General features: G+C 37.4%; 5 protein-coding genes across 6 annotated transcripts; 4 read left to right on the top strand and 1 right to left on the bottom strand.

Annotated features, from left to right (window-relative positions):
• Positions 1–31941: 31941 nt before the first annotated feature.
• LOC138881254 (uncharacterized) lies at positions 31942–34698 on the top strand. Its single transcript, XM_070161467.1, has 7 exons — positions 31942–32125; positions 32697–32969; positions 33033–33187; positions 33298–33344; positions 33454–33834; positions 33941–34535; positions 34654–34698. The coding sequence occupies exons 1-7, from the start codon at positions 31942–31944 to the stop codon at positions 34696–34698; spliced, it is 1680 nt and encodes a 559-aa protein (XP_070017568.1).
• Positions 34699–39750: 5052 nt separating this feature from the next.
• On the top strand, positions 39751–40209 carry LOC104220299 (uncharacterized). The gene has a single exon (XM_009771139.1). The coding sequence runs from the start codon at positions 39751–39753 to the stop codon at positions 40207–40209; it is 459 nt and encodes a 152-aa protein (XP_009769441.1).
• Positions 40210–40392: 183 nt separating this feature from the next.
• LOC138881253 (uncharacterized) lies at positions 40393–42210 on the top strand. Its single transcript, XM_070161466.1, has 4 exons — positions 40393–41110; positions 41225–41474; positions 41667–41755; positions 41882–42210. Exons 1-4 carry the CDS (start codon positions 40393–40395, stop codon positions 42208–42210), a joined length of 1386 nt encoding a protein of 461 aa, XP_070017567.1.
• A 2100-nt stretch (positions 42211–44310) lies between these two features.
• LOC138881252 (secreted RxLR effector protein 161-like) lies at positions 44311–44811 on the top strand. Its single transcript, XM_070161465.1, has one exon. The coding sequence runs from the start codon at positions 44311–44313 to the stop codon at positions 44809–44811; it is 501 nt and encodes a 166-aa protein (XP_070017566.1).
• A 12940-nt stretch (positions 44812–57751) lies between these two features.
• On the bottom strand, positions 57752–64044 carry LOC104220297 (phytochrome A1). Of its 2 annotated transcripts, XM_009771138.2 has the most exons (7): positions 63567–64044; positions 63136–63244; positions 62844–63022; positions 60199–62266; positions 59180–59996; positions 58754–59044; positions 57752–58201 (listed from the first exon to the last, which is right to left on the bottom strand). In XM_009771138.2, exons 4-7 carry the CDS (start codon positions 62252–62254, stop codon positions 57991–57993), a joined length of 3375 nt encoding a protein of 1124 aa, XP_009769440.1. In that variant the 5' UTR covers positions 62255–62266; positions 62844–63022; positions 63136–63244; positions 63567–64044; the 3' UTR covers positions 57752–57990. The 2 variants fall into 2 exon arrangements, with proteins under 2 accessions (XP_009769440.1, XP_070018387.1); XM_070162286.1 differs by lacking the exon at positions 63136–63244 and having other exon boundaries at positions 62844–62916.
• Positions 64045–72089: the final 8045 nt, after the last annotated feature.

Genomic DNA, 72089 nt, shown 5'->3' with positions numbered 1-72089 from the left:
GCGTTTTGATCTATGGCTTTGAGCCAAGTTGGGGAGTTTGTTATTAATTAAGTTGATTGCACGGTTATGTGCTATATTGGTTCCAGTTTGAGGTGTATTGGTGAGTCAGTTATGGCTTACGGAGATTTAAGGTCGATCAGGCGGTGGCTGGGCCATTTTTATGCTATTCCAGGATGGACATATGTTTTTGCTTCAGATGATGTCATTATAGGAATTGTTCCAGTCTGCCACAGAGATGCCTTTGTTTTATTTGATCCCGGTTCCACCTATTCTTATGTGTCCTCATATTTTTCTCATTATTTGGGTACGCCCCTGGAGTTTCTTTCTTTATCTGTTCATATATCTACCCCGTTGGGCGATACTGTTGCTGTGTACCGGTCATGTGTTGTGATTATTGAGGGTGTGGAGACCCGAGTTGATCTATTGCTATTGAGCATGGATTGGTTATCTCCGTGTCATGATATTCTTGACTATCATGCTAAGACAGTTACTTTGGCTATGCCAGGTGTACCGCGGATTGAGTGGCGTGGTATGACTGATTATGTTCCTAGCAGAGTAATTTCTTTCTTGAAAGCCCAGCGTATGGTTGGGAAAGGTTGTCTGTCATATCTAGTTTTTGTGCGAGATGTTGGAGCTGAGACCCCTAGTATTGATTCTGTCACAGTTGTGAGGAATTTTTCCTGATGTAATTCCTACAGACCTGCCGGGCATGACACCGAATAGGGATATTGATTTCGGTATCGACTTGGTGCTGGGCACTCAACCCATTTCTATTCCACCGTATCGTATGGCACCAGCGAAGCTGAAGGAATTGGAAGAGCAGCTTCAGGAACTCCTAGAAAAAAAAGGGGGGTTCATTCGGCCTAGTGTGTCACCTTGGGGTGCACCAGTCTTATTTGTGAAGAAGGAGGATGGCACATTGAGAATGTGCATTGATTACAAGCAATTGAATAAAGTAACAGTGAAGAACAAGTACCCTTTGCCTCGTATTGATAGCTTGGTTATGTACGAACAGATTTGAAAGTTTTCTTGTTGTTTTTTACCATGGTTCGAGCTAGATATCTTCTACCGGTGCGCGGAACATATTGTATATTATGAACCCCTCCTAAATGGGAGCAAATAGAAGATTTCTAACTGCCGGAATGTAATTTTCCTATATCCTGGAAATTCTAATGATATTCTTGCGTTTGCAAAATGATGGCATAATAGACGTGGTATGCTGTGCATGTTTAATATTTTCATGTACGAGGTGGCAGTTCATTCTTGAAGAAAAGGACATGAATTCTGGATAGAATAGTCAGTTTCAGATACTTAGATTGAATGTTGTAACTGTGTGGTAAGGCCTGAGAAGGGTGCACATTACATTCTGATTAACAGATGTCTATTGGCGTTTCAACGCTCACTTGGTTGATCGACTACCAATATTTCGATCTTGTTATGTATTTAGAAATTTTTTTGAAAATAATTATCTTGGGATGATCATACTTGAGGGATGTATCAGTCATTTGGGTGCTGAGGTTGTGATCAGTTACAGTGATTTATGTGATCTATGAATTTGGAGACGGGGAATTCTCAAAAATATACTATTTCGGGATTATGGCATGTTGAGGAGAGTATTTTATCTAACTCATTGGATGTACTAGTCGAGCTAATTGATGGTGATAACTATACGCTATGAGCGCGGATATATGTGAGGTTTGAACCTGTGTGCAAGCACCGAGCCAATATTCGTGCTCGGAAGATACGTAGGCTATGATATGCCTAGAGTGGGATATTGAGCTTAAAGGTATAATGTTTCTCGTTCGTAACTCTGTTAAGAACTATCTGGACTATACTTGAGATTTCCAAGATGCTAAATTCCAGAACAAACTTGGTAATTACTAATTCTGTGCTAACTTGCTGATTTGAGCTATGACAGCGCAATTTGCTCATGCCTACGATATAGAGTGTTATTTATGCCAGTCCAGGAGCATGAGAATCTTCTTTCACTTATCATATACATGTGTATTTGCTGGATTACTTATATATGATATGCTTGGATTGGAGGTCTGTGACCGTGCCAGGTGGATTATGTTATTGGCAACTAAGTTGCTCGTGAAGTTAATGTCAATGTGAGCTATAGAAGAGCCGATTATTATTATTCTATTCATGTATCTTGGTTCCACTATGATTGACGAGCTCATAGCATATCATTTGGGTGGTACTTGTGAAACTTGCAAAGCGGATCTCTTCTTTGAGGTATTTTCCCTTTCTGGGGTAATCGGATGGTGCAATAGTAAGGTTTACTGGTATGGCATTGTATTATGTACTTCTCCGTGGGCATGATGATTGGCTTGTGGTACTAGACATCAAATTGCGCTTGGTTGATATAGGAAATGGTTATGGCTTACCGCGTGATTTAGTTATCATTGGAAGCATATGAAAGTATGAGATGAGACTTTAGTTGATAAGAGTTTTTCTATCGGTATTCGGGTGTTGTGTGCAGCTGCTGTGATTAGGAGTTATCACTACAAGCGTTTGAGTTGTGTGGTCTATCATGTAATAGCACCTGAGGTTGCAGGTGTGGGTTATTACAGCTTGTTCGAGCTTATTCACAGTATAAATGTGGGATTCTGATCATATGAAAGATTTCAAAAGTGGAAACGTGGTCCTATGGATTATGGGCTAGATTGGATTGCAAAATTTCAATTACAATGTGTTGTCGGACCTATATGAGATAGTGTGACGTGGGATCACCCCCGGGTATATGCGTGGCGAGGTTACTAAGCGATTGTTTGGCTTTTGGGACAACTCTGGGCACGTTCGAGGATGAACATTTGTTTATGTTGAGGAGGATGTGACGACCCGACCCGTCGTCTCATAGGTTACCGCTCCATTTTTCCCAATCTCAGCTTCTTTATGCTTTATTATCCGTATCTTATGTGATCGAGTTGGTTTGGAGTGGTTTTGATAAGAAATGAGACACTTAGTCTCTTTTAAGAAGGCTTAAGTTGGAAAAGTCAACCGGACATTGACTTATGAGTTAGAGGGCTCGGATATGAATTCTGATGGTTCAGTTAGCTCCGAGAGGTGATTTGTGACTTAGGAGTGTGATCGGAAGTGGTTTTGGAGGTCCGGTGTAGAATTAGGCTTAAATTGGCGAAGTCAATATTTTGGCGAATTCCGGTTGATAGGTGAGATTTTGATCCGAGGGTCGGAATGGTATTCTAAGAGTTACTGTAGCTTCGTTATGTCATTTCTGATGTGTGTGCAAAATTTCAGTTTATTCGGACATCATTTGGTCGGGTTTTTGATCGAAAGTGTATTTCGGATGTTTTTGGAAACTTAGGCTTGAATTCAATGAGTTTTGGGTAATTTGATGTTGTTTGAGGTATTTTGATGATTGGAATAGGTTTGAATGATGTTATGAGTTATGTTGGCATGTTTGGTCGGGGTCCCATGAGGCTCGGATATGTTTTGGAAGAGTTTTTGGAAGATTTTTGCGTTTCGATTATGAGCATGTAATGATCCAAATGTCTATTTTTAGTTCTAGAGATTGAAATTTGATTTTGAGACTTGCGGAATTTTGATAATGAATTATAGGAGTGATCTGAAAAGTTTGGTCTAATTTCATCAAGTCACGATTGGATTTTGATGCGAAACATGAGTTAATTGTTTAACGAGCGAAATGGGTATTGAACTAAGCAAATGAGCTCCGAATTGAGTTTCGACTGAAGGGCTATGTTCGTATTATTATTTTTGACTCATAGGAATAAGAATCATCGAATTCCGAGGTCACAGGCCCGAGAAATGAATTTTTGAGTAAAAATTACTTTCTGAAAATATTTAAGGAAAATGGAAATGAAATTTGATTAGAAAGTGATGGTATCGAGCTCGTATTTTGGTTTCGGCGCTCGGTACAGGTCTTATATATGGTTTAAGCACTTTCTGTAAAGTTTGGTTGAAAACAGACGTCGTTTGACGTGTTTCGGACTCAAAATGGAAAATTTGATGTTTTATGAAATTTGAAAGAATTCTTGGATTTTAAAGCTTAATTCGTGGTATATGACGTTATTTTGGCAATTTGATCGCACGGTTAAGTTCGTAGGATGTTGTTGAGTTAGTGTATGTGTTTGGTTAGGATCCCTGAGGGCTCGGGAGTGTTTCGGAGGTGTCTCGGAGTGATTTCGGACTTAGGAAAATTGGAGAAAATTGCAGAAATAGTACCCCGTGAACAGTACCGTGTACAGTACCGCGTGAACAATACCGTGTACAGTACCGTGTACAGTAACATGCGTGAACAGTAACCGAAAATTCTGGACAGTGTAGAGAAAGAGCAGTCCGATTTTCTTTCATTTTTTGGACTTTCAAGCTCGAATTCTGGGCAATTTTGAGCGAGAAGTTATGGGAATTCTTGGGGTAAGTGTTCTTGACTCTCTTGTGATTATATTCCATGAATAAATCTTCATTTTTGGTTTTAGATTATTGATATTTGAAGAGAAATGGATGATTTTCTAAAATTCCCTTAAGATGAATTTTTAAGATTTGAAAGCCAATCCGATGTCGGATTTTGGTAAAATTTGTATGGTTAGACTCGTGGCGAGACAAGGAATCCGGTGATGTTAATTTTCTGATTTTTCGAGATGTGGGCTCGGGGCTCGGGTTTTGTCAAATTCGTGAATTTTGATATTTTTCGATTGCTTTCGATTGGGTATTGTCTCTTTAGCATAATGCGACATATTCGTTGTGATTTTGGGGAGATTCGTCGCACGAGGAGGGTAATTTGAGAGGCAAGGGCATAGCGAGCTAGACTTTGACCGTCTTGAGGTGAGTAATTGATGTAAATGATGTCCTGAGGGTTTGAAACCCCAGAATTTCACATCGTAACGCTATATTGAGGTGACTTGCACGCCGGATAACGGGCGTGGGGTAGAGCACCGTTGGGGATTGTGACTTGGTCCGTCCTGAGAGATGTTTTTACCGTATTTTCTACTTGAACTAAATTGAGAATCATCCTTACTTGGATTTAATTGTTACATTTGGGCTTCTTGCCAATTATTTGAATCCTTCAGGGATTGATATCACTGCTTTCGCATATTTTGCATATCATTTGACCTCAGTCCAAGGTTTTAAATACTGTTTTGCAAACTCAGCCATCTTTCTAAGATTTGAAAACTTAAATGATATTTCTAAATGATATTTCGGGCTGAGAACTACTGTTTTACAAATGCCCAAGGGGCTTATGATGATTTCTGGACTGAGCATGGATCGGGCTGCGCGCCGCAGCAGTGTTATATTGATATTGAGGCCGAGAGCCTGGTTGATTACATTGATATTGAGGCCGAGAGACTAGTTGATTACATTGATATTGAGGCCGAGAGCCTGGGTGATTATACTGAGATTGATATGAGGCCGAGGGCCTAGATTTGATGCCACGAGATGACTTGATATTGCGCTTGGGCTGTAGGAGCCCCTCCGGAGTCTGTACACACCCCCAGTGAGCGACGTCGACGATAAATAAATATGAATGGCTCGGGCTGCACGCCGCAGTGGGTACCTGAGGGTACCGTCATATGCATTGCATTGCACTCATGCATTTATTCCTTATCTGCATTATCTGCCATAATAATTATGTGCTCTTATTTCTTTGACTGGTTGCTTCATACTATTCTGAGCCTGGGCTGATGCTGTTCTGAGATACTGAGCCCGAGGGGTAGATTTCTACTTGGTATTTTGATACTGAGCTCGAGGGGCAGATTTCTACTTGTGTTTTGATATTGAGCCCGAGGGGCAGATTTCTACTCGTCATTTTACTGCCAAATTACCTGTTTTACTAGTTTAAAAGAAATTTCACATGATGTTTCACTGAATTGTTATTTTAAATTATTTCACTACTTCTGTATAGAATATTGTGTGCCTTAACGTGTTTTCTTACCTTCAGTCATTATTTATATTTATTATTCAGTGGGTCGGAGTACTCACATTACTTCCTGCGCCATGTGTGCAGGTATAGGTATTCCTGAGGTATAGAGCGAGTTTTCTGCTGTTCAGTTTTCATCGGAGTTATCGAGGTAGCTGCATGGCGTTCGCAGACCCGTTTTCTCCCTTATCTTTTGTTATTTATGATATCTTCAGACTTTGTTTCTAATTCCATACTTTGTAGAATTTTAGTAAACTCTATAGTAGCTCATGACTTGTGACACCTCGGTTAGGGCTAAGTTGGGCTGGATTTCCGTATTTTATCTATACTTTCCGCTATTGGATATTATTAAACCATGTTTATACTATAATTGTGTTAATTAATTGTCTTAAAAGGATGAATTGGGTTGAATGACTGGCCTTGTCTTCATGAGAGGCGCTATCACGACCAGATTCGGGAATTGGGTCGTGACATTTATAGAGATGTCTTTTTATTTCTGCTGATGTTATTCAGATTAATCATTGTTAGTAATTTTTTTTCTAGGAATATTTTGATGAGAAGTTTGAAAAGTTGTTTAAGATTGTCAACAAATCAAATGGAAGGGATGATGACAATTTTGATTTGAGTAACCATCGAGAATATGATAGGGGGAACGACTGTTACGAACATCCATCGGATATTAATATTGTTGATGATGCATTAGATAACGTCGCAGATGTAAATGCTACACGTGAGGAAACGGCTTTTGTAGGCGATCAACATGTTCAAGAACAATTTGAAGAGGAACGTCCCAGTGCTGATAGATTGAGCAGAGATGGAAATGATGAAGCACAGTTATCAACTGAGAATATTGGAAGCAAGCAAGGTGCAGATAATCAAGTTGTTGAGACTGAAGAACATAATGCTCAGGATGCATTGTGTAAAGTCACAGATGATAATGCTACACATAAGGAAGCGGCTGTTGAAGTCGATGAACATGTTCAACAACAAGGTGGAGAGGAACAATCCAGTGTTTGTAGACAGAGTAAAGATGGAAATGATGAAGAGTTAACAACTGAGAAAGGTTCAGATGATCAAGTTGTTGGCACTGAAAAACATGCACCGAGTTGTCCTGGGAAAGTGATATTGGAAAAGGCAATTATTTTGGCAATGGAGATCAAGCACCTGTTTGTACTTTAGAACTGAAAGCGAGTGATGTGTCTAGCATTATTGGGAAAGATGATTGGTATGCAGGATTACTAGCTATTTGCAAAGAACTTCTAGGTGGTGATTCTCAGGAAATTGTCACTACAGGTACAAAGTGTGAACTTTATAATATTTCAATGATACCTTAGATTGGAGCTGAAGTTTTGTTTCATGTGTTTGTGTTTTTTGTAAAAACTACAACATGTTTTTTTGTTGAATGTTTTGTTTTGTAACTGGTGAACTTCAGCTCTAGAGCTAAAGTTTTGTTTTTGTAACTGTCGAACTTCAACTCTAGAGCTGAAGTTTTTTTTGTAACTGTCAAAGTTTTTGTTTGTGACTGTGTAACTTCATCCTTCTTAGAGTTAAAGTTTTAACTATTTTTTTATAATATCCTATAGTGAAATTTTCACTACAGGTATAAATTTTTTCTATGTTATATATATAGGAAAACTAGTTGATCTATTCGCCCTCTTTATGAATATGCAGTGGAAGTTGAAACTAGTTGTGCTTCAATTGACACAACTCAAAAACTCTTTGATTATGCTGAATTGAATGAAGGTAGAGTTGAGAAAAACCTTCCAGAGAATACTCCAATGCTCCTCGATGTTGGTTCACAATTGAATGAAGCTGTAAATGCTAATATTGACAAAGGCATTGACAAAGGCATGCAGCCTGGGGAAACCACAGCGGAAGACAAACATCAAGGTATTCTATAGATCATGAATTTATTATATTTGATTGAAGTATATTTTTTACAGTTTGAAATTTTACATACTTTATTTTCTTTTTTATGTTTTTGAATGATTTTTTAGAAAGACTCGAGGCAACTCAAAAAGAATTTGGTGAGCTTATGCAGCTATATGAAAAAGGAGAAATACATATATTCACACCTGTTGCCTCACAGACAGGTGTGAAGTGTGTTGGTATTATTTTATAAAATTTAGTCAGTATTAATTAATTTTTTTTTTGCATGAAGATACATGATCTGTTGGAATGCAAACACCATCTGTGTCGCAACACTTAGACTAGGTAGTTATTTTCTGCAATTCAATTACAAGATGTTTTTTGCCTAATGTGTGTTTTCTATCAGTTTTATTTATGTTTATATTTTCCTTGCTTTTGTAGATCTCATCTGATGCATCAGAACTTCTTCCAAAACCTAAGAGAAGGAAGATTTCCAGTTCTCCTATGTGTGACACCAGTGATATCCCCAACTTTAATTTATGTTCATTTTCACTTGGTAGTACAAAAGGGACTGATTCAGAAGGTAATTCTGCTGCTGTTATTGTTCGTGAAGAGACACAAGAACGTTGTGAACAACTGAGAGTTGGTCAAGCATCTGCCACGATGGTTGTAGTTTTTCCCCCTGCTGCTAAACAACAACAGTTAGATATGACGACACAGCAGGAAGAGCAAGCAAAAAGAAAACCAGATAAAAAGGGGAAAAGATTCGTATGGAGAGTATTTGGTTGAGATCTCCTATAATGACCCGACCTGTTGTTTTAAGAATTTATGCCCCAATACCCTATTAACTGCATTTTCGAGTTGTTTCTGCTATTGTGAGTTGCCGAGAGGAATTATCTGGAGTTTCGGAGAGTTTTGGGACACTTGGTCCCTAAATGAGAGCTTAAGTTCTCGAAATTTAACCGTAGTCGGAACAATGTGAAGACGGCCTCGGAACGGAATTATGATGGTTCCGTTAGCTAGGTGGGATTTCGGGTTTAGGAGCGTGTTCAGATTGTGTTTTGGAGGTCCGTAGCTAATTTATGCTTGAAATGTCGAAAGTTGAATTTTTGAAGCTTCCGGTTCGATAGTGAGATTTTGATCCAAGGACCGGAATGAAATTCCGGAAGTTGGAGTAGCTTCGTAGTGTTGAATGTGACTTGTGTGCAAAATTTCAGGTCATTCGGATGTGGTTTGGTTGGGTTTTAATCGAAAGTGTAATTCGGAAGTTTTTAGAAAACTTAGGCTTGAATTCGATGTGTTTCGGATAATTTGATATTGTTTGAGGTGTTTCGATGATTGGAGCAAGTTTGAATAAGATTTTAGGACTTGTTGATATATTTGGTTAAGGTCCCGAGGGCCTCGGGTGGAATTTGGATGGTTATTGGAGTTTAACTTGGGCATTTCAAGAATGTTTCAATGTCATTTTTCAAGAATAAGTGGTATCATATTATTCAAATGATCTCCAAATTCAGTTTTATTGAAGCATTTAATCCGTATCAAAATTTTGGACCCATAGCAAAAAGAATCGTCCAATTCGGACATCGTATGAGAGAGTTATGTCCATTTTCGTATCGGGAAAAATAATTTCCCATCGCCAACACCCAGGGTAGCGCGGGATGGCGCCATGATTATTTTTGGCTACTGGAACCAGCGCCACAGGCAGCGCCCGGCGCCACCTGTGGTGCCCGAATCATAAAACTCAATAAAAAGGGGGTGTTTGGCCATTTTTGACAAAAACATAGTTGGGGGAGCTCGGGTGAGGCGATTTTTCGAGAGATTTTCAAGAAAAACATCAGGGTAAGTGTTCTTAACTCAATTTAGGTTAGATTACTCGAATCCATTGTTGTTTTTAAATTTAATCCATGATTTTGTTGGAAAATATTAGAAAACCCTCTTGGATAGAATCGCATATTTGAGGGTCGAAATGTGATGGGGTTTGGACAATTTTGTTATGGTTGAACTCGTGGGGAGATAAGGAACCCGTTGATGTAAAAATTTCTGAGTTTTGAGAAGTGGGCCTGGGGCTCGGGTTTTGCTAATTTCGAGATTTTCGACGTTTTTCGATTGTTTTTGCTTGGGCTTTGTTCCCTTAGCATATTGTGATGTATTCGTTCTGATTTTGGATAGATTCGACGTGCGTGGAGGCCAATTCGAGGGGCAAAGGCATCGCGAGCTAGAGTTGTAGCCGGTTCGAGGTGAGTAATGATTGTAAATGATGCTCTGAGGGTTTGAAACCCCGGATTGCACATCGTAGTGCTATATTGATGTGAGACGCATGTTTGATGACGAGCGTGTGAACGCATAATATTGGGGATTGTGACTTAGTCCATCCTGCATTGATGATTTTACCGCGTATTTGACTAGACTTATTTGTTTTCATTATGCTTTGGGCTAATTGCCATATTTGGACTTCATGCCAACTATTTCAATCCTTCGGGGATTTTTACTACCATTTCCTCACTGTTTTGACTTATTACTTGAACTCAATCCTGTTATTTTTCCACTGTTTTACTACTCAGCCATTTTACTCAGTTTTGAGATTTAAATGATATTCTAAATGATGTTTTGGGCTGAGAAATATTGTTTTACTATTGCCCGAGGGGCTTGTGATGATCTTCGAACTGAGTAAGGCCGAGGGACTAGTTGTGAGGAAACACTAACACTAATTGAGGCCGAGGGCCTGAGATATGTACGCCACGAGGTGGCTTGTTAATATTGTTTATGAGGCCGAGGGCCTGAGATACATATATACGCTACGAGGTGGCTTGACTGATATGAGGTCGAGGGCCTATATTGATGCCACGAGATGGCTTGATATTGCGCTTGGGCCGTAAGGGGCCCCTCCTGGAGTTGGAACACCCCTAGTGAGCGCGGGTACCCATTGTGATCTGATATTGAGCCTGAGGGGCTGTTACTGTTCTGATATTGAGCCCAGGGGTTGTTACTATTTTGATATTGAGCCTGAGCGGCTGTTACTGTTCTGATATTGAGCCCGAGGGGCTAGCACTATTCTGATATTGAGCCCGAGGGGCTGGTACTATTCTGAGATGTTGCCCAAGGGGCGGATTTGTTGATACCATGCCCGAGGGGCGAATTTCCATTTTGTTACTCACTTGTAAACTACTTGTTTTACTTGTTGGAAAAAGGGATTTTCACTTGATTTCTCATTGCTTTACTGTTTAAAGTGATTTTACTGCTTCAGTTTGGAATGCCTTGTGTTTTTACGTGATTTCTTATCTTCAGTCACTATTTATATTTATTACTCACTGGGTCGGAGTACTCACATTACTCCCTGCACCATGTGTGCAGATTCAGGCATTGCTGGTTTCGCTCCTGAGTGCTGATTCCTCTAGTTTCAGGCGGCTTTCAGGGATTACGAGGTAGCTGTTGACGTCCGCAGCCCTATGTCTCTATTATCTTGTCTTTTATATTCCTTACGGACATTGTACTAGTTATTGGATTTAGCAGACTTGTATTATGACTCATAGATGCTCATGACTTGTGACACCCCGGTTAGGGCTGTGTCGGGCTGTACTTCCGCATTATTATCTATATTTTCGCTATTTAGTATTATTTACACCATGCTTAGACTATATTTGTGTTAATTAACTATTGTAAAAGATTATTTGGGTTAAGTCGGCTGGCCTTATCTTCACGAGAGGCGCCATCACGACCGGGTTCGGGGTTAGGGTCGTGACAAGTTGGTATCAGAGCCTATGTTACATAGGTCTCACGAGTCATGAGCAGGTTTAGTAGAGTCTTGCGGATTGGTACAGAGACGTCTGTACTTATCTTCGAGAGACTGCAAAACCCTTTAGAAAATTCCACACTCTCGAATTCTTATCATGCAGCATTGATTAAACTTAAAGCATAATTCCTTGAATTCCTTTCACGCATTCATTTGCGCACATGAGCGCTCGGTATCTACTGTGCATCGACAACTTGTTATTCCCTGGATGAGGTGCGAGATGTGATTTCTGTGTGTGATGTTGGGCCAGTCTGGAGGACTTGAGGCCGGGTTTTGTCGGTGGCTTGAGTACTAAGATTTTGATTGTATGAGCACGTGCATTTGGGACTTATATGTCCGTTTGTGTCCTTATTGGTGGGATTTGTGACTGGATAACTAGGAGGAGAGTATGATTTGATTGCGTGATGTATTCAGATTATTCGAACGTGACAAGAAGAGTTTGCTGGAGATGTAGTAAGGATTATTGGGTATTTGTTCCGTCTTGAGTTGACGTATGACCTCGAGCTATGGGTGTATTGAAGGACCTCTCATATAGTTTAGTTATGGAGTAGAGTATATATTCATATTGTGTTATGAGTTCAGATGGAGGGGGGGGGGTTAAGTGATTGCGTAATAGTATGATTATGGAAGAATGTAGAGAGATACTAGTTTGAGGCTAAGCAGGTGGGTTACCTCCTGCGGGGTGTGTCGAGGTTTGTATGAACCCTATGTTGTTTTGTAGCGAGTCCTCTTTTACCGGTGAATTACATGTGCGACAGTTTGAGTTTGGATCGCGTATGAGAGTTAGATTGACTGTTTACGAGGGTGAATGCGAGATTGGCAAATAGTTTGAGGAATTAGATGGGTTGGGTTGCATGAGCTTATGAAGGATTTAGCTTAATCTCTTCCAGTTGGGGCAGCTCAACCAGTTTTTGCGGCACAGGCCGATGACAGGCCTACCTTGTCTTTTGAGGCTTTGCCGAGATTGGATAAGTTTACCTAGCTATTTCTAGTCCATTTCAGTGGTACACTTTCCGAGGACCCACGGGATTTTCTGAACCGCTGCCATGAAGTATTGCAGAATATGGGAATAGTTGAAAGCAATAGGGGTTGATTTTACTGTGTTTCAGATGACGGATTCCACCAAGAGGTGGTGGAAAGATTAGGTATTTACTAGACCCGTTATAGTTCCGTCCGAAGATGCGGATGTATTGAGAAGATCACCTAGTGAATCTTGTAGGGGTGCAACGGACCTTGATGTCTGGTTGATTTATATGAGTTAAGAGGCCAACATTGTGGATTATCGGACGTTGTGACCCATGACTTCGTGCAAAATGGGGATGTCCACTATCAATGAATAGATCGAATGGTCATGTGTTATATCAGTTTGACCTGAAATGTATATATATATGGTACTAAAAGGCTCCCCAACAATATACACATAATTAAGGCCTAAGACATGTAGGGGATAAGGTTGGGACTTGCGATATGTCTGCCTCTTTAATTATCCAATACTTTAGTATCAAAGAAGTTATAAAAACAACTTTAAATTTATTGAAGGTCCGCTTAGTGTGGAAGTCAAGGTTGTAGATTTTGGGGTGCTTTAGAGGAAATATAGTGGTTGACGATCTTCTGGATTATGTAGTTCATGCCAAGATTTATCTTGATGTAGGTATACTTTTGTGATTATTGTGCATAATTAGGGGAAAGAGTTACCCCAAAGAAGAGTCGGAGAGTATATGAATAAATAGGTTAGCTCAGCAGTGTTGAGACAACATATCAAAAGAAGAAATTAGCCGCCGGTGTTTGTGGAAAGCCTATGAAGAGGGCAGTCTAGCCAATGAAACACCACCTACTTAGCTCCATTCTCATAAATGTTTTTGAAGGAGTTTGTCTCCCAGATTCTCCGTAATATGTGGTATATGGGGTCTGAACGATTGTGTCAGGTCACCATGACGGTGTCAGAATATGTCATCAGGTTCAATAAGTTAACCGTCATACTCCTACTTTGGTTCCTAAGCTAAAGAGTGAGTCCACAGACTCATTAAAGGACTCAATTATGATCTTGAAATTTAGTAAAACCCGGGAATCTACGGGTTGATGCTTCATTTCGACTAGTGGTAGAAATTGCCAAAATGTTAGAATGTGTTCTGGATGAGGAAAAGAGGAAGCTAAGAAGACCAAGAGGTCTCGAGGTTTCAAAGGATTCAGCGGATTCTACTTTACAACTACAAATCATTATGACAGGGTCTCGGGCAGCCGGCCAGCCCAGTCAATATATCTGATTACTCAGGGTGCTCCAGAAAGTTCTTTCAATGCACCACCTCCATGAGGTTCGTATAATGGTTATTCCAATTATCTAGCATAGACTCAGTATAAGCAGCCGGACCCTCAAAGGGGATTGTTATGAATGTGGTAGTACTAGGCACATCATGGGAAAAATTATCCTAGACTTGGGAGAAATACATTTTGTAAAAGCACTCAGGATACGTACCCCATTACAGTTACTACTCCAATTACATGACCAACCAGAGGTAGGGGTCAGGATGTTAGAGGTGGAGACCGAGCCATTGATATATTTTTTATGGTATGGCTGAGGTCGCAACACCAGATGGTGTCGTTACAAGTACGATCTCGAATTATTATAAAGTAACAATTTTGTTAACTTGATTCGGTTCTGAGTATTGAGGCAAGTACTCCTATTGTACTCCACTTATGAGTGAGCTTCGTAATTCTAAAATCTGCTTATGTGAATACTCCTGTTGGTAGATTCGACGGAGATAGCTATGTCTATCATTATACGTCGGGATTTTGTTAAACGGAAAATATTTTGAAAGAAGAAAATGAAATATTTCGATTGGCACGAGGTGCATAATACTTGTGATTCAGAACTGAGGACGAGATCCTCGCATTTTAATATAATGAGAAATATTTAAACTGGGTTACAAGGTGCGATGGATGTTATATAAGGATGAGGTCCTTGTGGTGGAAAAAAGTGTTTACATGCTCCCTTTGTAAAATTAAAATTTGTACTATAGTACTTATAGGGAGTCATGCCTATTAGACTTATTCGGAAATTCTTGTATGAATATCCTTGTGCATAATTTGCTAGATTTATATTGTAATTATTGAGTTTTAGACTACGAGGTGAGTGCCCGGGGATGTAAATTGTTACTGGTTAATTCAGGTAAGTAATTAAGAGATCTTCATGCCTCGTTGTTAGTAAACTGGAGGTTTGAAATGAGATTTTGTTAACATGAGGTTAATTGGCGATGCTGTAATCTATTATGAACAACTATTAGGACCAGAGATGTGGTTATGGTCATACATATGACGTGTTTCATGTCAAGATATCATTCTGATAATGCAGTGCTTGTAATGCGGAGATTTGTATTATTGATATATACATTGTGGTGCATTGTTGAGTTGTGGATGTGTTGTTAGGAGTTGTTTGGGTGTTACTCTGACAGGTGGGTAGTCCCGGTTGCAAGGGAGGCTCTGCCAAAATTTCTCAAAAATTTGGGAGTTAGAAAAATTTGGGATATTGAGATGTGCAAAGAAAGAGATAAGTTACATTATGCGTTTGAAGACGGGCTCTACTTCTCATTTGAGGACGAATAACCCTAAGTGGGGGGGGGGGGGTTATAACACCCCGTATTTGATGGGTGCATAGGCACGAGTTTCTATAGCCAGTCGAGACTAATATCATGTGTCGACGTGAAAATCGGACCTTTCTGGAAATGATTGGAGTGTAAGAAAATTGGTCTTCAAGTTTACAAATATGGATAAAGGAAATAATCTCAATTGAAATGGTATTGTCAGACTTATGTTGAATGCAGTAATGGGGATCAACCGCGAATATTTGCATAAAAGTAAAATCGCCAATTTGGCAACCTCAGAATAATTCTTAGTACGTTCGAGTACGAACGTTTGTTTAAGAGGTGGAAAATGTAATGACCCGAACTGTTGTTTTAAGAATTTACGCCCCGATCCCCTATTAACTGCATTCCCGATTTGTTTCTGCTATTGTGAGTTGCCGAGAGGAATTATTTGGAGTTTCGGAGAGTTTTTGGGACACTTGGTCCCAAAATGAGAGCTTAAGTTCTTGAAATTTGACCGTAGTCGGAACAGTGTGAAGACGGCCTCGGAATGGAATTCTGATGGTTCAGTTAGCTACGTTGGGTGATTTCGAGTTTAGGAGAGTGTTCAGATTGTGTTTTGGAGATCCGTAGCTAATTTAGGCTTGAAATGCCGAAAGTTGAATTTTTGAAGTTTCCGGTTCGATAATGAGATTTTGATCCGAGGGTCGGAATGGAATTCCGGAAGTTGGAGTAGCTTCGTAGTGTTGAATGTGACTTGTGTGCAAAATTTCAGGTCATTCGGATGTGGTTTGGTTGGGTTTTGATCGAAAGCGTAATTCGGAAGTTTTTAGAAAACTTAGGCTTGAATTCGATGTGTTTTGGGTAATTTGATGTTGTTTGAGGTGTTTCGATGATTGGAGCAAGTTTGAATAAGATTTTAGGACTTGTTGATATATTTGGTTAAGGTCCCGAGGGCCTCGGGTGGAGTTTGGATGGTTATTGGAGTTTAACTTGGGCATTTCAAGAATGTTTCAATGTCGTTTTTCAAGAATATGTGGTATCATATTATGCAAATGAGCTCCAAATTCAGTTTTGATTGAAGCATTAGATCCGTATCGAAATTTTGGAGCCATAGCAAAAAGAATAGTCCAATTCGGACATCGTATGAGAGAGTTATGCCCATTTTTGTGTCGGAGAAAAATAATTTCCCATTGCCAGCGCCCAGGGTAGCGCGGGGTGCCATCCATGGCGCCAGGATTATTTTTGGCTACTGGAACCAGCGCCCGGCGCCACCTGTGGTGCTCGAATCATAAAACTCAATAAAAAGGGTGTGTTTGGTCATTTTTGACGAAAACATAGTTGGGGGAGCTCGGGTGAGGCGATTTTTCGAGAGATTTTCAAGGAAAACATCGGGGTAAGTGTTCTTAACTCAATTTTGGTTAGATTACTCGAATCCACCGTTTTTTTAACATTTAATCCGTGATTTTGTAGGAAAAGTTTAGAAAACCCTCTTGGATAGAATCGCGGATTTGATGGTCGAAATGTGATGGGATTTGGATAATTTTGGTATGGTTGAACTCGTGGGAAGATAAGGAACCCGTTGATATAAAATTTTTTGAGTTTTGAGAAGTGGGACCGGGGCTCGGGTTTTGCTAATTTCGGGATTTTCGACATTTTTCGATTGTTTTTGCTTGGGCTTTGTTCCCTTTGCATATTGTGACGTATTCGTTCTGATTTTGGATAGATTCGACGCGCGTGGAGGTTAATTCGAGGGGTAAAGGAATCGCGGCTAGAGTTGTAGCCGGTTCGAGGTGAGTAATGATTATAATTGATGCTCTGAGGGTTTGAAACCCCGGATTGCACATCGTAGTGCTATATTGATGTGAGACACACGTTTGATGACAAACGTGTGGTCGTATACTATTGGGGATTGTGACTTGGTCCATCCAGCATTGATGATTTTACTGCGTATTTGACTGTGACTTATTTCTTTTCATTATGCTTTGGGCTAATTGCAATATTTGGGCTTCGTGCCAACTATTTGAATCCTTCGGGGATTTTTACTACCATTTCCTCACTGTTTTGACTTATTACTTGAACTTAGTCCTGTTATTTTTCCACTGTTTTACTACTCAGCCATTTTACTCAGTTTTGAGATTTAAATGATATTCTAAATGATGTTTTGGGCTGAGAAATATTATTTTACTATTTCCCGAGGGGCTTGTGATGATCTTCGAACTGAGTAAGGCCGAGGGCCTAGTTGTGAGGAAACACTAATACTGATTGAGGCCGAGGGCCTGAGATATGTACGCCACGAGGTGGCTTGTTGATATTGTTTATGAGGCTGAGGGCCTGAGATACATATATACACCACGAGGTGGCTTGACTGATATGAGGCCGAGAGCCTAAATTGATGCCACGAGATGGCTTGATATTACGCTTGGGCCGTAATGTGCCCCTCCTGGAGTCTGTACACCCCTAGTGAGCGCGGGTACCCACTGTGATCTGATATTGAGCCCGAGGGGCTGTTACTGTTCTAATATTGAGCCCGAGGGGCTGTTACTGTTCTGATATTGAGTCCGAGGGGCTGGCACTGTTCTGATATTGAGCCCGAGGGGCTGGTACTGTTCTGAGATGTTGCCCGAGGGGCAGATTTGTTGATACTATGCCCGAGGGGCGAATTTTCATTTTGTTACTCACTTGTAAACTACTTGTTTTACTTGTTTGAAAAAGGGATTTTCACTTGATTTCTCACTGCTTTACTGTTTAAAGTGATTTTACTGCTTCAGTATAGAATGCTTTGTGTTTTTACGTGATTTCTTATCTTCAGTCATTATTTATATTTATTACTCACTGGGTCGGAGTAGTCACATTACTCCCTGTACCATGTGTGCAGATTCAGGCGTTGCTGGTTCCGCTCCTGAGTGCTTATTCCTCCAGTTTCAGGCGGCTTTTAGGGATTACGAGGTAGCTGTTGACGTTCGCAGCCCCGTGTCTCTATTATCTCGTCTTTTATATTCCTTACGGACATTGTACTAGTTATTGGATTTAGCATACTTGTATTATGACTCATAGATGCTCATGACTTGTGACACCCCGGTTAGGGCTATGTCGGGCTGGACTTCCACATTATTATCTTTATTTTCGCTATTTAGTATTATTTAAACCATGTTAGACTATATTTGTGTTAATTAACTATTTTAAAAGATGATTTGCATTAAGTCGATTGGCCTTGTCTTCACGAGAGGCGCCATCACGATCGGGTTCGGGGTTAGGGTCGTGACAAGTAGTGCAGTGGGACTGTAGCTCGCAGGAATCCCAGATCGGAAAAGAGAGGGGGAGTCCTAGGCTATATTAGTAAGACTTGGACTTACATATGCATAGGCCTTTTCCCCAGTGGGACTGGGGGAGAACAAAACCGTGCCGGTGGGACCCAAAACGGACAATATATGCACAGTGTGGGCCCAGGTCATTACAGTTGGTATCAGAGCTGACTCTCACCTAGTACGATGGGTGGGTACCCACAACGAGGATGTTGTTTCCTGTTGGTGGGGTGAGTGCAGTGGGACTGTAGCTCGCAGGAGTCCCATATCGGAAAAGAGAGGGGGAGTCCTGGGCTATATTTGTAAGACTTGGACTTACATGTGCATAGGCCTTTTCCCCAGTTGGACTGGGGGAGAACAAAATCGTGTGGGTGGGACCCAAAGCGAACAATATATGCACAGTGTGGGCTCGGTTCATTATATCTCCTTATGTAGTTTATAAAAAAAAAAGCAAAGGGGCAAGATTGGAAAGTAGGAAAGAATACAAAAAGGTGTCCCTTCCATTATGTTAATCAAGACAGTGGATTGATCGAAAGATTTACAGAGTGGTTGGAGATGGATGTCAGTGAATATGATTCCAATCGATTCAGATTAACTGGATTTGACATTGCAAAATCATTCTTTACCGAGCTTATGGATCCTAACTCTGATCTTGCGGATGAAGTAAGTTATTAAGTTTGTTTTTTGAATTGGTTTTCAACTGTATTTCCCAAAACTTCAGCTTATTTTTTATAGTAAAGTTTTTGCACTATAATTTGGAAAACTTCAGCTTTATTCATAGTAAAGTGCTGAAGTTTTTTAGCTTATTTGCTAAAACTTCAGCCTAACACTTCAAACTGAATATGCTTAAGTTTTTGTCATGCTGTTTGTAGTTTTTTAATGCGTTTTTTCTAAACCTCAGTGGTATTTTCACATGTTATCATTTGTTGTTGTTCATTTGCATCATATTGATGTGGGCATATATTACTTGCGTAAAAATATTGCTATCATCTTCCACGTTATCCAAAATCAAGATGTGCAGTAACAAATTTACTTTTCGATCAGTATATGACTAAGCTGGATGGTATTCATCCTTCAGAAGAAAAGATAAAGATAATTAACAAAAGGAAGCAAAGAGAATGCAGGATCAAAAAAAGAGCAAATCAAAGAGAAAGAGGATATCCAAACAACAGGCTAAAGAAGAAGAAGAAGCGGTTATTCATCCACTTACGGACTTTAGTTGGTTTGAGGAATCAACAAATGAAAAGGTGACCAACTATGTAAAAGGCCTCGACCTTTCCTGTGGTATCTCATGGGCATCTGCTAGAAAAGTATTCTTTCCATTTCGACTTAAGCCAAGGACGGGCCAGACATCTACACACTACTTTTTTGGAATTTTGGACTTTAAAGATAAAATTATATATGTGTATGATTCCATGGGCAGTGTAACATACGATCGTGCGCTTGAACATGTCAAAATTTATGCCCGGTTGATCCCACACTGTCTCAAATGCTTGGATTTTGGGCCACACAATAAATTTTATGGGGAAAGTCCTGTAGAAAAATTTCAAATTATGTGGATGAAGACACCGCAACAGACTAACAAGTACGTGTTTCGCATATGTTTTACCATGCATCTTATATTTATTATTTTTTGCCCTTGTGTTAACGATTCTTCAATTTCTTTTTCATGTGTTTTTTGTAGTGTTGATTGTGGCATATTTGCTCTTAAGTTTATTGATATGCGGTTGAAGAAAGAAGATATCTTCAATTTCGATCAAAGTCAGTCATTGACATTCAGGAGAGAATTGGCTGCCAATCTTTGGGCTCATGGAAAGTAGAAAAAAGATAGCGGCTATGAAACTCCATAAGAACAAGAAGGACATGATTATGGAGATTTTGAAGAGACTCTGTGTGAATTTTTTGATTAGAGGATTGGTTGAACATAATTTGGATTTTGTGAATATACATTAATTATTTTTTAGTTCACTTTTGTGTCATACAAATATGTTTTTGTCTTTTATCATGAATTTTAAGTACATTTTTGTTTTAAAAAACTTAAGCATGAAGTAAATGACTTCTGCTTTTTAAGCTGAAGTTTTGGTTAAAAGTCATAACAAAACTATTGAATCCAACACAATAACTTCAGCTTATCAGGTGCTGAAGTCTTTAGAAATATACTAAAGAACTTCAGGATATTGGGCCGAAGTTTTTTGAAAAAGCTTTACGACAAAAACTATTGAATCTAACACAAAAACTTTAGCTTATCGGGTGCTGACGTCTTTAGAAATATACTAAAAAACTTCAGCACATTGGGCCGAAGTTTTTTGAAAAAGATTTACGACAAAAACTATTGAATCCAACACAAAAACTTTAGCTTATCAGGTGCTGAAGTCTTTAGAAATATACTAAAAAACTTCAGGATATTGGGCCGAAGTTTTTTGAAAAAGCTTTATGACAAAAATTATTGAATCCAACACAAAAACTTCAGCTTATTGGGTGCTGAAGTCTTTAGAAATATACTAAAAAACTTCAGCACATTGGGTCGAAGTTTTTTGAAAAAGCTTTACGACAAAAACTATTGAATCCAACACAAAAACTTCAGATTATCATGTGTTGAAGTCCTTAGAAATATACTAAAAAACTTCAGGACATTGGGCCGAAGTTTTTTGAAAAAGCTTTACGACAAAAACTTTAGCATGTTTTGGCATTTTTTAACTTTATACTTACCTTTTTTTGCATTTTCTAGCTACTTTTTGTCATTTATCACCTATATCATCTACTTTTTGTGGTCTTATTTTTTACTATTTTTTTATTGCATTTATCAACTACTAGCATTTAGCACTTATTTGTTTGCCAACTACTTATCTTGTTACATTCAATTTCTGTGGAAAAAAAACAGTTAATAATCTCTTCAGCATTTATAGATATTAAATTGATTAGGTGCACTCTTTGGCTATATTAACAATCTTATCACTTGAAAATTTCATAGTCATCCATAGACTTCCATCATATTTCTTTAAATTTGTATTCAAAGAAAAACAAGAAAATGTTGGCTAAGACATGCTCATTGGGTGTAGCAGGGAGTTCGTGGGGAGAAAAGATAGTGAAGGAGAAGTCGAAATACTTCATATGTGAAGGAGAGTGGCCAGATCAAAAACTCGAGCTCCAGGACAATTTGCTCTTTTTACCAGTTGATAAATTTAACTTTTAGGAAAAAGAGCAAATTTCCTGGGGCTCGAGTTTTTGATGTGGCCACTCTCCGTCACATATGAAGTATTTTGGACTTCTCCTTCACTATCTTTGCTTCCCATGAATTCCCATATGCACACCAGTAAGCATGTCTTTGGCTAATATTTTCTTGTTTTTTTCTTATGAAAGAAGACGGTAGTTGCTAAAAAATCATAGTACTAAACTTCGTCAACCTGTGTCAGGTGCTCGTATTGCCGCTTCTGTAAATCAGTTGAAGACATAGTGAAGGTTCATGGAATGTAGTTAACAAAACCAAGAAGAGCAACTAGGACATGAATATGGAGAATATGAAGACACTCTGTGAATTTTTTGAATAGAGAATAACTTGTAAACAAAAAACTAATTTTTTCTTTTTTTCCAAGGATGTAAGTGAAAACAAAATTGAATTTTGTGAATATACATTATTTTGTGTGAATTATGTGACTTGGATTGATTCAAATATGTTTGTGTGCTTTTCTATGAATTTCAAGTATATTTTTGTTGAAATTCAGCATGCTAAACTTGAGCATGAAGTAAATAACTTTTGCTTTTTAAGCTGAAGTTTTGGTTAAAAGTCATAACAAAAGTGTCAAATATACGACAAAAACTTTAGGACATTGGGCCGAAGTTTTTTGAAAAAGCTTTACGACAAAAACTTTAGCATGTTTTGGTATTTTTTAACTTTATACTTACCTTTTTTTGCATTTTCTAGCTACTTTTTGTCATTTATCACCTATATCACCTACTTTTTGTGGTCTTATTTTTTACTATTTTTTTATTGCATTTATCAACTACTAGCATTTAGCACTTATTTGTTTGCCAACTACTTATCTTGTTACATTCAATTTCTGTGGAAAAAAAACAGTTAATAATCTCTTCAGCATTTATAGATATTAAATTGATTAGGTGCACTCTTTGGCTATATTAATAATCTTATCACTTGAAAATTTCATAGTCATCCATAGACTTCCATCATATTTCTTTAAATTTGTATTCAAAGAAAAACAAGAAAATGTTGGCTAAGACATGCTCATTGGGTGTAGCAGGGAGTTCGTGGGGAGCAAAGATAGTGAAGGAGAAGTCGAAATACTTCATATGTGAAGGAGAGTGGCCAGATCAAAAACTCGAGCTCCAGGACAATTTGCTCTTTTTACCAGTTGATAAATTTAACTTTTAGGAAAAAGAGCAAATTTCCTGGGGCTCGAGTTTTTGATGTGGCCACTCTCCGTCACATATGAAGTATTTTGGACTTCTCCTTCACTATCTTTGCTTCCCATGAATTCCCATATGCACACCAGTAAGCATGTCTTTGGCTAATATTTTCTTATTTTTTTCTTATGAAAGAAGACGGTAGTTGCTAAAAAATCATAGTACTAAACTTCGTCAACCTGTGTCAGGTGCTCGTATTGCCGCTTCTGTAAATCAGTTGAAGACATAGTGAAGGTTCATGGAATGTAGTTAACAAAACCAAGAAGAGCAACTAGGACATGACTATGGAGAATATGAAGACACTCTGTGAATTTTTTGAATAGAGAATAACTTGTAAACAAAAAACTAATTTTTTCTTTTTTTCCAAGGATGTAAGTGAAAACAAAATTGAATTTTGTGAATATACATTATTTTGTGTGAATTATGTGACTTGGATTGATTCAAATATGTTTGTGTGCTTTTCTATGAATTTCAAGTATATTTTTGTTGAAATTCAGCATGCTAAACTTGAGCATGAAGTAAATAACTTTTGCTTTTTAAGCTGAAGTTTTGGTTAAAAGTCATAACAAAAGTGTCAAATATACGACAAAAACTTCAGCTCATCACTAAATACACTAAATGAGTTTTTGCGTAAGTTATTTGGAAAAGCTTTACGACAAAAATTATCGAGTCCAGGACAATAACTTCAGCTTATCAGGTGCTGAAGTTTTTATAAATGCACTAAATAACTTCAGCATATTGGGTTGAAGTTATTGAAAAAGCTTTACGACAAAACTATTGAATCCACGATGAAAAGCTTCAACTTATGATGTGCTGAAGGTTTTAGAAATGAACTAAATAACTTCAGCACATTGGGCTGAAGATTTTGAAAAAGCTTATGACAATAACTTCGACATGTTTTGGTATTTTTTTAAGTTGATACTTATCTTTTTTGCATTTACTATCTACTTTTTGTCTTTCGTCACCTATTTCATCTTTCATTTACATTTGTTTGACTATATAGTAAATGATCCGAAAAGATATTTTTCAGGCTGAAGTTATTTTTTTACTATAGAAAAACTATGGGCTTTATTAGGGCTGAAGTTACATTTCTTTTTGCATTTACCACATACTTGTTTTTACCACCTACTTATCTTGTTTCATTCAATTTCTCTGAACGTAAAGCAGTAAAAACAGCTGAAAAGTTACTTTTACATTTATAGATATTAAATTGATTAGGTGAACTCTTTGTCTATATTAACAATCTCTTCACTTGAAAATTTAATAGTCATTCATAGACTTCCATCATATTTCTTTAAATTTATATTCATCCTTAGTCTTTCAGCTTTTGTTAAATAAAAAATATCTGGTGCAAGCGGAAGTAGGAAGCCTAATATGGATGAAATTATGCAGAAGTGGGAGAGTTTGAAGTGTGAGTGGTACAATAACAAAGTGATAGCTAATCTTATGCTTTTGTGGGATCAAATAAAGGTTGATTGGGAGAGAATCAGACCAAAGCTCTTTGCAAATGAATCATTCCAGAACAGGCTTAACCTGGAACGTAGTTGTGGAGGTTATTCAACCTCGTTCGACAAGGTTGTGCAGCAGTTTGATAGTTTTCAGTTTTCCAGCTGGAACGACTATTCCAAGATGCAAAACAACCTGAAGGCTCTTCTTACTCTTATGGACAGAGTAATCGTCGAACAAAGTCAGCTGCATGATGAATTCAACAAGTTGAAGATTGATCTTCCTGGATTCAGTTGTCTTTTGCCCGACTACCCTATAGTTATCTCTGATACTGATGATGATGAGATATATAGAGAAATTGATGAGTACTGTGATGATGATGATGATGATGGTGATGATTGTTAATGTTTGTAATCCTTTTTTTATGTTTTAATGCGATGCTTTTTTGTTTACTTCAGCCTATATAGCTGAAGTTTTTAGGTTCATTTTGTATAACTTCAGCCCAGAGAGCTGAAGTTTTGTTTGTACTTTGTTTGTTGTTCTCATCTCTTTTTATATCAATGTAATTGTCATCCTCTTTGTTCTTAGCTTTCTATTGCATTGTCCTTGTTATTTGTTGGTATTTGATTTATATTTCTTAGTTGAAGTATGGTTCTTAGTTTTTATTAAGTTCTTTTTCTATAACTTTAGCTTAGAGATGCTGCAGCTTTTGTTTGTACATGCATTTCTTTTTGTGTGTTGTACACGTATGTGTGTGTGTGCGAGTGTGTGTATATGTGTGTGTGTGTGTGTTTGTTTGTTTAAGGATATGTATTTCATATACTGTAAGCTAATGTTTTTTGTCACAGAAGTCATTGCTTACTTTTTTAAAATGCAACCAAACCTATAAGCCTGCGCAACAAAAATGAGTGATTTGTACTTTAGTAGTATATAAAATAGTCCAAGAGCTTATTTTTTTTATTCCTATGAAAAAAATCACATTTCAATTATGCCATACAATAAAGAAATTCTAAATTCACACCAAGGATTATTGAAGGTTGGATTATTTTTCAGTGTGTTTCTTGGAATATGGATGAGGTGCTGGGGAAGACAAGCAAGTTGTTCTATTATGCTCAGCTTGTTTACATCGACTGCATTTGGTAGACTTGAATGGTACTGATTCAGTCGCAGGTATATGCCTCTTCTTATGTCTTCTTCCTTGTAAAATCTCTACATCAGGAGGTTTTGTGATCTCAGATTGTACATTTTGTGGTATATCCCATGATTTTTGATCTCCCACGGTATTCACATATCCTTCATATGTTTTCAACCATGTTTCCCTTGAATACCAATTTGAGCAGTAATCAGATTTCTACAAATATCTCTTATTTATAGCAGCAATTGCATGTGGACAGGGCAATTCATCAAGTTGGAATTTCAGGCAGTCACAAGTTCTCTTCTTTAAGTTCACAATGAATTCGATTCCTTCACTATTTATTCTAAACAACATTGAGTCAAGGTTGACCACCTAACAAGGAATAAAAAATTAAGACAAACTATATTAGTATATTTTTGCTTCAAAAAGAAAAAGTATGAAATTTTTTAAATGTAAGCAGTAAATCACTGCAACAGATATAAAAAGCTGAAGTTAATAAATATACTCACAAATATTTTGCAAGGCAAGTCCATCTTCTTAGTCATCTCTTCTTCTGCCCATATTGATACTCTGTGAAAAGTTTTATTTGCCTTTTTTCTCCGTTCGTAAAACCACTCTCCCAACTTTTCTTGGATGAAATCTAACATTCTTAAAATAGCCATTTCTCTCCCTTTTAGTAAAACGAAAGTATTTGATTCTACCATATTTGTTGTTAGCATATCACTACGTCGCCATGGGAACCACGATCGAGCCCATCTCTCGGGAGGCTCTTCCATTATGTAATTGTATGTTTTCTTGTCAATACTTTTGAGTTGGGACATTAACTGATTAAAATCTTCACGTTTGTATGACCTTGCAGCACTTTGAAAAAGATTTATTACCGTGGCTTTTGCATGTCTTTGCTTTAAATTTTTCTCAAAGTGATAGAGGTAGATACCATGGTGACTTCAGGAAAAACTTTTCTAATCCCATTTGTGATCGATTTGTTTCTATCTGACAAGAAAACCAGTTCACGACGGACTTGAATTGCTTTTCTCATTTCCCCCAAGAACCAAATGTATGCCTCATTGTTTCTGAATCTGCTACACCAAAACATAGAGGAAAGTTTTGATTGTTTGCATCCTTTGATACAACAACAAATAGAACACCACAATATTTTTACTTTAAAAACGTTGCATCTACTGTAATAACGGGTCTACAGTAGGACCAACCAGCTATTGATGCCGTATGAGCAAAGAACATGTAAGCAAATCTGTACAATGAAACACACAAAAAAACAAATCATAAGATGTGAAGTTTTTCAAATAGGAACATTTGAACCTTCAGGCTGATGGTTAGTATTGTTTTGCTTACCTATTCTGCGCATCTCTTTTTATGCTTATGTACGTTCCTGGGTTTTTGCCCACCATCATGTGTAGGTATGAAGGAAGAATCTGGTAGTTCTCTTCAGGTGTTTCCCTTATGCAAGCAACAACTTTTTGAATAGCACGTCATGCCTTGTGATAACCAATGTCAATTCCAAATTTCTTTTTCATTTCATTTTCTAGAAAGGCTGGTGTAACCTTTATCTTTTTGTCTCGAACATGTTCTATAATTTGTTCACTTATAAAATTTGATGTAGCATGCTTCTGATATGATTTTCTTGTATCAACCAAGCATTCATGGTTGTTAAGATATTTTATCACACTGAATAATGTGGAATTTTTTATTCTGGTAGCACGTACATTCCAACCACATTTGTCCACGATATATTTCAGCTCGTATCTCTTTGAACATGTCTAACAACAGTGAATTCAACTTTCTGGTTTATCTCCAAGCTGCAGAAAATTTAGTCATGTTTTGTTTGTTCTCAAAAATAGATCCAACTCTTACTTCCTCAGGAAACGCATCGTGCCTAAGTATTTTACATGGTGGAGATTCTTTTAGCTTTCTCCTCACTCTTTTTCTTGATTTCTGAGAAGCATAAGAACTTTCAGCAATTTCTTCAATTCTATCTGATGTAATCGGTATAAGCTCCATGTTTACTTCATTTTCGTTGTTGCTTATCATTACAGAAGGTAACAAAACGCTTTGTTCGATTGTGTGTTGGTTGTCAATTTACATTATTAGTTGTCCTTCTTCTTCTTAGTCATCGACAAACTGGTATGAATTTATTGGAGGAGGAGGTAATTGTTGCAGCATTATATATTCTGAAGCAGCTGTAATGTTAGAAGATTGTTGCTCGTTGTCTACTTCCATTATTGGTTGTCCTACTTCATGTTGATAATCAGCAAAAGGTTCTGAATCTATCGCATATGCAAGTGATTATTTGAATGCTGCAAATCTGAACGATGTATTTTTTCGATGATGAAATGGTAATTCTTGTAGGCTGAATCAGTTGTAAGCAAATGTAGGTACTGAGTTCTTCATCTGAAGTTACAAGCATTCCTTTGCTTGTATTTAGTTTGATATCAAACCATACTTTTAGTGCATATCTGGTTAAATCAATATTTGCAACTTAGCTAATTTTCTTCAGGAAAGTATTGAATGATATGTGCTTATTAAGTAGAATAAGTTTTGTATCATGATCCAAGTATTTGAAATTAGGAGTCCAACTCCCATTGAAAGTTATAACAACACAAATCGAACTCATCCTGCTGATTCATGTTAGTGGCAAGTATTAGAAAAGTGAACAGAAGAATATTTAGGTTGTTTGTGCTGAAATTTTTACAAATGAACTAAATCACTTAGGCATCTTCTGCTGAAATATTTTAGAAAAAGATGTATGACATAATTAATGAATGCTGCACAGAAAACTTCAGCTTATTAAGTGCAAAAGTTTTTAGAAATAAGCTTAATAACTTCAGCATATCAGCTGAAGTTTTTTTGAAAAAGCTGTATGACAAGGATTCATGAATGCAGGGAAAACAATTTCAGCTCATTAGGTGCTGAAGATTTTAGAAATGAACTAAAGACTTCAGCACATTGGGCTAAAGTTTTAGCAAATGAATTCAACAAACTTGAACATCTTTCAGCATTAATTGCATAGTATACAGGAGTAACCTACACAATTAAAGTAGTAATTATATTGCGTTGGGGGTATGTGCTAGTGTAATAATTACATTCCTATCACATTCATGCACGCTTTTCATTAGATAACGTTTAAAATTCCTCTTTGCTTTTCATATACCATGCAAAAGTTTTTTCCCCTATATAAGTACGTTATTCCTTGTGAGTTTATTCACTCAAACACATATATTTTAGCATACATAATAAAATACAAAAAGGAAAAAATGGATGCTGTCATCAGGCATATAGCGGAAGAAATCAAGCAAGGCATTATAGAGGCTTTTGAGATGAAACTGGATGAGCTCATACACAAGTACGACAGGGAGCTGGAAGAAATTAACAACAAGCTTGATACGCTTGTGATGTATGCAAGATTTGATAATCTTGCTGATGAAGATGCTCGTCCATCTGGTAGTGACGACGACGACGACGATGATATGGACGATTAGTTTTTCTTTTTGTTATTTATATTTATTTTGTTATTTATGTAGTTTAATTTATCTTTTTTGATGTTTAATGAAATATTCAGTTTTTGTTTTAAGTTTTTTTCTGCGTTTTTTTAATAGTAATTCTATTCAAAGTCGAAAAATAGCAAAGGAAATGAACTATATAAGTTCAGCAGGAATTAACAAAAACTAATCCGAATATTAAGCATTTTTTGGTATGAAAGTTTTTAAAAAACTCATAATAAAATACACAGTGCTTAATGAAAACTTCAAGCATGAACTAATTTTTTTTAAACTTAATAAATAACAGAACAATTAACAAAAACTTATCCGAAAATTACATATTGCACGATAAAATATTAATCATTTTTAGCAGACGAACTAAAAAAACTTCAGCATACAAAATATTATATGAAAAATCTTTTACATATTCCTGAAAACATAAGCATTTTTTGGTATGAAGTTTTTCCAAAAAATGATAATAAAATATATAGTGCGGGAGGAAAACTTCAGCTCCATCAGCCGAAATTTTTACAGATTAACTAAAGATCTTCAGCACCTGTGCTGATATTTTTTGTGCAATGTGAAATTTTAATTTATATTTTATTTTTTACCCAGTGTAGGAGGAAAACTTCAGCTCCTCCTGTTGAAGTTTGTAAATATTAACTAAAAAACTTCAACACCTATGCCGAAATATTTTGTGCAATATGAAATTTTAATTGATGTTTTCTTTTTTTCTTACAGAGTGTAATAGGAAAACTTCAGCTCCTCCTGCTGAAGTTTGTAAATATTAACTAAAAAACTTCAGCACCTATGTCGAAGTTTTTTGTGCAATATGAAATTTTAATTGATGTTTTATTTTTTTTACCCAGTGTAATAGAAAAAATTCAGCTCCTCCTGTTGAAGTTTTTAAATATTAACTAAAAACTTCGGAACCTATGCCGAAGTTTTTTGCGCATAGGTGCTTTAAATATTAAAACACTCATATAATGTTTTAATATAATTTTTTCTTCATTGTGTTATTTGCCAGCTCGTTTTGCTGAATTTTTTAGATATGAACTAAATAACTTCAGCTTGTTTCAGCATATTTGTCGGATTAGAATGTTAGAATTCATCGTCAAATAGATTTAGAATGCAAATTCAGCATATCAGTGAAGTTCGTCAAACAACTTCAATCAATCAATCAGAAAACATGTAATTCAAAAACTATTTTGAATTCTGAAGATGAATTTGAATACTTACAATGTATTTTGTAATTTTGAATTTGGAATTTGAATCTGGTTCAAATCTGGTTTGCGAGAGGCGATCTCAGGAGAGACAGACTGATGGAGGAGATACGAAGAAGATCTGGAATTTGATTCTGGGTATGCTTGATGCATCTTTTATATGTTTTGGAAAGGGTATAATGGTTATATTATTACAGATTTTTTGTTAGTTGGTTACAAAATCAATAGTTTTTAAAAATAGGGTATAGGTTAAAAGATGGCATAAAAATAGGGTACGACTGCAAATCGCCCGGAATTTACTGATATTTTCAGTGTTCGTGTTGTTGGATGACTCTGAGGTCCATTAGATAAGTGAAAGTGGTTACAACTTGAAACTACACTAATTTTGTGAAACTTCCCAAATAAGTTTCAACTTACCAACCTCTGGCCATTAGTCATAGACTTACCAAAACTAGCCAAGTACATATAAAATTAAAAAATCAAATAAATAAGGTTCTTTCTCTCAAAGAATCACATGCAAAAATTACCTTCGATATTTTTATGCGTGATTAGCAACATTAGATGCAAGACTGAAAGGAAATTTCATGGATGAGGTAGCAAATGAGGTGATGAAATACAAAAAAAAAATACAATATTCCAAAAATTTAAGCAAAAAAGGAACTTTTTCAATGGGTATAGTTGAAACTCACTGAAAACAATTTGAGGAAGATTAGAGGTGATTTTGACTGGTTTTGTATCAAAATTCATAATTAAATCGAGTTCAAAAAATTATTCTATGACACATGTATCAAACATGTATCACGCATGTATCTCACACACAGGTATACATGGATATACATGTGATACAAATATGATACATATGTGATATACAAATGATACACAGTGTGATACACATATCTTTTTTTCATGTTCAATTTTTACTTCGAATTTTCAGTTCAAACCACCTCAAAACTTCACCAAATCATCCCAAACTGAGATTCAAGCTCCTTAAGTTGTACCCAGTCTATTCTAATAACACCCGCTCAAAAGAAAACAAAATTTTGATATGTTTTAGCTACGAATAACTAATTGACTAATATTAGTAATATTTTATGAATTGGCCAATTTTTGTAATGAACTACTTATAAATGGACATAGATGGTAGTTTTCCTATAATTTTACATTACTTATGCCCAAATATTTCAAGCTAGTTCCATATTCAAGAGGTATCTTCAAGTCAATGACTATTGTCAACTAAATTAAGCACTTTTTCGACTTGATACGAGATAGAGAGTTTACACTTGCGGAGGTTGTACCTTAGGCTTTGGGGAAGGAACTCTACCATTAAATCAGTTAGAAGGCCAATCTAGTTAAATTTATTAGTGATTACACTTTAGTCCATTATAAGTTTTATTATACAGTTTACTTATTTGTAATTAGGTCTATGAATTATTCTGTTGGAGTACCTTTTAGTCCATCACAGGTAGTTATGATATTTTGTCCTGTAGTAGCTGAGTGGGAGATATATACCCTATAATTATCCATTACCATTATCAATCAAATTAAGCTTTTCGTCTTACCCTAGTTATTAACGTAGCTGTAATTCCATTTTTTTTCTTCTTCTTCAATTAAGCATAAATGGTATCATAGCATAATCTTGCTATGAGGATTCATGGTGACTGAGATGTTAGGGGTGATGTCAATCCTTCACAAAATGTCTGCTGATATGGTGAATCTAAATCAAAGGCAGGACCGATCCGAATATCGACAAGAATAAGCTATTCGGATTCAAGATTCTACCATGCGTGAGCTTAGGGAAGCTGTTGCAACAGGGAAAAGACCAGAGAGAGACAAAGACATCAACTCCAGCGGAGGAGAGCTGTATTCTCCATCGGATACTCCATTAAGGGTTGGAGATCTGATTTCCCCTTTTCATGCGAGATCAAGTTTGAATAACTCAAGCAACACTCAGCTGAACTCACATGGTAATTTTACCCTTCAGAGTATTGTTCCATTGCAAATCCCTTCTTTTGTGGTACCAGCTGCCCCTAATTTTAAAACAAGCAACCCTTCTGTTAATTCCCCAGTGCAAATTTGCTCATCTCTCATTCTTGCAACCCAAAATTTGTTAACACCAGTAACCATGGCTCCTAACACCTCCACACAACCCACACAACCCTACCCCTATAACCCTAACTCAGCAAACTTACCCCCAACCTTCCCTAACTATAACTTACCTACTGTAGGCTTAAGCAACCAAAACCCTCAAACCAATTATATGAGGTATCCCATGCCACAGTCTCACAATCTTTCACCACTACCGAAATAAGGTATGAACTACCCAACACACCAGCCATTTGTCCAAGGAACGCCTTTGGGGATGTTATTGCCTTATAACTCCTATGTTCAATTCCCACTTGCCTATAATACTTAGCCCACACACATTCCTCCACCCATTTACCATCAGATTCCTTATGCATAAAATAATGCTTCTTACCACACACACTAGAATTATGCTGCCCTTGCCTAACATTTCTTTCACCAAATATACCAAAGTGGAGTTCCCTAAGTTTAATGGGGAAGATTTGAGAACATGGTTGTACAAGGTGGGACAGTTTTTCTCTGAAGAAGATGTCATCATCCAACAAAATATGAAGTTGGTGTCAATGCATTTTGAAGGGGATGCTCTGCAATGGCATTTGGGTTACATGAGGAGTAGAGGACAAATGCCTTTTCCAACGTGGGAAGAGTACTTACGGGCATTGTGTGACAGTTTTGAGGCAGAATATTCAGATCCTATGACTGAGTTGATGAATGTTAAAGATACAGGTAGTGTGAAAGACAACTAGAGAGCTTTTGTTAGTGTCATGACCTGGCTCAATCTGTCTGTAGAGCATGCTATAAGCATTTTCCTAAACAACCTCAAACCTGAGATTAGTAATGCTGTCAGATTTGGGAATCCTTGTACTCTCCCACAAGCATATTATCTAGCTAGGCTTCAGGAGACCAACTTTGCAGCCCAAAGTCAAGCAATAAGGAGTAGTGTTGTTGGTTCTTTCTCTCATAGAGGGCCAATGGGGCATCATTCTAGCACAACATAGAAGAACACTACCAACAACTTGAAGAAACCTATTACTGCCAAAATGGATAACAACAGGAGAAGAAGGCTTACTCCAGCAGAGATGGAAGAGAAGAGAGCTCAAGGTTTATGTTTTTTTTTGTGATGAGAAATATGTGTTTGGCCATAAGTGCCAGGTCAAGAGACAATTGTATTCACTTGAGTTAGAAGTGATTGAAGAGCATACTTGTGCAGAAGAACAAGAGATGTTCAAAGAGCTGGTGGAAGAGGAAGTAGGAGTGGTGACAGAACCATAAAAAACTATGCTAGTTTCATACAATCTTTAAATGGATCCATGGGATACAGAACTCTAACACTTAGGGGCTATACTAACAAAAGACCCATAGAAGTCTTCATTGACTGTGGATCAACACATATAGATGAAGATACTGCCAGGAAGTTGGGTTGTGCAATCCAAAAGATTAAACCACAACTAGTAGAGGTGGCTAATGGAAGGGAAATTCCCACTGATAAAATGTGCAAAGGATTCAAATGGTTGATGCAAGAGACAATGTTTGAAGATGATTTTTTAGTGTTCCCTATAGGGAAAAGTGATCTGGTTCTGGGAATACAATGGTTATACCCATTGGAAGGCATCAAATTCAATTTTAGAAAGTTGTTGATAGAATTTGAGTATAAGGGTAAATTATTAATACTTAAGGGCATACAACCTACCTTTAAGGTTGTGGATGCGAAGTCTTTTGGAGAAGATGTTTGTGGAAGGATCACAATTCTTTATGGTAAGGGTAAAAAGTGAAAGGAGGACAACAGAACTGATCACTAGTTCTAAGACAGAACCTGAGGAAGTCATACAAATACTGGGAGAATATAGTGAAGCCTTTGGTGAGCCACAACAACTGCCACCTTCTAGGGGAGTCTTTGATCGTCATATTCTCCTGTTGGAAGGTTGTACACCAGTAAACTCCAGGCCCTACAGGTACTCCCTAATTCAAAAAGATGTAATTGAGAAGATGGTGCATGAATTACTGAGCCAAGGTATCACCCAATATAGATCTAGTCCTTATGCTTCTCTAGTGGTATTAGTTGGCAAAAAGGATGGATCGTGGAGATTATGTGTTGATTACAGAGCCTTGAACAAGTTGATAGTGAAGGACAAGTTTCCAATTCCAATTATTGAGGAGTTGTTGGATGAATTAGGAGGATCACAAGTCTACTCTAAGTTGGACCTAAGAGCTGGCTACCACCAAATAAGGATGACTCATACAAGTGTTCCAAAAACTGCTTTTAAAACTCACTCTGGCCATTATGAATATCTGGTGATGCCATTTGGGCTAACCATGCTCCTTCAAGCTTCCGAGGACTAATGAACCACATATTTTAGAAATATCTTAGGAAATTCATCTTGGTTTTCTTTGACGATATAATAATCTACAGCAAAAGCTTGCAGGGACATGTGGACCACCTAAGGATTGCTTTTGAATTACTAGTGCAACATCAGCTGTTAGTGAAGATGAGTAAATGTGTCTTTGCTGCTGATAGAGTGGAGTACTTGGGGCATTACATCTCAGCAAAAGGGGTAGAGACAGACCTTAAGAAGATAGAAGCAGTACAATTATGGTCAACACCTTCTTCTGTCAAGCTACTAAGGGGCTTCCTAGTTTGACTGGATACTATAGGAGGTTTATTAAGGGGTATGGAGTCATTAGCAAACCCCTGACTAATCTTATCAAGAAATATGGCTTTAGTTGGTCTGAAAAAGCCAATGAAGCTTTTGGAAAACTCAAATTGGCACTCACCACAACTCCAGTGTTGATCCTGCCTGACTTTTCCTTGCCTTTTGTGGTAGAAACAGATGCCTGCAATGTGGGTATATGAGAAATTTTGATGCAAAAGGGGCAACCAATTGCCTTCCTTTGTAAAGGCCTATCAGTACAACCCCAAACACTGTCTGTATATGATAAGGAGCTTCTAGCACTTGTAATGGCTATGACTAAATGGTCCCAGTACTTGAATGGGAGAACTTTCATTGTGAAGATAGACCAGAAGCCTTTGAAGTTCCTACTTGAGAAGAAGTTGCATATAGGAACACAATTGAAATGGATTACAAGGCTTATGCAGTGTGATTTTACAATCGAATACAAGAAAGGGAAAGAGAATAAGGTTGTTGTTGCTTTATCCAAATTACCTCTAGTGGAGTTAACAACATTAACCTTGTCAACAATGAAGACCGACCTACTGAACTTGATTATGTTAAGTTGGGAAAAGGATCCTTCATTGAAAGAGTTGATCCAAGCTCTAATGAAAGGATAACATGAAGGCAAGGGATACTCTTTCAACCATGGACAATTAAGAAAGAATGGAAGGCTAGTGGTTGGTCTTGATGATCAATTGATAAGAGAAATTCTACAACTATGGCATAATTCACCTGTGGGAGGGCATTCAGGCATGGAAGCTACATATAGGAGAGTGGCAGCTCTGTTCTATTGGGAAAAAATGAGAGAGGACATTCAGAATTATGTCAAATCTTGTGATATCTTTCAGACACACAAATATGACAACTCTCTCTACCCTGGGTTACTACAACCTAATAAGATACCTGACTCAGCATGGAGCAATATAAGTATGGACTTTATAGAGGGATTGCCAAAATCAAAGGGGAAATCAGTCATTTGGGTAGTGGTGGACAGGCTAACCAAGTATGCGCATTTCATAGGGATGTCCCACCCTTACACAGCCAGTTCTCTTGCCCAAGTGTTCTTTGATCAAATCTATAAGTTGCATGGTATGCATGAGGATGTAATCACTGATAGGGACCCAATTTTTACAAGTAAAATTTGGCTGGAGTTGTTTCCAATGTTTGGAGTCACACTTAACACTTCCACAGCTTATCACCGTCAAACGGATGGCCAAACAGAGGTAGTGAATAGGTGCCTAGAAACTTATCTTAGGTGTTTTTGCTCTGACTCACAGTCAGATTGGTTCCAATACCTGGCTGCAGCTGAGCTATGGTACAACACTACCTTTCACAATTCTAATAGAGTCGTTATGAGGCTTTGCATGGAGAACCTCCTACTCTTCACTTACCCTACATGGCTGGTGATTCAGCAATATAGGAAGTAGATAGGAATCTGCTTACAAGAGAGTTCAAACTACAGCTTCTCAAGTACCACTTACAAAAGGCACAACAAAGGATGGCAGAACAGGCCAATAAACATAGGTCTGACAAAGTTTTCAAGGAGGGAGATTGAGTCTACTTAAAGATCTAACCCTACAGACAGGTCACTATGTCCACCACACACTTCTCCAAGCTATCAGCTAAATTCTATGGCCCTTATCAAATTCTACAAAAAATTGGACCTATCGCATATAAACTCTCATTACCTCCTTAACTATTGCTCCATCCCACTCTTCACGTGTCCCAACTCAAAGCATGTCATGAGCTGCCATCAAGCATTTCTCATCCCCTATCCTAGAGCTCTCCAGTCCATATTGCCCTTAGCCTAACAAAATTTTAGACCGACGTATGATTCAAAAGGGTAGCAAGGCAGTAACACAAGTGTTGATTCAGTGGAATGATTTACCACCAGAACAAGCCACATGGGAAAATTATCAGGCACTCAAGGTTCAATTTCCTCCTTTCTTCCTTGAGGACAAGGAAGATTTTAACGGGGAAGGACTGATACAAGATAGAGAGTCTACATTTGCGGAGGTTGTACCTAAGGCTTTGGGGAAGGAACTCTACCGTTAAATCAGTTAGAAGGCACAACTAGTTAAAGTTATAAGCTAGTACACTTTAGTCCATTATAAGTTTAATTATACAATTTACTTATTTGTAATTAGGTCCATGAATTATTCTGTTGGAGTTCCTTTTAGTCCATCACAGGTAGTTATGATATTTTGTCCTGTAGCAGCTGAGTGGGAGATATATACCCTGTAATTATGCATCACCATTATCAATCAAATTAAGCTTTTTATCTTACTCTAGTTCTTAAGGTAGTTGTAATTCCATTTCTTCTTCTTGTTGTTCTTCAATTATGCATCACAACTCCTTAGAGGGATGCCAAAATCCTAGAAATATAAAAAAAATGAATGATCAGAGCACTCAACATAGATATCTCAATGCCTAAACTCTAATAAGCAACATACCAAACCTGTAGAATCAAGTTAAATCTTTCAAAGAAATAAATGAACACCGTCAATATTGTCTTTGTTTTTTTTGCCGTTATATAGTACACATAACATGTTGTGAATCCTATGCCTAAGTAACCTTTTAAGTAAAGACTTTGGTTTCAAAGAATAAAAGAATAAAATCACATAACTGACTTTCTAGGAAATTAAAAAAAATTTGACAATCGAGACATGGTTAACGAGTATAATCACCAAATGAGAATCATTTTCAATCATGCCAAACTGAAAAGCCATAATCATATGAGGCACAAGCATTAAGCGAAGATTTTGCACATAGCCTACAGATTTAAGATGGCATACTAAAGGGCAACTGGGTGCACAAGGCATCCCCATTCATGCAGGGTCCAGGAAAAGGCTGCATCCCAAGGGATATGACGTATACATTCTACCCTAATGCAAGCACTAGTGGTTGCTTCCACAGCTCGAAAACGTGACCTATTGGTCACACGAAGACAACTTTATCGCTGCTCAAAGGTTCCCTTCCTTAAGATGTCATAGTAAAGGGGAGATATACGTATCTGCAAAATACTGTAGTAACAAACAGAGCAACAGGAACCAAGAACTACTAGTAGAAGACTTACTAGTTTAAGACTACTAACTGGTTGAGTAGCAATACATTTATAACAATCTAAATAAGAATTAAAAGTTACCATCAGAACTAGCTAGAAGGTTTTCACTACTTTAAGTACCATGAATAGTTTTCACTTTGTTTTCCCATCAAGGGTTGCAAATCTTAGCAGTTTGTTGTCTTCCATCTAGGATAGCAAAAAGAACTATCAATTTTGTTGGTCTAATGAAGGGAACATCACATATGAAGTAGCCTACCCTCTCCATCTTCAATATGTCTCCACGCTTTATGTTTCTCATGTTGGAATCACCATTTACAGTCACTTAGCTTTATGTTTTAATGATCTAACAAACTTACAGTCAAAGAACCAGATAAAGAACCTGATACACTTGGTACATAACTCTACATAACTCAATCAATGGACTCAAGCTAATGTGAGTTGCTATGACTTCAGAAGATAAATAATCAACACAGAGACCTGATCCTCTTGGGTTCCCCTGACAATAGTACAAACTCAACTATCTACAGCTGGAAAGTGACTGCCTGCACTGTACATGCAAACAGTGCAGCACAGTACAACAGTCACTTCTCATTGACCAACCAAGGGATTACATCATTCAAGTGATGTCATCCATGTTGTATTAACAATAAACATTACAACAAACCATCACTTGAACAGTTAGAGAATTCAACTCAAGCATTCAAGCATCTGAAAATCAAGCAGATAAGGAAGGGAACATCACATCTGAAGTAGCCTATGCTCTCCAACTGCAATATGTCTCCATGCTTTACGTTTCTCATGTTGGAATCACCATTTACAGTCACTTAGCTTTATGTTTTGATGATCTAACAAACTTACAGTCAAAGAACCAGATAAGGAACCTGATACACTTGGTACATAACTCTACATAACTCAATCAATGGACTCAAGCTAATGTGAGTTGTTATGACTTCAGAAGATAAATAATCAACACAAAGACCTGATCCTCTTGGGTTCCCCTGACAATAGTACAAAGTCAACTATCTACAGCTGGAAAATGACTGCCTACACTGTACATGCAAACAGTGCAGCACAGTACAACAGTCACTTCTCATTGACCAACCAAGTGATTACATCATTCAAGTGATGTCATCCATGTTGTATTAACAATAAACATTACAACAAAACATCACTTGAACAGTTAGAGAATTCAACTCAAGCATTCAAGCATCTGAAATCAAGCATTCAATTCTCAAGTGCATTAAGAATAAAGTACAACACTACTACAGACCAGTTCCTACAACAAGTATCTTGTATGCCCTTAGTTGAGTTGTAACTTTGTAATTGTTCTTCATTGTAATTCCTACTTTGCTTATCTAGAAGCTTTACTTAGGAACCCCTTGTAAACCATAAACCTTTTTTGTTTGTATCGTGACTAGAGTTAGTCATAAGTTGATGTCTTTGTAATATGTGTATTGCATAGTGGCTTGTAATAGGTATATTACAAGTTAGTGAGGGATTAAGAGTTTAATTCCTATATTGCGTAGGTTGTAACCTAAAGATTGCTCATAGTGAAGTTGAAATCCTACCAGTGTAGGTCGTAGTTTTTTTATCCCCTTGAGCAGGGATTTTCCACGTAAAAGTTACATGTTACATTTACTTACTGTTGCATTAGTGTTATTTGTGGAAACCTATATAGGACCTGGTCTCTATATAGTCTGGTGGACTCATATATTCTATCAATTGGTATTAGAGCGGGCTCTTTCTATCAGGTTAACACCTAGGAAGGATCCTCATGGCTGCTCTACCAAACTTCGAAGAGGGTCAGTCTACCTGCAAACCACCCAAGTTCAATGGCCAATACTATGGGTGGTGGAAGACAAGGATGCATGACTTCATCATGGTTGAAGATTCCGAGCTGTGGGATGTTATATGTGATGGTCCTTATGGTCCTACAAAGAAGGTCAGAGATCCTGCTGTGATAGTGCCTAAGACGAGAAAAGAATACAACAATGCTGATAGAAAGGCTGTGGAGAAAAACTTTCGTGCCAAGAAAATTTTGGTATGTGACATAGGTCCTGATGAATATAACAGGATTTCAACTTGCCAATCTGCCAAAGAGATATGGGAAGCTCTACAAACAGCACACGAGGGAACTACTCAAGTAAAGCAATCTAAGATTGACATGCTCACCACTGAATATGAGCTCTTCAGAATGAAGGACGATAAATCCATTCAAGACATGCACACTTGATTCACTTCTATTATAAATGAGCTACACTCTCTTGGCAAAATCATTCCTAGGAACAAGCTCGTGAGGAAAATTCTCAGTGTTTTTCCTAGTTCCTGGGAAAGTAACGTGAATGCCATTACTGAAGCAAAGGATTTGCAGACGCTGACTATAGATGAACTAGTTGGGAATCTAAAAACCTATGAAATGAAGAAGAAGAAGAAGAAGAAGAAGAAGGATAGTGAAAAAAGAGAACCAAAGAAGGAAAAGAATCTGATACTCAAGGCAGAAAGAAATGACTCAAGTGGCGAGGATAATGACATGGCTTACTTAACCAGACGGTTTCAGAAAATGGTTCGAAAGAATGGAGGTATATCAAAGAGAGGAAGTTCTAGCAAGCTAAAGAATTATGACCTCTGTCATAAGTGTGGAAAGCCAGGGCATTTCATCAAAGATTGCTCTCTCCTGAAGCAAGATCACTTCAAACACAACTCTGAGAAAGTATCCAAGAGGAACTTGGTTCCTGATAAATGCTTCAAAAGAAAGAATGTCGTTGACATTATTGTTAAGCAAGCTCTTACAACATGGGCAGATTCTTCCAGTGAGTCTGAAGAAGAAGGTGATGTACGTGACAACTCAATGATGGCAGTTGAAAGTGAAACAAATGAGTATGACTCAATATTTGCTTTGATGGCTCAATCAGATGATGATGAAGACGATGACAATGATGAGGTAAATTTTCAGGGTTTTCAAAGAAATCTGAAGTCCTACTCTCTTAGAAAACTCATGTCATTAGCTAATGTGTTGATTGATGCTTACCATAGTCTTGTAAATGATAAGAATGCCTTAACTAAGGAGTTAGGAGATGCTGAACAAACTAGAGATGACTTGGTAGTTTGTGTGGTTGATTTGAAGGAAACCATAGGTAATCTAAAAATGAAAAGGAGGTCCTAACTGAGAGAATCACTAGTGTAGAACACGAAAGAGATGATCTGATGGTAGTAGTAGTTGACCTAAAATAAATCATTGAGAATTTCAGTAAAAAAAGATGCCTTAGTGGAGAAAATGGTTGTTATTGAGCAGGAAAGAGATGACCTCTTAGTGCTGATTGTAGACTTAAAGGAAACAATGGAGGAACTCAAAACTGAATATAGGTCTGGGAATTCTGAAAAAGGAAAAGAAGTGGCTAGTGAGGCACATATTAAACTTGAAAATAAGTTAAATGCTATAAAAACTAGTTTGTGTGCTGAACTTGAGAAAAATAGACAACAACAGCAGAATTGGAAAGAGTAAAAAGTGATCTTGAAAAGTCTCTTAAGTGGACATGGTCCTCAGATGCTATTACTTCCATGTACGTTAGCAATGGTAGAAATAGACAGGGAATAAGGTTTTAAAGGGAGAGAACTCCTTATAACCCTCATAGCAAGTACGTTACTGTGTATGCCTGATAATTGGCTATGTACCTATTGTGGGAACAATAGGCATTTCAACGAAAATGGCCAAGCCAGGGTTCAGTCTCTTCGAAAAAACAAAGTTTTTGCTGAAAGAGTAACTGCTGAAAGAGGACCAGGTGCCACCTATAAAAAGCGCATGTTACCTGCATGGACTAAACGAGCACTTATTCATCCTCGTGTTTATTATAAGGGACCCAAACTTGCTTGGGTTTCTAAATCTAACTCTTGATTTTCTTGTGCAGGGAACAGTGAAAGGAAGCAGTCAATAATGGTTTATGGACAGTGGATGCTCAAAGCACATGACTGGGAATACCATGATTTTCTTTCACTAAAATCCCTGCAAGGAGGGAGCGTATCCTTTGAAAATGGGAAAAAGGGGTACATTCATGGTGTTGGAAAAATTGAAAAGTCACTCACTCGCTTAATTGAGAATGTGTACTATGTCAATGGTCTTAAGTACAGTCTCTTAAGTGTCTCTCAGATATGTGATAAAGGAAACAAGGTGGAGTTTTTGTCCAAAATATGCACAGTTACAAATCTAGTAACTGGTGAAGTGATACTTGTGATCTGAGCTGCTTGAAAGTAGTTGATGATGATCCTGAAATGTGGCACAGAAGGTTGGGGAATGCAAGCTTCTCTCTACTTAATAAGCTGGTTCAGAAGGATCTAGTTCATGGTCTGCCCAAGTCAAAGTTCAAAGAGCACAAAGTTTGTGATGCCTGCGCTAGAGGGAAGAATGTGAAATCCTCATTCAAGCCAAAGAAGAAGGATGCCAGCACCTCAAAACTACTTGATCTCCTTTATATGGATCTATGTGGTCCTATGAGAGTGCAAAGCAGGGGAGGAAAAAGATATATTTTTGTGATAGTGGATGACTATTCTAGATTCACTTGGACTCTGTTCCATAGAACAAAAGATGAGACCTTTGAAGTTTTTGTAGCCTTCATGAAGAAAATTCAAGTGAAGATAGAATCAAAAGTAGCATGCATTAGATCAAATCATGGAACAAAATTTGACAATGCTAAGTTTGATGAATTCTGCAATGAGAGTGGCATTACCCACAACTTCTCAACTCCTAGAACTCCACAGCAAAATGGATTTATGGAAAGGAAGAATAGAACCCTTGAAGAAATGGAAAGAACAATGTTGATCGATATTGGGATTGCTAAGAACTTCTGGGATGAAGCTATCAACATTGCCTGCTACTTGATGAACAGGTGCATGATCAGGTCTCTGTTGAACAAAACTCCCTATGAGTTGCTGAATGGAAGGAAGCCCAAGCTGACTCACTTAAGAACATTTGGGTGCAAATGTTATGTTCTCAACAATGGAAAAGATCAGCTTGGAAAATTTGATGCCAAAAGTGATGAAGGAATCTTTTTGGGATATTCTTCTCAAAGTAAAGCCTACAAGGTATACAACAAGCGGACTCAATGTGTTGAGGAGAGTGAATATGTAATATTTGACGAGTTCTACCTCTCCTATGAGAAAAGCAACAAGGATGATCAAGATGGAGAGCCTCTGCTGGTTCCAGGTGAGGTCATTGATATGGAAAATGGAAAGGCAGATATGATAAGTCAAGTGAAGGAGACAAATGAAGACAATGCAGTCTCTTCCTCATCAGCCGGAAAGGAACCAGGTACTACAATTACAACCACTAAATCTAAAGAAAGAGTGGTTGATGCAGTTTAAAGTACTCCACAGGTAGTTGAAAGAATGATCAAGGGAACTAGTCAGGATTATCCGTTCCTCTACAAATGAAGCTCAAATGCCCAATTGGAAACACAAAAGCTCCCATGCTCTTGACAACATAATTAATCCTATGGATTGAGGAGTCCAAACCAGATCAAAAGCCAGAAATTCACTTGCCTTCTTAGCATTCCTCTCCCAAATAGAGCCCAAAAATATTAAGGAAGTCTTAAAAGATGCAGACTGGATCACAACCATGCAAGATGAGTTTCATCAGTTCGAAAGGAACAAAGTATGGCACCTGGTACCTAGACCCTCAGATTGAACCATCATAGAAACCAGTTGGGTATTCAGGAATAAACTCGATGAACATGGAAACACTACAAGGAACAAGGCAAGGCTAGTGGTACAAGTCTACAATCAGGAGGAAGAAATTGATTATGATGAGACTTTTGTTGTGGTTGCTCGGATAGAAGTTATCATAATCCTCATTGCCTTTCCATCACATATGGAATTCACTCTATTCCAAATATATGTGAAAAGTGCATTTCTGAATGGCTTCCTCAAGGAAGAAGTGTATGTAAAGCAACCTCCAGGTTTTGAATGTCATGAACACCCCGATCGTGTGTTCAAATTGGATAATGCACTGTATGGGTTGAAGTAGGCTCCTCGAACTTGGTATGAAAGGTTGTCAAAATTTCTCTTAGAAAATAGTTTTACAAGAGGAAAAATTGACAACACTTTGTTTCTAAAGAAACGAAGAAGGAACCTGATCATTGTTCAGGTAAATGTTGATGATATCATCTTTGGGGCAACAGCTGATTCACTATGTGAGGAATTTGCAAAACTAATGGGAAGTGAGTTTGAGATGAGCATGATGGGTGAGTTGAATTTATTCTTGGGTCTTCAAGTGAAGCATTCCACAAAGGGAACATTCATTAGTCAGTAGAAGTATATCAAAGAGCTTCTGAAGGGGTTTGACATGGAAGCATCAAAAGTGATTGACACTCCCATTGCCACTGCCACTAGACTTGACATGGACGAATCTGGCTCTCCGGTGAATCAAACAATGTATAGAGGCATCATTGGATCTCTCCTCTATCTTACTACAAGCAGTCCATATATTGTTTTCAGTGTGAGACTATGTGTAAGGTTTCAGTCAAACCCCAAAGAATCTCATCTGAAGGCTGCCAAAAAAATCCTGAGATATCTTAAGGGAACACAGGACCTGGTTCTGTACTACCCTTCATGTGATAATTTCAATCTTATTAGGTATGTTGATGCTGATTATGCAGGTTATCTTGTAGACAGGAAAATCATATCTAGAATGGCTCACTTCTTGGGATCCTGCCTTATCTCATGGGGCACAATAAAGCCAAATTCGATAGCTCTTTCAACAACTAAAGCAGAATATGTTGTTGCAGTCTTCTGCTATGCTCAGCTTCTATGGATCAAACAACAGTTAGAAGACTTTGGAGTGTAGACTGACTGTGTGCCTCTTCTCTGTAATAACACAAGTGCACTCAACATGGCCAAAAATCCAGTCCAACATAAAAGAACTAAGCACATCGATGTGAGAAATAATTTTCTCAGAGACAATGTAGAAAAGGGGCTTATTTGTATGAAGTTTTGCAGCAAAGAAGACCAAATTGCAGATATCTTCACCAAAGCTCTGAGCAGAGAACACTTTAAGAGAAACAGGCTGGCACTGGGGCTAATAAAGCCTAATTGAGAACCGGATTCCTACTATATGGCTATGAAAATCATATACAGGTAGAATTAGCTAAAGTATTTTCGGTCAAGTCTAACTCACTTTTATACCGTTACAGGTAGACACACATGATGATTATAGAAGCTACTGAGGCAATGCATGAGCGGTAAAAGAAGGTTGTGTATTTTATAAAGACTGGTCAAGAACCTGGTTCTTGTACCATATGTTAGTAGTCTTGTATTTTTTCATACATATCTCAAAAGAAAAAAAAATTGAGTGCCATATCATCAACATTTTCATACCCTATATGTCACGTCTTTTTGTTCAAATCCTTTCATTTATCCTATAAAACGTTGCATCTTCCCACACATCTACCGCTGTTTCAGAACCCGTTTCTCTCTCCCTCTTAGTTGCCTTTTCCTCATTAAAACCCTCTCTTTTCAAACCTTGAACGATCACCTCTCTCTTTCTCAGCCTCTCCAGAACTTTCAAATTAATCATCTACCATGGCTGAAGATCAAACAATCCTTCCCACCTCTCAACATTCCCCCTTTCACCACTGTTGAAATTAAAGCACCTAAACCTGATTCTCCGTCACCCTCCATCTCTCTCACCACTCCCTCAGAACACACTCTCCCTCTAAGTGCTGAGAACTCAGAAATCCCTAAAATCGATAGTATCTCTTCTCTGTCGCCTGAGATTCTCAAAGAACAGAGCAAAGATAAAGAAAAAAGTGAGACTCCACAGGCAGAAAATGTCTCTAAGGACGGTGTTGATCAGTTTACAAGTACTCCTATCTCGAACATTGTTGCACCCATGGACTCTCAAGATAGAGAGGCCATAGAGAATAAGTTGGCCATCTCTGCTGAAGGAATAGTGGATAAGGAAACCTCTACTATTCTTGAGTCTCAGGGGAAAGAGACTCAGTCGTTGGTAGAAGAAGGAGCAATGGTGCTCTTTGAACAATCTGCACCAAAAGAGACTATTAGGACCCCTCTTGAAGGACTTGGTGCCTCTCCTGAGGAAACAAGCCAGGAATCTTCTTCCCAGATCAGTTTCGACTCTGCTCCTTCTCCTCACTTTGATGTTGAGCCTTTGGATGTAGTGGCTCCTGTTATGAGGTCCAGTGATGAAGAAGATCAGGATAATGTTGCTCTGCATGTGTTCATTGTCAGAAGGAGACCAGTAGCCACTCCTGAGCCCTCTCCTAAGCGACCTACTACAAGGTTGTAAAAAAAGGAGGCTCTTGAGTCTGCCTTGAAGAAGAGTAAAAGGAGTAGCATGAAGAAGAAAAAAGGCTGGTGAAGGATGGAGAGATTGTTTGTGACAAGAACATTCCGATAGTAGAAGTGGATGGGGAAGCTCAAGAGGAACCAAGTTCCTTTATCAAGAAGTCACAGAAAAATAAGAACTCTATTGAGATTACTTCACAAGAGGCTATTGAAACACCCAACGACAAATCAGTGAAGGATAGTGGCAGGTTGAAGGAAGCTGTGGTAGAGGAGTCTGTGTCTGAGGAGGATGTGCAAGTGAAGTCTAGTTGGAAAGTTAAGTGCAGTGGGAAGTCTGGGAAAAGGAAGTTGGAGGATGTAAAGGAAACCGCTTTTGTGAAAAAGGCAAGAAAGGGAAGTATATCTGGTAAAGAAAGGTTGAGGTATCAGAAAGTGTTGTGGGTGTAAGCACGTGATTTCTGCCTAATATGAGAATTACTCCCAAAAAATTCAAAAATAAAATAATTTTCCTTGGTGTGCAATTTTTGTGATATTTTGTGATATTTTGTGTAACTATTTGTATGTTTGTATGTGCATGTTTATTTGTTAAATTATTAAAAATACAAAAATATGTCGCATTTTGCATGTAGGATTTAATTCTACAATTGTTAGTAATTAAGTTTGTTTTACAAAAAATAAAAATTACAAAAATAGGCATCGTTTGCATTTTTAGCATTTAATGTCCAAATATACAATTTTATGCTTAATTATTACTTAATTATGCGTTAATTGTTATTGGGAGTTAATTTGCGCCTTTATAACTTAATTTAGTTCTTAATAATAATTTAAATATTTTTTAAAATTTAGTTTTAGAGAAATAAAAGAAGAAAAGAGAGCGAAAATATAAAGAAAGTCGGAATTGGGCCTCTTCTTTGATTTCAAGCCATAGGCCCAAAAAATGGCCCAATCTTCCCAAACGACCCAGTCCATTTCGAACTGGGTCGACCCAGTCCATAACCCAACACCCCTATTATCTTACAAACAACACAAAACAAAAAGAAAAAATGAAGAAAACCCTAAAAAATTGCTAAACCATCCGCCCCCGCCCCCTCCTATCTTCTTCTTCTTCCTCAAGCAAGCTCCATCCATGGCTGCCCCTTCACAACAGTCCCATGACCACCTGTTTCCCTCCTCCTTCTTCTGCTGAAACACAAGTTCACTTCACACAGCCCGCCTCCTCAAGCCATGAACGACCTCAAAAAAAAACCATGAACGACCCCAAGCTCAAGCTCGTTCATGGCTCTTTCCCTCCAGTCAAACAACTCCATCATCGTCGTCATCGAACCCCAGCCAGCGCGACCATAGTCACGAGCTCCGACCACAATCGCGAGCACCAGCGGCGACTAAACAACCTGCCTGCGCCACGCCGCTACTGTCGCGGTTGCTTCTTCTACTCCTTCTGATCGCCGCAGCTGCTGCCCGTTTCTGCCATTGCTGCTGCGTTCCGGCCTGCTTCTGCTTCTCGCCGCGTCCAGCTCCCCGGCGCTGCTGTTTTGCGGCAGCTTCTCCGTCGTGATAACGCCGCTGCTACTGCTTCAAAGTTTTTCTTCAATGCAAGCTTCGTCTTCTTCGTTTCTTTGTCGTTGTTTTGAATCGGTTAGTTAGTTTATGTTTCAAATTTCGTCCATATCTTGTTTGATATTTTTCGGATCCAAAATCTTTAAATGATTCGATTCTTGTTTTGTTTGTTCGTCGTTGAAATAATTTCCTAGTTTGTTCATATGTTTTGTTGATTAATTTTCAGCTTTCAAAATGGAAAGTTTAATTAGTTGTTTTCATGTTTGTATTATTGTTTAAGTGAATATTTGTTAGTTTAATATTAGTTAGATACAAATTGAAGTTTAATTAATTGTTTCTTCAATTTGTTTCATGTATTTTATGTATTTTCCGGAAATTGTTAATATTGTTAAGTTCAAGTTTAAATTCATAATTGTTTCTTCTTAGGTTTTGTTTTGTCATTTGCCTAAAAGAATTTAGTTGTAATAAGGGAAGTATGTTGGTTTTAATCATTTGAATCCGTCGTTTTTATTTTTAGATTTAATTCATGTTCATATTATGTTTGTTTGATCTTGAATCCGAAATGTGTATAGTTTGATTTCTTGTTTATCATTTATGATTATTTCTTGAATTTGTCTCATAATCTTGTTTAAGTTTAATATAGGAATTGTTTGTTGTAATGTTGTTAGAGTTGATTTTAAGTTCAATATTATTGAATTTAGAAATCTAAATATACTTGTTTGTTGTTGTTGTTGAATCCGAAAATAGGATTGTTTGTTGCTAAAATATTGTTCAATCAAATTTTAGTTGTTCTTTGTTGTTCAATTTGTGTTCATGTGATTTGTTGTTGAAATGTTGTTGAAATCATGTTCATGTGATTTGTTGTTGAAATGTTGAAGAAATCATGTTCATGAAATTTGTTGTTTGAACATTGTTAGAAATTAATCATATTGTCTATATTTTGGTTAAGTTTGATTAATTGATGTGTTATAGCTGATGGGTAGTTTGGTAATTTATAGTACTTCCGGGGGTAAAATAGTAATTTGCAATAGGGTCGGAGGGGTAGTTTAGGAATTGTACATTTTGTAATTGTTTATATGAAGCATGGGGGACAAAATGAAATGGGGTGGGATGTGATATGATTATTTAATATAAAGGGGGGGACAAGACAAAATTTAGTGGGGGAATCTTGTATTTATTTATGTTAGGCATGGGGGACAAAATATAATGGGGTGGTGTGATATGTTTATTTAATGTAATGGGAATGAGTGGGAAGATAATGGGTTGGGTAGAGAAAAAGTATTGATTTTAATTAATTGAAAGATTTATGGGATGAGTTATATATAAGAAGTCTTGAAATCAGAATACACACAAGAGAGATACGAGAAAAAAAATACACAGACATATAGAGAGAAAAAACGGATAGAGAATAGAAGAGAAAAAAAAGGGCTGAACATTTAAGAGAAAGAAAAATTCCGAAAAATATTTAAGCTTTCAAAATAAAAATAAAAACTAAAAAATCTTCTGCTTTTTTTCTTTGTTTGAAATTAGTATTAATGGTTGTTGTTTCATTCAAAGCTTAAAGCTTTTGTTTTTGGGATTACTACTCCACCGGTCTGTTACTGGGTTGTTACTGTTGCTGGGCAGTTGTTGCTGTTGTACTGTTATTACTGTCGCTGATTCTCATCATCATTTTCTTTTGTTTCCAATATCAGGTACATATCTGTAAATTCATGTCATGAAAAGCTTCAACATGGCAAGTAAATGAAGTTTGGAATTATAAGGATGTCTTCTACTCATTTAAATTTTATTAGTTTAAGTTTCAGTTTTGTTTTAGTTGGTTAATATAGTATTATACTTGACATGATAAACTGTTAACTAATTAACCTTCTGGAGTAATAAATTCCACGATAATCATATATGTTTTGAGGACTAGTGATGACATTTACTGTTTGAATTGTTGAGATAGGGAACATGGCAGAAAGTTGGCTATTAATTAAATCTTGTGATATTGTTAGCTAAGTAAAGAATAGTACGGAAATACCCAGAAATTACATTACTAGCTTATTTTGTCAAATATCCAATTTTGTTTAAGACTAGATGATGTCAGTCGTACTTTGTTCATATATGGCGTAATAACGGTTATGTGTATAACCTATAGTTGAAAGGTGAATTAATATAATCCATTACTATTACAATGTTGGAATATTGCGAACAGGTCATGATGTATGTTTACGTTATATGTGATGTCGTCTTATTAAATCAATTGGCAGATTAGTTCTCTTTCTTAATAACAAATGGCTTAGTTATTTTAGGAACGCGATCAACTCATTTCTTTTAATGTATGAAATAATGTCAACGATTTTTTTTACAAAACATAGAGTTAGTGTTTGCAAATATTCGCATAGGCAGAGAATAAGAATTGGTTTATTTATCTCAAACTCACTCTTCGTAAGCAAAATTAACTAAATAATTATAACCTCGGACTAAAAACAAGTAGTGTAAAAGAAGGATGGATTTATAAATTGTAACATTTTAAGTCAAAAATGTGTAAATAGCGTTTGCTCCAAATATAACAATGAAAATTCTTCGAAAAATATTAGTTCGTTTATTAAATCAATTATTTTCCCAAGTTTTATACGCAATTCGCTTTTTGGGTAGATAAATATTGTATTTACGATAAATATGGTAGTATTAATCACGCGTTGTTTATTTTTTACTCTTTAAACTCGAATGGTTTTTGAGGAATATAATTCCCACGCAAAAAAATATAATTTGCGGTCAACACTTAATGAATTGTGAATTCTTTTCAAGGAATTTAGAGGCATCTCAAATAGTGATTTCTCATGACTTTCACATAAAAATGTATGGATGTAATAAACAATTTGTGGAAAATTTATACTACCATCAAGAATATCTTGTGTGATTAGGGATACGTTCGCGTGACCTGATTATATTTCTAAAGGCAATTCGGATTATGCGTTCGCGCAACTTCGAGCAAACATTTAATAAAAAAGGGGGTTCTTCGGAGAATATCAAATTAATTTCATATAACCCGAGATGTGCAGTTCACTATTTAATCATACAAGAGCGACAGACGTTCTTAATTTTATTTTAAGCACAATTTCGAACTTAAGTCTATTTTTATAATAAAAAAAATCGAAAAAATAATTATTATATTATCAATATCATTGTGTATACGTACGCGTGACACGATTTTTCACGTTAAAAAATATATAATATATAAAACGGATACACGTATGCGTGATTCGATTCGAAGAAGGGTCTTTAATTATAAACAATCTAAACAGAAGCGATAACAAAATCATGCAATAAAAAATGTAAAATCGAGATAATTAAGCCAAGAATAAAAACAGTTAAGCGACCGTGCTAGAACCACGGAATTCGGAAATGCCTAACACCTTCTTCCGGATTAACAGAATTCCTTACTCAGGATTTCTGGTTCGCAGAATAATAAACAGAGTCATATTCTCCTCGATTCAGGGATTAAAATTGGTGACTTGGGACGCCTTAAAATTCCCAAGTGGCGACTCTGAAATAAACAAACAAATCTCGTTTCGACTGTCCCTTAATTGGAGAAAACTCCTTCACCCCCGCGGGGGCGGAAAAAGGAGGTGCGACAGTGGGGTCGTACTTTTGACCCTGAGATTTCTGAGATGGCGGGAATGCATCAAGTGTTTGATATGGTTGAGTTTCAATGGTGGTGACACCTACTCAAGGTGGATGTGCCCAAGGTATATTAGGAATAGGTTCAAAGTTTCTATGCTGACCTCTTTACTAGTAAATCTGATCAAATCTGTGCACTGGTAAATGGTGTCGACATTGTTATGGACTCTGCTCTATTAAGAGAAATACTTAAGGTTCCTGCTGATGGTCTGTCTTCTGTTAGAGATGCGTGTAGCTCAAACGTTAGGCATGCTATAGTTAAGGAGTGAGCAATGCATCGGGGGGAACATGTGCATAAGAAAACTTTGCTTCTTGTTTATCAGCACCTTTTTGAGTAAGTGAACAAGGTCATGCTTCCTCGGGCTGAGAGGAGGTCCATCACATACAAGTCTGATCTGTATCTAATGGAAGCACTGGATGGGTTCAGCACTGTTAATCTGCCAGCCATAATGATTGAGCATATGCAAAAGATGGCAGCATTCAAAGATGGAAATCATGGCCTCCCCTATGGGTTTCTCCTCATGCGTGTCTTTAAATTCTTTAAAGTACCTTTTGGATAGCCTAAGATGGGGACCAAGAAGCAGGCTATCTCTAAAACTACTCTAGAGGAATGCGAGTGTATCGACAAAATGGGAGGGGTAGGAAGCACTTCAACGATTTCCCAGCTTATAAATGCTCAAAGCAGTGTTACTGAAGAGATCAAAAAGTTGAAAGCAAGGAATGACATATTAGAGACTCAACTCAGTCAGGCTCAAGAGGCATCAGGGTCCTCCAGCTCCTCAAAATGCAAAGGTTTCCCATCTGACTAAGGAGAATGCTGATCTTAGGCAACAGGTTGAGAACCTGAGGGAGAAACCGCTCGCTAAGCAAATGTCCGCCAATGCTCAAATAGATCTTGTTCTCAACACACTTGCTGCCTCTTCCAAGCCCTCTTTCTCTAGTGTCCCCTAGGCATATCTCTCAGTGACTAGTGACCAGTTTCCAGTTTATCTCTTTTATTTTGATGACTTTGTGGTAGTTGTTTTTGTTGTTTTTTTGTGGTATGGATGGAATTCACTTGTACTGTTCCCGCTTTTAACAGTCTAAAACTGCCTTTGTTGTAATAGCAAAGGCTTATGTTTTATATAATTAATGAAGACTTACCTCTTTTGATGTAAATGCTCATGTTTCTCTGCTTCTCTTTTCTATCATGTTGTGTGCACACATGTGCCATGAGTTAGCTAGGCTATACTTCTTTATGCTGATTGCTTGCTTGCTTGTGTACTTTTAATGATGACAAAAGCGGAAAATATGATAAATTTGAAAGCAGGGGATCTGATTAAGGGGGAAGCACAAAGTGAGGGGGAACTTGTGAAGTTCCTGTTACTTTGAGCCCGTTTGGATGAGCTTATTTTAAGTGGCTTTTAAGTCAAAATAGCTTTTAAGCCATAAGTTAGGAATTGTAGCTTTTGGCTTTTGGCTTGTTTTTGTCATTTTAACTTAAAAACAAGGGCTTAAAAGCACTTTTTTACTCTATCCAAATACTACAAAATAGCTTAAAAATTATTTTGGCTTAAAAGTACTTAAATTAAGTCAATTCAAACGGGCACTTTATCTGGTTTTTGTTGCTCTAAATATGATTGTCAATTTCTAAGTTTGTCATCATCAAAAATGGGAAAATTGATGGATTTACAGTACATTAGATTTATGTTTTGATGATCTAACAAACTTACAATCAAAGAACCAGATAAGGAACCTGATACACTTGGTACATAACTCAACACAACTCAATCAACGGACTCAGGCTAATGTGAGTTGCTATGACTTCAGAAGATAAAGAATCAACACAAGGACCGATCCTCTTGGGTTCCACTGACAGCAGTACGAAGTCAACTGTCTATAGCTGGAAAGTGACTGCCTTCACAGTATACGCAAACAGTGCATCACAGTACAATAGTCATTTCTCATTGACCAACCAAGTGATTACATCATTCAAGTGATGTCATCCATGTTGTATTAACAATAAACATTACAACAAAACATCACTTGAACACTTAGAGAATTCAACTCAAGCATTCAAGCATCTGACAATCAAGCATTCAATTCTCAAGTGCATCAAGAACAAAGTACAACGCTACTACGGACCAGTTCCTACAACAAGTCTCATGTATGTCCTTAGTTGAGTTGTAACTTTGTAATTGTTCTTCATTGTAATTCCTATTTTGTTTATCTAGAAGTTTTACTTAGGAACCCCTTGTAAACCATAAACTTTTGGTGTTTGTGTCGTGACTAGAGTTAGTCATGAATTGAAGTCTTTGTAATATGTGTATTGCAAAGTGGCTTGTAATAGGTGTATTACAAGTTAGTGAGGGATAAAGAGTTTAATTTCTAGATTGTATAGGTTATAATCTAAAGATTGATCATAGTGAAGTTGAAATCCTACCAGTGTAAAGTCTTTTTTGTATAGGGATTAACAACATCAACAAAGTCTTCATCTTCCTCAAGCTGCAAGACAGAGTATGATGATCTATTACATGGATCTCACAGTTAGCAAAAGCAATAATGCAAATAACATATTTAAAGTACATAGTGGATCTCATTTTTGCAGTAAGGCTTTCGCGAGGTTGCTAAAAATTAATTAAATACCAAAAAATATAAGTTATTACAAAATTAAAATTGATAATAAAAAGTATAATATTTTTCTTGATAAAAAATTGTATTCACGCTTTTGATTAAAAAGTAAATACTTTTTTAGAATATATTTTTTGAAACTCTTAATAGAAAGTAAAACAAAATTATTTTAATAATATGACTAAAATATTTACGTATTTGACAAAATAGTTTTATCTTTCGAAACTCTTAGATATAATAATGTTATCTTTATTTGTTTAAATAATTAAACCTCTTATACAATGAAAACCATACACAAATGCAATTTCGTCTAAAACTAAGTAACTTTAATATAATTTTAAACGGGCAAATAAAATGTAATAAAAACCTCAAAATAAAAATGAAAATTTCCTATAATGAAATATTATAATTATATAAAAAATACAAATAACTTACATGTTTAATGTCCAAGAATTTTTTTTCTAATAGCTTGTATATCTTATCGTAAGTGGATTTGCGTTTTTTCCTATTTTATGAGTTTCAAAAAATGCATGTTTCGAAAAATATTTAGTTTCTTTTTTAATAAAATTTTTGAATAAAACTATCTAAACATGCCCTCAAACTTGGTTTCAACTGGCAAGTATGCCCTTAACTTTGGATGTGCACAAATATGCACCTCAACTTGTATAAAGTTGAACATGTAAACACAAATACTAACACGGCACTGACGTGGCACATAAACTTTAGAGGTGTCTAAATGATCATTTTGTAAGTTGGGATAAGTTGAGGTGTCTACTTGTGCATACCCAAAATTGGAGGGTATACTTGTTAGCAGAGCTAAGTTTGAGTGTCTGTTTATATATTATGCCATATTTATTCTCTTGTTTTCTTGGTATGTAATGTCATTGTAATGACTACGGAAATAGTCATTTGTACATAGTAGAACTCCATCCAATACAGTATACTGATGGATTTATTAAATACGATCATGTATAATGGATATCCACTTTAAAGAATAACCTTGATTCATACAATTTCCAATTGACATAATATGTCTCGTCAACATCTTATTAAGAAAAAACTCAATAAGAAATAACATGGTGAATAGAAAAAAATTACATAATTCTTGGCAAAATACGCGATGAATTATTGTACTAAGAACCTGTACCAGGAAAAACATAGTGGAACAAAAACTTTGGTAAAAAAAATAATACTAGAGTGAGTATTTTTCCTCATGAAAAGATCCTTGAGGTATCTAATAGCCTGTTTGGCCAAGCTTCTCAAGAGGCCAAAAGTATTTTTTTCCAAAAGCATTTCTTTTTTTCTAACTTGAGGTGTTTGACCAAGCTTTTTTGGGGAAAAAGTATTTTTGGGGAGAAGTAGAATCAGTTTTGACTTCTTTTTTTCTCACCTAAAATACCGTTAACAAAATATAATATATACCAAAATAACCATTAAACCTAATACTTAGGATATTAATGTATAAGTATTTCTTCTTATTTTTAGGATAGCTTTCTAATATATAGTGATTTTAGGGGTGAATGCTTTTATATTTGTTGAATGAATTTTAATATATTTAACGTATATTAAAAGAATTAAGTACTTTTTAATTTTATTTTTATATTTTACTTAAATAAAATGAAAAGATTTAATTATTGCCTATAATAATAAATTTTTGAGATTATTTATTTACTTATAATATTAAATATTAAGTAAATCTATTCATGCCCTTATTCGTAATTTGATACTTAAAAGCACTTTCTGAAATGCTTGTCAAATACAAATTATTGCTCAAAAGTGCTTTTTAGAGTGATTAGCCAAACACAAATTAAACTGTTTCTCTCAAAAATTACTTTTTTCAAAAGCACTTTTCAAAATAAATTGATTTCTCCGGCTTGGCCAAACAGGCTATAAGTCTCCACATTCCAAATTTTTCAATTTTCAAAACTTGGGGTATGAAGTGCTTTCATGTGTGTCAATTGGAACAATTTTTTTTTTTTTGGGTACAAAAGATAAAATTGCCTTAACTATTAAAAGAAGTTCCACAAAGAGCGCGATGCATCATATCAGGAGAGCTAGTTTGGCGACTATTACAAGTAGGATTAGGAGGTAAGTTTGTACAAACAATAGGCTGATCACTAGTTAATACAGAATTCCCTACTGTAGCAAGTCCATTGGCAGCTGTGGCAGGTCCATGGTTGTGTGCAGCAAAAAGTGTTGTTGTGGTTTCCATGTGTAGTTCCAGCTAATCTCGCATTGACTTGATCTTCCTATATTGTACTCCTCCTGTTTGATCATGTTGTAAGATGGTGCTAACAAAAACTGGGGGCGATGCAAAAACAGTAGGTGACATAATTGGTTTCATCGAACAACCTTCCTTCGCTAATCTATCTGCCACTCCATTCTCCTCTCTGTGACTCTGTAGACGTGTGATGGTAGCATTATGCAACTGGTCCAGGAGGTCAATTGGAATAGTTGTAGAACATCTTGTTACTAATGTTCACATACAAAATGACCTGATAAAATTATTTACTAACGGATTGCAATTTACATGACCATTATTTATGAGATCCAAGCTTCATATTTCTTTTTTAGGAGATGTTATCTTACATATAAAGCCGCACGTATACACATCAGGCCAACAAGTTAACATTAGTTCTCTTCTTCATAATTGGTCCAAGGTCGGAAAACAAACATTTCTCATCTATATTAGATGCATGATATATGTTTTAATTACTCTACCATATTACAATAAGATGGGACCTCAAAAGAGGATGATAATATATGTTGGATATGAATCTTTCTTAGATTATTAAATATCTTGAACCTTCGAAAGAATATTTATTTACAGCTAGTGTCGATTGTTATTTTAATTAAATCAAAATTTTCAATATTAAGGGAAAAGAATAAGTAGCTGAAAGGAAAAAAAAAAATAGACAAGCAGATGCCTTTGCAAGACACTCAAGTGTGGGTGGGGTGACGGTTCGGGTGGGAGTTGGTGGGGATGGAGAATAGGGTGGAATATGTTGAAAAAGAATTTTAGAAAATGTTTTCCCTTCTCTTGATAAGGAAAACATTTTCCTTCAATTGAGTTCATGAGAAAAATGTTTTTCACAACATTTAACCAAACATGAAAAAATTGAAAAATATTTTCCTTCGTACCAAATACACCCTTAATCTTTGATTCTTTTTCTAGGTCTAACCATTAATTATATGATAGAATGAGAACATTATTTCAAGGCGTAAGCACCTCCCAAGATGAGGTTTTGATCCGATCATTACACTTATCTCCCAACTCCCTTCAAGAATTCACAATTCCCCAGTTGTTCTCATAGTTGCACGTTCAAACCCTGTTAAGGAATCGTATCCTTTTAAATCTCTATTTCATTTCTCATAGTCTCACCTTCCAATCTCTCTTTCATTGCTATGATTAATACAATTTGAATTGAAAGAAATACTTTGACAATAAAAAGAACAGTAATGCACGAAACATGCCACACGAGGAAGTACCGCACCTCAAGAGAGTAAGATGTAAAAGAACAGCAATGACCTAGGGTAAATTTTTTGCCTAGATAATGCTGGTATGGATATATTATCTTCATTCGTAAGATTGTTCTTTACCATTTCGATCATCCTTTATCTTTTCTTGATGAAAAGGAAAGATGGTATCTTAGAAATAGGAAATCTTGAAATTCTGCCTCCCAAAAGTGATTGATTGTACATGGAATTATAATGAAACTGGAAATGCTGAAATGTTGAAGATGCAATAGTTCAAGAAACTTATTAAAAAGAACCCGAGGGTGCCAAAGAGGAGGAACATCACAAGACAGCAAGATCTCCAAACACAGATAACTTGAAATCCTTTTTCACTATACAGATCTACTAGTTTGAAAGGTTCCTGAAATCATCAGCAGCTTGACTTGGTAGCCACTGCAAGTTCAACGGATATAATGAAAGTTGATCGCCCCGCCTCTCTTAGGTACTGAACTTCCCCATTCATCAGCTTCACCAGCTTTCTGCTGATGAGTAAGCTGATCCCTTCTTCAGATGCTTCGGCCTCAGTACCGAACATTTGGCTTAGCAGTTCTTCTGGCACTCCTCCCCCTGTGTGGCTTATCCTGCAAGCAGATGAGTGATTTTTAAATTAATCCATTTTATCTTTTATATAATGACCACATGAACACGTCTTGGCTGAAAAATTAATATTTACAAAACCAATGGAGGAGAGAAGACAGAGAGCAGTAGCAGACTAGCAGCTTCAACTGTTAAAGATCAAATGCTATTGCAACCATAGGACTTCAAACATTCAGACATTGAGTTCAAGCTAAAATTTCTGGTCCTGATTTTGTTTTAGAGAATAGGCACACAACAACAACAACAACAACAACCCAGTATAATCCCACTTAGTGGGGTCTGGGGAGGGTAGTGTGTATGCAGACCTTACCCCTACCCTAGGGTAGAGAGACTGTTTCCAAATAGACCCCGACATCCTTCCCTCCAAGAACTTCCCACCTTGCTCTTGGGGAGACTCGAACTCACAACCTCTCGGCTGGAGAGAATAGGCACACAATCGAACAAAAATAACTGCTGGAGATGCTAACCTGGACAGTAGAAATCTGGTCAAGGTGAAAAAGCCAGTTTAGATTGTTCTATCATATGAATTTAATTACCTGACTTCCAAGAGAGCAAGCTGAACAGATTCTCCTATGCGATCTTTTGTTAATGTGCCTGAAATACTAAGCTGACCACCACTTGGTGTAGAATTCACGCATACTAACAAAAAGTTAGCTAAGACCTGTTGAAGCCTCGGACTATCTCCGTATAAAGTTTCATTGAGAAGATCTTCAACCATGTCATTCACAATCATTATATTCTTTCCATTGCTCTTCATCATGATTTGACTAATAGATGCCACTAATACTTCGTGCAGCTTGAACTCGAGCATCTCCAGATCCAAATAACTGGTAAGAGAATAAAAAAGAACAAATTTGTTGATAGTATAAACTGATATAACAATGCAGCAAATCCTAAATCCTTTAAAGCCATAAACATAAAAACTAAAATACATGTAGTATAGTAAAATGATTATAACATACCCATCAATGATGCTATCAAGATCTGTATCATCAAGAATTTTGTTGAGCTGACGCTGACACTGGGAACTAGTACGCAGTATATTTTTCTGCTCTTCGCCCAAGTTAGTCCCCTCCAGCATTTTCCGAGAGAATATAATTCCAGAAAGAGGGTTTCTAATCTGCCTCCTTATGTAAGCTAATACTTTCAACCTCTTCAATGCAGTTTGTTCTGATAATCGTTGAATGTGAAGAGCTTGTTGCAGCTCATGGCTTGCAAGCTGCAGGAAACAAAAGAGTCCCGTGACTGCACCCTCTCTATCCAACCTTTTGCTCACACAAAGTAAGCACTCTACGTATTTCCCATTACGTGCAAAGAAACCAAAAGATATCTTCGCACACTCTTGACCAGTCATAGCATTGTTTAGTACAACTCCAAAATTTACAAAAGCTTCTTGATTCTTGAGACGGCAACAAGCTGCCTGTGTCCCAAAAACCTCCCCTAATAGCATTTTATCAATAACATCATCACGCCGCCATCCAGTTAACTTTGTCATTGCCGAGTTCCACTCAGAACACCAGCCGAATTGATCAGTGCCAAATATTGGTGGGATCAATGGGTGAGGATTTTGGATAATAGCTCTATAGTCACCTTCAATCCGGGTGAACTTGTCCATAATATTTTTTTGTCCTGTTATATCCTGAGCAATAAAACATACACCCACAACACTATCTCCAACATCCCTGCTTGCACATGCATTCACAATTAAGCTGATTGGACTAGAATCTCCTGACGGCCCATGTGTTTTTATTTCAAACTCTACATTTCTTTCCTCTTTCCCTGGTAAAAGGTATAGGATATTCGGCTAAATATACAGGAATTTCATAATTCATTTAACTGAATGGATAGACAAAACTTATGTAAACCAATACTACTAAAAATAATATAATAAAATGGCGTACAAAGGCTGAAAAATTATCTTCACGAAAAGAGTCATAACATTAACATAACACGGAAAGGGAAGTACGCAAAAGCAACTTACCTTGCAATGCTAATTCCAACATTTTACTCACGGTATCAACTGAGGAATCCTCCACGAGTGTGAGCAAATGATTCCCAATTGCTTCATCAACAGGAAGACCGGTTAATTCAGCAATTTTTGTGTTCCAGCCATTAAGCTGCCCATCAACATCAACTGCGAAGATAGGAACTGAAGCTGTTTCAATCAAGCGGACCATTTCAGCAGTCACTGCTTCTAGCTCCTGCAACCCATCAATCTTAAGATCGTTAAGCTTCGTGTGGATAATATTGGTATTTGAATCCATGGCATCGGCATCCTTGGATGCATTTCTTAGTATAAGCTGCAAAGAATGGATTGCGTCCATTTCATAGTCCTTCCATGGTACACTTCTAGTCTTGACAACTTCCAGGAATGCTTTGAATGATGACCTAGGATGCATTTTCCTGCCATCATCCTTTTCACCAGGTTCATGCTTTGCTCCACCCCATCTAACTTCAGCAGCAGTGTGTGACCTATACCAGAACAGCCAGCCCTTATCAGATATTCTAACAGCTGCCATACCACACACTACATCACCAAGAGCAAGAGCCCCAGGGAAACCAGCATCATACAAGCTGTCTGTACTCAAACCTGTGGAATCTGTATGATACTCAGAAAGCCACGAGACAATATCGTGCAGCTGAAAGTCGCTTGGGGTCATTCCAAGTCGATGTATCTTATTCTTATAGAGCAAAGCAGCACCATCACATTTGACAAGATCCATAATATTTGGACTCTGTGACACTATACCTAAGGGAGCATCTCGCATCAGCATATCACACAAGAGAGTCTGAGTACGCAGGATATTTTTCTCAAGAATCTGACTTTCCAATTCCAGTTCCTTGTTGACGTGTATGGCAAAGACTTGCGCAAGAAATTCACATGCATACCTCAGAGGGAAGGGAACAAACCTCGGGGTGGTGTTGTGGCAAACCACCAGGCCCCAAAGCCTTTTTCTCTTTTGAGATTGTGTCGAATCAGAGCTTTCTCCCTCTTCGTCCCCGTCATTGACCACAACTGCCATTACAAGGGATGCAATTGAACTCATGTTCTCCATATACTGTAGATGGCAGTAGTGAGGAGCCCTAAGAGTAGAGCCGCACAATGTTAAATCAAATGGAAGCTTCTCATCTTGGACTACCTTCACATGTTTTGCTCGGCAATCACAAATCATTCGGACCTTATTCTTCATGAACAAAAAGCGTGCAGCTTGTGGGATATCCGTAGCAGGATAGTGTAAACCAAGGTAAGGATCAAGGCCAGGCTTCGTGATCTCGGCCACCACCTCTCCATGATCATCATCGTGAAACTTATACGTCATCACCCTGTCATAGCCTGTGAGTTCGAAAACCTCCTGAACCATAGTGTCACAAAGTCTTTCCATACTGCCGCTGGGCAAGGCCTGCAAGCGAGTAATGGCTTTGGCTGCAAGTTTATACGACTGCAGGGCCCCTGCAGCAGTCATGGGTACTTCATAGGGCTTCACAGGCTCGAAATCAATGATTAAGCTACCAGTAACCCTATGAACAATTGCATAATATGGCTTCCCAGAAGTTTTGCAGTGAACGAGGACCGGATTTAACAGAGAAACCTCTCCGAACCCCAAAGCCTTCTGCAATGCAGCTGCGCTAGGACCAGTGAAGATCGTTCTGATATCAGTCCCAATGCCAAGAGCTGGAAGCTCACCCACACTTGGAACAGCATGGCTAACCATGGTCAGCATTTCGGGGGCATTCTCGCTGAATGCTATGACCTTAAATGTTTTCTCATCAAGGGCTAACAAACAGCCAAATGGCTGGATAAACTTACCCTTCTGGATCTGATTGAGGTAAGCGGTAGTTACTCTGTCCGACTTGGGCTTTCGCTCATCCCCAGCTACACTTGTAACCCTCACTGAGCTTGAATAGTCAAAGGAATCACCCGACTCCTCGAAATCTGCATGAAGCTTTGCATCTATAGTGGTCTGTGCAATGATCCTAGCACTATGCTTTGATCTTGCTGAAGTGGTGGAAGATTGGCTTGGTCTTGAAGATGACATTTCGACTCAAATCTGAAATAGAACATCAAAAGCAATTACCACCGATGATCAACAAAAACAAAATTATAATAGGAAGTTAGGAACCGTCACGGTCAGGCACTGTCAAAATAGAACAGAGTTGTTAACTTTTTGTATCAGCAACTTAGCAGGCAAGGATTCATTCTAGAGTCTCCACATTTTATCAATATGAATATCACACCCCCATTTTGCAGCATAGAATCTACATCCACTTAAGAATATACCCCCCAAAACCCCCCAAACAATCAACATACTCTGCAAAACAAAAAGCAGGAAGGAGGTTGCATATGTGCAAAATAGATATTTCAACTATGTACTAATATAATAAAGAAGTCACAACATGCAGAGAAATAGGCATAATACACTAAGCTAACAGCTCTTTCAGCTAGATAAACAAAAGTAGGCACAGCTTATTGGGAATTCGAGTTCTTTATTATCCTATAGTAGTAGCAAAATTAGATAAAGATGCAAGTCATTTTCTCTTTAACAGAAACCAATAAGCTATTACAACCAACACATTATTTGCGGAGAGAAAACTTTCAAGATAAACACAACAAGAGAAAGGCCTCACCTTTTACAAGATTTCAGAGGCAAGAACAACTTAGCTTTCAGCTGATCAATACTTGATATATAGAAGTCTGAATCTGAAAGCAAAGAAATGTATAACAAAACTGGTCCTTCCTTAGGCCAACAAAAGCTCAACAGCCAAGGTATCGATCACAGCTTCCAACTCAAGAGAAGTACTTAACCCTTTAAAAGATTCATTAAAACACACACTTGTCAAAGTTCATGCAGACAACTCTACACAAATAGCCATAGTAGGATACGCGTTTCTATAAATAGGAAAGTGAGAGAGACTTTACTAGAAAGCAGTGAGTTGCCCAGTTGTTCTCTTTCCAAACATAGTTTGATGGTGTCAATTGATGTACCCCAAAATTAGCATAACCCTTATTCTTGATTTGTCCTCCAGGTCTACAATAATTATAATCAGTTGAAATCTAAAAAATACCCCCAATTAAGACCACGAAAGTACGGATAATATATAATAATAATTCGTGAGTGGATAGTAGTACTCACTAGAAGGCTTCTTATGTCAAGAAAATAAGAATATCAAGATTTAACCACACACAAAAAAAGAAAAAGAAAAAAAAAGATTCGTCTCTCTTTAAAATATAGTTTAAAATCAAAGTGGGTCTTAAAAAAAAAGAAACAGAGAGATATCCCAAACAATATTTTATTGATGAGAAAACCCACTTGGAGGGGAAAGTATAGGGGTGGAACAGAGAGACCATACCTCGAATAGCAAGTAACCAGCAAGGCCAAAAGGTTATGGACATCACGTGGAGACATCATCCTTTCCTTATCTTTCAGATTTTGAGAGAATTAAGGACTGAAACTCTGAGCTGAGCTGGTAAGGAGCCAAGGTGGGAAGTAAAATAAAAAACTATCAAGATTCAGTTAACCAATCAAGTTGAGGTTGCATCTGATTCCCAGATGTAGCTGGTGACTATGAAATTGCTGCTACAAGTTTTTACTCGTAATTTCTGTTTTGGCCGTTTGTACAACCAATCTAAAATCATTCATTGAAGACAGGAGTCAAAATGAGAAATGGGTCTTCTTCTTTTTTTTGTTTTCTTTCCCATATGCCGGAATAGTCTCATGATGGCAGCTGGACCCTCTTTGCCTACTACTACTCTTTTTACCCTTTACAACGGTATTCCTTTTCACTATTGATTTGACCTGAATAGTGAATTCATGAACTGTCTAAGCTTATTAGCCTCGGAATGTTTTGAATAACATCTTCAATATCAGAATCCATGGAAAAAATATTAATTACTAAGTAACTTTAAAGAAGATAAAATTACCTTCCTTCTTACTCCTAGTAGGTTTAAGCTAATGTGAAATCACATCATTAAAAAAGGAAAAACGCTAACTAGCAAGATTTTTTTATTCCACTCAAAAAAGATAAAGTAATCTTATAAATCCCACCATAATCTTTGGTAATATTTATAATTCACAAACAGAGTAACTCACAAATTAATGTAGATAAAATAATATTAATACTAACCCTTACACTAGGCAAATGCTTCCCGAATATAGAAGTACTTTTGTAAGACCAAAAAAAGTTAGGTAAAGAAACATATAAGTATCCAATATGTAAGCGTTATTTCGGTACTGAAGCAATAACAACAAACCAATAATGAAGCATTTTTAAAAATCATGTCCGACTTCTGGATGTGATATTTCAAAACCTCGCAAACGTATTTGAAAAGGAACTAAATTTGATGCATATAATTTCTTATGAAATTACAAAAGCTTGGACGATTATCCTCTATTTATTACTCTATTTGTCAAGAAATGACTTAATAAAAACTAACATAAAATGAACGGAAAGAAGTGATTCACAAAATGTAAATAAAATAGTGACCGAATTTAATTACATGGTATATGTAATGTACCAAGATTTCACTGAAGCTAAACGTTAGGATATTTGTATCGTATGAGCTTTTCTAGGTCACTACTTAAATTTAGTCCCCGGGCTAAATTTCGTCTTAAAAAGTAATTTGATAAAAAAAATTGCAAACATATTTAACACACTGAACAACTGGCAATAAAATTTTAAAATTGGTCGCAGGGAAGACCATCTGTGCGAGCGTCACGACTTAAATAATAGGCACAACAAACACTTTGTTCTTTTATATTTGTTTCTTCGCCTCACAGGTTATCGCAAGTAGAGGCAGCTTCAAGTACTTTGAATCGGTTATCCAGGGGAGGGGAGATCGACGAGGATGTCACACACCGTATTGGAGTATGATGGATGAAGTGGAGGTTAGCATCTGGAGTCCTGCGCGACAAGAGAGTGTCACCGATACTCAAAGGTAAGTTCTATAAAGCGGCGGTTAGACCGGCTATGATGTATGAGACTGAGTGTTGGCCTGTTAAGAACTCACATATCCAAAAGATGAAAGTAACAGAAATAAGAATGCTGAGGTGGATGGGCGGGCACACTAGAATGGATAAGATTAGGAATGTTGATATTCAGGAGAAGGTGCACGTCGCTCCCATTGATGAAAATGGTGCACGTCGCTCCCATTGATGACAAGATGCGGGAAACGAGGCTAAGATAGTTTGGGCATGTTCAGAAGAGAAGCTCAGATGCTCCGGTAAGGAGGTGTGAGCGGCTGGTTGTGGAGGGCACGAGAAGAGGTAGAAGGCGGCCTAAAAAGTACTGGGGAGAGGTGATCAGGCAGGATATGGCGAGACTTCAGATTTCCGAGAACATGATACTTGATAGGAAGATGTGGAGGTCCAGTATTAGGGTTGTAGGTTATAAGGTAGTTGAGTCTTGCTTTACTTCGTGCCATTGTGAGACTAGTCTAGTAGCGTTTTTGTCTAAGATAGCTAGTGGCAATGTTGTGTCTCACTATTTCGCCTTTCAGCGCAGGACCTATTTACTAGCTATCGCTTTTGCTTTGCATCTTTCTTCTGGATTTCATGTTGCTCCTATTTTCTATGATTTATGTGGTGATACTAATATTGTCTCCTTTTGTCCTTTTGTTTTCTTAAGCCGAGGGTCTTTCAAAAATAGTCTCTCAACTCCTTCGGGGTAGGGGTAAGGTCTGCGTACACACTACCCTCCCCAAACCCTATTAGTGGAATTTTACTAGGTTGTTGTTGTTACTAGAATAGATTATGTTCGTTAGTTTGTGCGTGGTTTATAGACAAGTGAATCGATTTGATCCCAAAATGGTAAATAAATTAAACAAGAATCTAAGACTTAGTGTTGAAATCGAAATAAGACAGCAGAAATTCCAGTTCCAAGAGCAGAGCTTCCTAAGGCAGTAGTAACGATATTAATAAGCAAGAAGATAAAATATTATTGAGCTTAGAACAGTATATATCATAAGCTTCTCTGAAAATTCCTCCCACAATGATTGTTGAACTCATTATTTGTAGTTGCTCTTAAGAAACAAGGTCATATGATCAAGCCCCTCTTAAATAACAATTATGGGGGCCAATGAAGAATGTGTACCGGGAGGCTATGAATTACATATTCTTTGTAACGGGCTACGTACTTAATGCTATAGAATATTCTTCATTAAATGTTACTGGGTGATAGACATTTATTTTGTCTTTATCCCTTCGGGAACAGACAAGATTACTGCCCTCAGACTTGATTGCCATTTATTTCGTTTTCCATCTGTTTTGCCTCCACGTGTCGTTTTATTATGCGAGTATTTAATATGAACATATCTTACCCTATATAGATGGTCCCCCTGCATTCTGGTGGCACATCCTTGTGTCACCGGGAAGCTGGTGAAGATACAAATACCTTTCTTGGTGGAAAATTCTCAGACCCCCTCTAAAAAGTTTCTAACGCTTGATTAGACGCACGTCTCTCCATATTTAATGCCCCGAACACGCGTAATCCCATGATTCAGCAACACTTTTACCGTTTCTCGAGATAATCATGGCCACGATTTTAGCTGCCTATTCCTTTACTTATGCGCTCTAACCTTCTTCTTTTACACTTCATAATTTTCTAAACTCTCTCAAACTCTCTTTACTCAACTCACACTTGTTTTCAACTTCCTTTAATCTTTCTCTTTAGAGAAAACCCTTACTTCTTTCTGATAACTATGGCCTCCTTCCAAAAATTCCAGTTCTTCAAAGAACAAAGAAAATACTGATGATGCTGCTCCTTCTACAGTGGGCACCATTAACCCCAGAAGGCTTATTACAACTAAGGACTTCGAAGAGAAGTACCCTACTGTTAAACCTCGCATGTGGGCTGTTGGTGCGTATCCTTCTTCTATCTGTCCTTCCAGCATCCTTGTTGTGAAGGAAGATTGTGGTTGTCAATATTTGAACATCATCTCTCCTGACCTAGTGGAGCGCGTAACCTTCTCCAAAAAGGGTTTCACGTTTACATGTACCCCTTCACTTTGGGCCCGTTCTCATTGAGTGGGGAACTTGATTCTGTAATTTTGGAGTTTTGCTTCCATTACCAAGTCTGATTGGCACAAGTGAGCCCTTCTATGTGGTGGACGGTCGCCTGTCTTCGGCGTCTATGCTAGGAGACGGGGGAAGAGCTATCCCTGGCTCGATTGATGAACCTTTATTCCCCCAAGATTTTCCATGGGGGAATGATAAACTTCAGTAAACGTGATCACCATGCTTTAGTCACCAGCATGGACGATGACAACGACTGTGGATGGATGGAACGGTTCGTTGTAGTTTCCACTAAAGACATCATCCTGACCACAACTCCATCCTTTCTTGAATCATGGAACCGTACTCGTAAGTTTAACGTCTATCTTTCTTCTAGTTAAAAATTGTCTCATGTTATCACTGATCCTTCTTCTTCATTATTTCAGCAACTCGGTGGACACCACCAAGGGTTGAAGGCTTGGACCAATAGGTCCAGAAGACTTTGGACGTCACTACGAAAGAGACCTGGTGATGGAAAGAACTATCCCTTGAATATGGGTGGAAGGCCAAAAATCATTGTAGGTTGAACTTATCTTGTTTTTATCTTACGTATAGGAAAACTAGTTAACTTTTCTTTCATGTTGAATTCAGGTCTTCCGTAGGGCTCTATTACCGTCCCAGATGAGGATGTTTTAGTTGATCCTACTGATACATCAAGGTTGTTACATGAGGCTTTCACCCAAACGGGTGTCATAGGGCATTCTTTCGGTGCAAGAGATTCCTCTCGGAGTCCCCGGACGGAGAACAAGCAACAAAAAAGGCGACGTTCCTCCACGGCCGAGGGGAAAAATAAAAAGGCAAATAACGTCGTGCCCGAACCAACCGCAGACACTACAGTGATCGATGATGATGGAGGAGCCAGTGATGAGGGGGCTCTTCTACATAGAAGAAGGCGACCTTCATCAACTCAACAGAATACTCAATCCATTGAGCTAGTTATACCAACCGAGGATGACATCCAAGCGCTCTAGGAAATATGATATAGTGGAAGATGCCAACTCTCACTTTCGAGTCCCAGTCGATGTTCCTATTACCGTGAGGCTGGGTACCGAGTCTTTTCCATCTTCGATTGATGAGCAACCAACAACTAACATTGCTTTTGGTGCAGCTGCTTCTTAACCTATAACGCTATCAGCTTCATCTTCCTCTTCGCCAACTTTGCCTTCGCCACCAGTAACTGGTACATAATCTCCACCGTCCACAATCGTCCGAGTGGAGGATGTCCCTTGTCATGACCCAAACTAATGGGCCGCGACGGGCACTTGGTGCCTTACTCAACCGAGTACCAACGTAATGTATAATTCGTATCATTCTATCATAGGTAAATGAACTAGAAAGGCTGTCATGTGATAATAAGAATAAAACACGAGGGAACACTCGACATAGGATGACCCAACATGTAATACAAACTTATACATATGACATATAGGCCAAAATGATCACTTGTACACAGAACATAGGCCGGCAAGGCCATATAATCTTTCATATATATGACATATGTCTACAAGCCTCTAAGAGTAGATAAATACTATAATGGTTGGGACAGGGCTCTGCCATACCAATCAATACATGTTCAAATTATACTAACCAAATAAGCAACTCCGGAGCAAATGGAGCGCACCAACACCTTCCGTTAAGCTGATAGCCTACTTGGAGGACTCTCAACCTGTCTATCGGGACTTGCAGGTATGAAGCGCAGCGTCCCCAGGCAAAAGGGATAGCATTACAAATAATGTACCGAGTATGTAAGGAATGAAAATCAGTAAAAAATAGACATAAGAGAAACATAGAGTAAAAGACTCAACATGTAAGTATGAATAACTCTGTGAATCATTAATATTTATAATGCCATGCTTATAAATGTCATACCATGCATAGGTAAATGTGTTCATAACATCATCAAGCCTCTGAGGGCATCCCATCATATCATCTCGGCCACTGTGGGCAAAATCATCAACATACCAACTGATCAGGTGGTGGTGCATATATAATATTATAACCTTTCCCCATACCCCATGTATACACACACACACACATATATATATATATATATATATATATATATATATATATATATATATATATATATATATATATATATATGCGTATATAATGTCATATGGTCATGGGTCAATGTACATGTATAAATAAATACAATGCATGAGAAGTACGTCAATAAAATCTCTCAGAACGTCATAAGACCATTATGCCTTTGATTAATGTCATGAAATAAACTTTATCAACTTACGCATTTTCTGAGACCCATGAACAGATGATAGAACAATAGGACACATGGGGAATCAAGAACATAGACATTTCTTGTATTTCTATGAATAGAGTCATTTATGAAAGTTGTGCATTTGCTTGTTCCATTTGTATCGTATGGATCATGCCAAAAGGAAAGAAGGAATAGCATTAACATGCCCGAACTGATTCTCTTGACGATCCCTCTAACACATGTCTTTTGAAAACACATAACAGCGGATCGAAGTAGGGAAAATCCGTATGATTTTCTTGAGAAAAATTATATTGTGTTCTCTTAAAATTACATCTTACACTGCTATTACATAATTTCGTGTAAATTTGCTGAAGCCTCACCCGTTACTACAGTTGAAGATCTCATCACTTACCTTTTTGAAGCCTTTCTCCATCTCCCCTTAATAGATTAGGGAGGTCGATTTTTATCTTATTGAGTGTGCCCCACTTTAGGGGATGATTTAGCCAACAAAGCCCCTAAATATGACACCTAGCACCTAGCCAAAGAGTCATTGTTACATGATTCCCTTGCTGCCACATTGAGTCTTTATCAAGCCTATCCCATAATTCACCCCTTTCCTTAATCAACTTATTAATCCCCCACTAATCTAATAATTAACCAATTACCCACATAATTAAGAATTATCTCAAATTAGTTAAAATACTACTTTCTTTTAACACACTTTATACACCTTACTATCATGGTCATGTGGTACCTTGTATGACATTAGTCCATAAATACCGGGTATTATAGATCGGACCGTATTTTATCCCAAATTGACAAACTTCAACGAAGCCCACTTTCTTCGATTCACTTACCCTCTCATCTTCATGAATTTACTTATCACTTGTTTGAAATAGCGTAATACTTATAATCTCAAAATAATCTCATTCCCGAGCTTACGTCAATTAACTTACGACGAAACTTTAACATACGAAAATACGGGATGTAACATCTCATTTCCGAGCTTTCATCAATTTGCTTATGGCATACTTTCACATACAAAAACATGGGGTATAACATCATTCCCCCCCTTTGGAACATTCGTCCTCGAATGTTGACTGATGCACTTATCATTATCATAACTTATAGTTCTTGCGAATACATTAGTACTCTTCTTGTCATCTAGGCAATTGTTTTGTGAATAAATCTAAAGGCTAGGGCATTCCCCCCCTTTAGGCCTCTTTCTCGCTCCACGACTTATGGTCGGAATCCTTCCAATCTCGTAACTGTTGCTACCTTCTATCATGCATCCTGTACGACTTTGACCTTGTAAGTGCGCCTATGCGACTCTTCTCTCCTTTTTCCTCCAGTTTTAGCCAATCTCTAAGCCTCACTTTGTAAACATATACAGAGCTTGACAAGATGTCCCTCTGGCATCTATAGGTACATGTCGACGCCCCTTTTTTCTCTAACCGTGGGGTCAGAAATCGGGTATATGACATTGGGAAGGACAACTCTATTCTCTTTCGAGAATTGGGTTTCGGAATTTGAAGGGTCGCCACCTAATGATTATAGTGCATTAGGACACTTTTTTTAGAAGAGTTTGAGTTGGAAAATCAGAGTTCGAGTAAGAGCTAGAAATTATCTCGAGAGGAAGGTGTTAGGCACCCCTCAAGATCCACTAGTGTGGTTCCCGGCCATGTTGCAATTGTGACTTTAAAAGTAAACAATCAAGACTCAAATAAGGATTCGCATATAACATTGCAGTCAGGTTGAAAACTTTCGAAGGTAAGTAGAGAGGGCAGAAATTTATGAAAAAAAAGATTTGAATAGTTTTAACAAGAAGAGATGAAAGCAAATAAAGGGAGGGGGGTCCTAAGTTTATAATTAATATGGATCACTTCAATGCAATACCCAGCAATCACTCCTCAGAAGAGGGGTCGCACGTGATATTAGCGCATCGGTCATCATATCCATATCTACCCTTCCCACCCCATTAAGGTGTTAAAGCGCGAAATGGTATTGTTACTTATTGCATGCTATTACCCATCCTAATCCTATCAGTCCCAGAGGCAAATGAGACTACTAATCCTAAAGGGGAGGGAGTTGGGGCTTTTGCGGAGTTTTTAAAAGGATAAAAATCTAGGCGACAAGCAATAACAGATAGCAGTTAAAAGGGAAACAAATAGCAGTTAAGGCTCAAGTCGGCCTCCTTATTCAAAGTAGCAGATTATTTAGATGACTTACAAATACTGGTTTGGTCTGTATTAAACTTAATGTAGGAAGGGTGGCTAATTTATCACATATTTTCAGATAAGAAGTCCGAATTAGGCCTGCCTGCTGATTGTAATTATCAAAACTGATGCAATTATAAAATTTTACTCTAAGGCTTGCCTAGGCGTTAAACAGAACCTATAGGCATGATATCTATTAGTTTCAGAAATAAAGAAGTAAACTGATTGCAGAAAAAGAATTGTCAATTACAAGGACATAAGATCTGCAGGCGTTAAACATTATTGCTACTGATTTTAGGCCTATAAGCGAGTTGATGATTCAGGTTTAGTTAACAACTCCTATAGACATGCTTTCTAGGTGTTACTAATTTGAGCACTGTTATTGCTTATG

This window comes from Nicotiana sylvestris, chromosome 11, assembly GCF_000393655.2.
Source record: "Nicotiana sylvestris chromosome 11, ASM39365v2, whole genome shotgun sequence".
NCBI lineage: Eukaryota > Viridiplantae > Streptophyta > Magnoliopsida > Solanales > Solanaceae > Nicotiana > Nicotiana sylvestris.
This window is presented reverse-complemented; position numbering and strand designations above follow the sequence as displayed.

Excerpts from the sequence above, each read along its gene's own strand:
- LOC138881252 (XM_070161465.1), top strand. The coding sequence starts at position 44,311 with ATGGAAGCATCAAAAGTGATTGACACTCCCATTGCCACTGCCACTAGA.
- LOC138881254 (XM_070161467.1), top strand. The coding sequence starts at position 31,942 with ATGCGTGAGCTTAGGGAAGCTGTTGCAACAGGGAAAAGACCAGAGAGA. Across the intron at positions 33,835-33,940 it reads CTGGTTCTGGGAATACAATG|GTTGTGGATGCGAAGTCTTT; the intron begins GTTATACCCATT and ends CCTACCTTTAAG. Across the intron at positions 34,536-34,653 it reads CTGGCCATTATGAATATCTG|CAAAAGCTTGCAGGGACATG; the intron begins GTGATGCCATTT and ends AATAATCTACAG.
- LOC138881253 (XM_070161466.1), top strand. The coding sequence starts at position 40,393 with ATGAAGAAGAAGAAGAAGAAGAAGAAGAAGGATAGTGAAAAAAGAGAA. Across the intron at positions 41,111-41,224 it reads TGATTTGAAGGAAACCATAG|TAAAAAAAGATGCCTTAGTG; the intron begins GTAATCTAAAAA and ends TGAGAATTTCAG. Across the intron at positions 41,475-41,666 it reads CAACAGCAGAATTGGAAAGA|GCATTTCAACGAAAATGGCC; the intron begins GTAAAAAGTGAT and ends TGGGAACAATAG.
- LOC104220299 (XM_009771139.1), top strand. The coding sequence starts at position 39,751 with ATGGCTGCTCTACCAAACTTCGAAGAGGGTCAGTCTACCTGCAAACCA.
- LOC104220297 (XM_009771138.2), bottom strand. The coding sequence starts at position 62,254 with ATGTCATCTTCAAGACCAAGCCAATCTTCCACCACTTCAGCAAGATCA. Across the intron at positions 59,997-60,198 it reads GTTGGAATTAGCATTGCAAG|GGAAAGAGGAAAGAAATGTA; the intron begins GTAAGTTGCTTT and ends ACCTTTTACCAG. Across the intron at positions 58,202-58,753 it reads CTTGCTCTCTTGGAAGTCAG|GATAAGCCACACAGGGGGAG; the intron begins GTAATTAAATTC and ends ATCTGCTTGCAG.